Here is a 52,952-nt window from a genome sequence, read left to right on the forward strand (position 1 = left end):
GTGGGGATCGGGGCGGCGGAGGGCTGCCGGGGCCGGCGATCGGGGCCCTCCCCGGCGCCGGGGGCGCGGGCGGGCGCGGCGCTCGGGCGCAGGGGCGCGGCCGCAGCCTCCCGCGCTGCCCTCAGCGGCCTCCGTGAGCGAGGCGTGCTCGAGCCGCCGCCCCCCGAGCTCTGGGGACGTCGCGCCCCCCTCGCGCGGAGGCGGCTGCGGAAAAAAGGCAGAACAACCCGAGCGGTTCGTTGTTTTCAAGTGCGGGGTTTTTATTTCCTCACCCGTAGGTTACCGTGTGTTACTCTTTATTTGTCTTATGATAGCAGCTGATGGCCAGTAGGGTGGAAATACTTTGAAGGGGAGGAGGAAGTGGGATGTAAGAGGAAAAAATAGCTGAGTACTCTTTCTGGATAGAAGAATTGCAGAAGGCATGCTGTGATTTCTTTGAGAAAGTATATTATTTTTCCAGTGCTGAAATATAGACATTCCCTCAGAAAATGTCTTCAYAGTTCTTTTATTTAAGTGTGTGTAGCCTCGTGGATGAGCTAGTTAATGACATCGATGACAGAACCTCTTTTAGCTCGCTGTTGGTGTGATTAGTGGCACTCTGATCTCTACTTGCAGTGAACTTACAGTAGCATCATCACAATTAAACTGTCTTTGATTTTGGAGCAATACTTTACCTCTTTCATGCTATCTTAAGCTGTTCATTTGGTTACTGTTAAGTGTGAAATTACTATTTCTTACYAGCACTTACACACTTTGTTAATGTTCAGCCTACTAGAAATCTTTGACCAAATTAATACAAACAGCACGGTGGTTTTCTTTTGGGGGTTGTTGCTGTTTTCAGTATTGCTAAAGTTATTAAGCTATCAGTACTACTACTTTTGTTGTTTTGATGGTACTTATTTATCTGTAACTTTTCTTAGTGTGATTTCTTGTTGACTTTAACAATATGATGTAACAGGTTTTTGTAAGCAGTGTGTGTTCAGAATAAGCTTAAGGAAAGTATATCTTTAAAAGTGAAAAGTTTTAGTTATGCCGCTTCCATTGAATTATTTCTACAGTTTTAAGCATCCTGCAGAGAACTTGAGGAGCAGTAAATTGCTGTGGACCTAGATTTCCTAACAATTAGAATAATAGGCAGTAACTTAAATTCGAGTTTGTGTTCTGTTACCTACTTGTACTCGTTCATCTGAGCTTCAAGTTCTAGCAAACTTTTGAGTTGTTCATGCTGGCTAATACTGAGGAAATTCCTAACTTTATCTGAATCATTATTTATTTCCACACACACCCCTCCCCCTGCAACATCAGCTTTCAGTGATGTCCTGGTAGTTGCTGCTTCAGTTGCTTCAACACTGCAGTTCTGTAACACAGTGTTATAAACAAACTCCACCTCGTGTAGTGCATAAACATCATTAGTTCCCAGGAATATTCCAGTACCCAGAGTGATGGAATTTAATGGCTTGTCTGCTGCAGGGAACTGACTAGATGAGCTGTTCTGAAATAAAACCSCATGTGAATATCAAGTTTCACAATAAATAGCTTTATTCTGAAACAGTAACCACAGCAAGCTTTTTCCAGAGTAGTTACTTGGAAGTGTATTTTAGCCAATACCACCATGTAGACAAACCACACATCAACTAAGCTCATAGTGGTTACAGAAGAATTTATGAAACRCCACATTTGTGTGTTTGTGAGATCCATAAGATATTCTGCTTTTTCATTAAGACAATAAATATAGTGGTTCCAGAGCTGCAATTGAAGTTTCTCTGTTGGAGTAGATTTCATATATCTTGCACATCTTAACTTCATGTCCTTCTTAGAAACTTGGAGGCAGTTTTGTGTTTTTCAAAGAGAGCTGTGAGCACTGCGTTGAGCACACAAATCCCTGCCTAGATGTTTAGCTGTTCTGTAACCTCAAACTGTTGTTCAGTTAATGGCAAAATTGTTCTGCTTTTTGTTACTGCTTACCTCCATCGATAATGAAACTGAAATTTTTGTGGGGAGTATTCTTTGGGAAAGATGGTGTAGCTGAGCTGCTTACAAAGCAGTTGTGCTTTACTGGAAGTCTGAAGGCAGTCCAGGACTTAATTAACTGCTTCTCTGATGGTCAAACTACTACTATGTTTGAAAGCAGATGGGAAGTAGTTATTTTCCTGCATATTTGATTCTAAAATTGGCTGGAAGCTTTAGAATATTAATTTCTGCACAAGGCAGGAGATACTTAGCCATCACGCTGTCTCTTTTACCAAGTCACATAGATCGTAAAAGGTGTTCAGCTGCTGGAAGAAAATCACACCTTTAAAAAGTGTTATGGGGGAAGAATGATGTTCCTGATCACAGCTGCTTCTCAGGTTCAAATACGAAATGCGCTTTTTTAGTGGCTTGGTTGTGTATAATGCAATTTTGAACAAAATTGATTATCAGAGTTTTAACTCGGACAATGAGTTTTAAGGGTTTTTTTTATATACCTATAAATGGCTAGACAACATACTTAGGGCTGACATGTTTAGTCTGTACAAACTTAAACTTCTCTGCGTAGAAAGGCAATTTATTCTCTAGGCGTCTGAATTTCTGGTGTGGATTCTGTGGATTCTCTGGTTATCAAATATCTGAATGCCTTTCAGATACCAGTCATCTTCAAATACAGAACTATTGCCATTGATTTTTGGTTGTTTTGTGGAAGGGAAATTGGATTGTGAATGGATTGGTTCCAAATCATGTAAGAAATATCAGCATCTAGTACAGCTAGGAATCAGATGTAGATTTGCTATGTCTAGTTCAGTACATTATAACCTTCCTTAAYTTTCTTAATAGGCTATATGAAAATTTATTATTGCTTAGGTGGAGAGAGGCTAGGATTTTTTTTTTTTTTTTTTAGCTTTGATACTAATGAGGAAACACTCAAAAGTGATTTGTAAGTGGAGCAAGAATAGTACTGCCAAGTTAGTCTTTCCAGTTTAGTCTTAAAATTCCATCTGAAACTGAGTTTTGTCTTATTACTTATAGTTTTAGAATTACTAGAAGAACACTGAGATGTAGTGAATTTCAYGGTTGAGGAAAAAAACAATGCGCCATGTGTATGTTTTTAGTATGTGTGATTGAGTTGGAAGAAGAGCATTAGGGAGAGAATTAAGTTTATTTGTGCTTTAGCAAAATGAAAAGACAACTCACAACTTAGTGTAGGCTGAGGTAGGGTTTTGTTTTGTTTTTTTAACTTGCCTCAGCATTTTATGGAGTGCATTCCATACTTCTAGATTTTGTCTGTTCTTTTTAAAAAGCCAGACATAAAGTTGCTCCAAGTCATGGTGCGTGTCTGAAACTGTAGCTATGACTAGAAGAGGCAACAAAAATATTTATGCTAAAACTGGACATTTAATTTGAATGTGTCGTGTCAAAGAGTTGTTATAACTTTTTATTTGCAGTATCCTAATCCAAATTTGAGCAGCAGAGAGAGAAAATAATTTCTCTTGATATTTATTTGGACAACAAACATATTTGAAGTGTTTGGAGCGCACGGTTGGYCTAAATCACCTCCAGAGATTCCTTACAACCTATATTATTCTGTAATTCTATTTCTGAATAGTTAATGGGATGTTAAATGAAACATAATATTCTGATGTATTACTATTTTTTTTTTTAACTTGGAGGAGAAGGAAAAATTGAAACCACAGAAAGCCCACTTTTTTGAATTGTTTTTATAAATTCTATAAGCATATCTGTGGACAATAGAAGTACTCCAGAGTTGGTACAGTCTGTATGATTCTGGATCTGTGTTCTCAGTTTAAGCAGTATTTAACTGTCCTGCAAGCAGTGTAACTTTTTTCTACTGCATATGCTTCTCATCTAGGAAAGTATTGTTCCTAGTTGATTTTGGTTACAAAGTTTGTGAAAGGTATTCTAACAGTTCTGTATATTTCAAACCAAAAATGTGAAGGATAGTGGAATGCATCAGTTGTATTCTCAATTAATAACATTTCTCAAAGCTAGTAAACAGAGGGGAATAAACACACAAGGCATGCATGATTGACCGAGTACACTTACTGGGAATGTTTTTATTCTGTTCTTGGAAAAATTATATTCCAGTACCTGAACCCTAGGAATGTACAAAAGAAATATTTTTAAAAACTGGCTTAAATTCACAAAATTGAAGAGAGAATGATGGAAGATTTGTGGGGCTCTGGCATATTGCTGCCTTGCAACAATAGAAGTAAATTACTAGTTAGTCTAGTTCATTAGTTTAAAACAGGTGGGTCAAACAGAATTGTAGGTTCAAACATCTCTTTTTCATGTCCCTTTACTTTTTACCAGTAGAAAGTTATGTATACCTCAAAGAAATGGTGCAGCTTTGGTCTACTGATGTTTTCTTTAACTTACATCCTCATTTATTTCATGCAAGGAGCTATTTTTCTCTGGCAGTTTTACTTACAGGTTCTGATTAAAGAAATATTTACAAATGCTTAAAAATGTAGCTTTTGAGGGTGAACCACCACTTCAGAATGTTCATCAGATATAGGAGATTTACTGAATCAGCTCAGACTTACTGTAAAGTTCCTTGCAACTTTGAGACAGCTGAGTCACATTATTGGCTGTACGTTGTGATCCTCTTCTAAGGGCAAGAAATTTAGAGAAACATCCCTTTGGTGATTTTCAATGTTCAAAATGAAAAGGAGGGGAAGAGAACTGTAAGGTTGCCTCCTAGATTGTACAGCATGTCTAAAAATTTATCTGTGGTTAAGACTTAACTGATCTTGTTATTTACATACTGATTATTAAAGGGGTTAGCTAGTCAGCTCTCGCATAGCTTACAAGTGCCACATGTACAAAGATGCTTGAATTATTTGATATGCTCTCAGTCTTAGTCTTGGCTGTTCCTGTTGGGTATATCTAGAGGGAGGTATTAACAAAAGCGAAATGCAAAAGTGGAATCTGTTGCAGTTCAGGTAGGCTGGGTTATATATATTAAAAAAAAAAAAAAAATTTAGCATTTCAGGATAAAAGTATGCACTGTCCTTATTCAGCCCATAAAATAATGATATTGATGCTTTAGAAGAAGACTTTTGCCAGTACTTAATGCAGTGCCGAATGCCTCTTCTTCAGTGGGTTCCAAGACTGTTCCTCATCGTAACTCTCGCTTTTAATTTGTCATGCTTCTTCCAGAAGCATAGACTAAGTATAGACCTTCTGATCAGGTTCCAGCTGTTATCTGGGAAAATAGTGTGTTAATCAACTGTTTAGCCCTGAGTTCTTGTGGAGGATATTATCTCTGCTGTGTGAGCGTGTGCATAGGTGCACGTGCACACATCAAAAAATTACTCATTGTTGCAGCCTAATTCGTTCTTTCAGCTATTGGCAGGCAACAAAGAAACAAGCAGTTCTTAACCTCTTCAAAATGTAAGAAATCTTAAGTGGTATTGAGAGAAGAAGAAAATGCTCAAAATTCAGCACTTCATTGGAGACTAATTAGCCGTAAGTAGAAATACCTGTCTCTTCTATGATCAGAATCTAAGAGTTTGAGCAGAATTCCCTGTAACTTGAGACCTTCTGACTGCTCGTTTTCTAGGAAAATGAGACCAATCACTGTATAGGTGCAAGTGAACTAAGCGCTGAAAATATGATGCTGCAGGCACAAAGTAAGAATGAGCAGAGAGTAAAGACTGGTTACCAAGCAAGCAGAGTGGAGATGAATTGTTTCTTTCTCAAACTTCACAACTACATCTTGTGCAATGTGGTATGTTATTATCAAATTTAAGTGCTTATGCCATTTAATTAATTTATCATTACGGCCAGAAAACACTTAACTGCGCTCCTGGCAGCAAACATAGTTTTGACAATTAAAGCTAATAGTACAAGCATAAGGAAACATTTCTTGGTAGACTTTCCTTTCAGATAGAGAAATAAAAAACTTCCACTCCAAATACTGAAAAATATGATTTTTGTGGTCATTAAATGGCTTTGATTACATAACGTATCTCCTTCTTTACAAATTGTGTTTGTGCTCATATTCCCAGCTATGACCACAGTAATCAGCAAATGCTATGGCGGAATTATAAGAGTGGAGGTGATAGTAATGAACCTGTAAACTTCTCTTCTGACAGATTCTGAAAAGGTTTATATGGATGTTGAGCAACCATTTCTACTTATCAGTTATCAGAGTAGTCTCCACTGGTGGGAGTGAAGTGATTAATACAATGTATGTTGTCATCTTGCAATTACATGCTCTGTGAAACCTCCTTCAGTTTTGCCATTAAGTAAGGCAGAAGAGCAGTTGTCCCAAGAAAACCTCTGGCATTTAAGTGGAATAGCTAATTTTTAGCAAGACCCAGACAGCTTGAGTAGTCTTGATTGTGGTATGCAGTTGAAGATGTGTCTAGAGTGTGCCTGTGGGTGACGTTCTTAGCCTAGCAAGTCTATTACAAAGATGAATTTTTATTTCTTTCGTATTAAATTATGTTTATGCTTTGGTGTAAAATAGTAGCATGTGTAATTAAGATGCTCTCATCGTAGAGAGTATCTTTGACCAGTTATATGAACTTCTTAATATGTGGCAGATATTTTTAAAGTGGATCTTAACATTTTAATTGAGAAGGTAATGCGTACGTGCATTGTTTGTGTTCGACTGCTAACTGAGTTGTGATGAGCAAAATTATAAACAACTTGCGTTCCTCTTCAACTTGCTCTGAATTGGAGGATAAAGCACTGATGTAGCTATTATTGCTCAGCAGTCCTCTATTGATCTCTGATATCTCCAACCTTGGAATATTTTTGACCTGTAGAGGAAGATGACAACTATTGCAAAGAGATTAAGAAAGAAAATGGGAGGCAATGAACAATAAGAGTGTATAGTTTATACTTGAAGAAAAGGAGAACAAAAGCTATTACTAACAGCAGAAACTCTGCTTACAAGTATTGTCAAATTACTCTGCAATTCGTCTTTCATCACCCCTTTTCAAAGCCTTTCATTGTACATCAGCAGGCAGGAAAGTATCACAAGGAACTACAAAGTGATATGAGAAGTATAACCATGACTACAACTTCTAATCTTTCTTGTTGTCCTAGTATGCGGGCAAGTTCTTAAAATATATAAATATATGCACATATTAAATAAAGTTGTGATGTATCCGCTCTTCCCTAATTGGTGGTTTTTATAGATTGAAATTAAATCTGTGCTATTTAGACTTTCATAATTTTTTGTTCTATCCTAAAGTTGAAGTTCACCAGGCTGAAAATATCTTTTTGAATATACACATCTACAATAACATTAACAAACTGTTCCCAAAGAATCTTGTATTTGAAGTACTTCCTTGTTTGTGCAGATGTATGAAATTATTTTAATAGCAGTGACTGACAACCAACAGTATCTGTGTGGGTGGGTTGTTTTTTTTTTTTTTTTTTTTTCCCCTCCTTAAGGAAAATCCTGTCCTTCTAAAGTTGCCTATCACTACAGTCCTCTTTACAAGAATTGCAGTGATAGGCTATGTGTGCCTTAGTCACGAAGCATTTAACTCGCTACAGATATGGAAGTGACTTTTCAAGCAGGGAAGCTTAGAAACCTTGAAATTACTGAACAGATGTTGCTAATGCTCGTTGTGTAAATACCTATGAGCTTATGTCACTTTTTTCTGTGGAAAGTTCATGTTGCTTATAAATATTTTCTATTTAGGCAAATATTAGCAGTTTCTTTCAGATATAGTAAGCACAAATTGCTCATATCTTAACCTCATCAGAGAAGCAACTTGGGCAAGAGCTTAAAGTATAGAAAAAGAGATACACCATTAACAAGCTTAATGTCTCAGTAGCCCACACTTGCAATAGTGTTTTAGTGTTTGCAGAACATACAGTTTGCAAAGCAAATGCTTCGAACAGACTTATACAGAAATGATAAACATTTAATTAAACAGGAGGAAGGACTGTTTGTCACAGTTTACCATAACTACTTTTTTTATATTTCAGGCTGAAACATGCAAAGCACAATGACATACGTAGCCACAGTGAGTGATGTTTGTTTGCACTGCTTGAACACACATCTTGTGGCTATGTTAGCGTCTCAGAAGTCAAATTGTTGCTTTGGAGTTTAACCTGCAAGCGCAGAGAGAAATGCTATTCAACAAGAGCTAAGTTGGGTCACTGCATACAACAAGAGTAAAAAAGAACTTGAAGTTCCAGGGAAACTAGTTTCTACCTTAGATGCAGCAGTCAAATTTGCTTACAAAATCAGTAATTAATAATTTCTGCTATCCCTCATAGAAGACCGAATCTTCTGAGGCACTTAGGTGCAACACCCATTAAAAATAAAAAAAATTAAAAGAAAGAAAGAAAGAAAGAAAATCCATGCCCTTTAGCAGGTAAAGTCCTGTAGGAGTATGTRCTGGAGGCAGATGCTTTGTAGCTCTGCAGCATCCTGCTTTGCACCTCACACACTTGGTGCACAAGGATATGAAATACAGTCWCAACCTGCTGCTGTAGTCAGTAAAGGCTTGTTACTACTCTTTATGGGAAAATGTTAGTGCTCATCATCTGACAAGTTTATCATATATTGCTAAATAAATACCGAATTCAAGACCACTGAGTGACTTTGTATCGCAAACAAATCTTCTACAGAGTCATGCTTCATTATTTTTAAATGACTTCTGAAAAGCCACCACTTTTCAGTGTGGTGACTGTAGGTTGTGTAGAAATAGGCGACTACCAGCAAGGGGTCAAACTACTCACAAAGAACTGGATTCGCTTGCTTATCTTACTTTACATCTGCATAGGACCATCTTTGCTGAATTATTCACTTTGGCCATTCATAGTTCAAGAAGGTATAGCCAGCAGAATCTGAATTTTTCATCTAGTATTTGCCTTTGTCTCTATCACAAGCTGCCTTCTCTCAACAGATAATTTTTAAAAAGTGAATTAAGAAATACCTCAATGGAAAACCTTTTTTTTTTTTTTTTTTTTTTTNGCAGCCTGAGCTTTTGGTTCACTTGGCTTCGGATGGTTTAAATAAATCTTTAAATCGCCTATTACAAGAGACTCTGATGTGGACAGGGTGGGAAGTTTTTTAACTTGAAAGCTTAAAACAAAGAAAAACTGTGTCCATGCCTCTTGCTGAGGTACATGGATCCTTACAAATGTTCTGTCAGAAGTAAAATTGCATCCAGTAAGCCCCTGCAAACTAGACCCATATTTCTACATATGCTGCTTGGCTATAGGAGTTAGGGAAGATGGAATTAATGAAAAGCCAATTTATGTTTGGATTACAGAACAGAAAATTTTCTAGTTCAGTGTTTTCTATGCTTGACATTAAAAATTTGCAAAAATACTGCTACTCACTGCCATCCCCAAATTAAATTTTTATATGCCAGTTGCTTTAAGACCCTGGAGTAGTTCTTTCAGTATGGAAAGGTTCTTTATCTCCACTTGAAGTGGCTGTGAGACTTCATTCTAATAAATGTTTTATGAGAAGTACACAACGGGGTGCAACCCAAAATCTGTTGAGCTGGTGTTTTGGGGGGGCTTTCCTATGTAATAAAGGAGTGGCTTACAGGGTGGGTCTTATTCAAATGAAGTTAAATGTAAGTAAGCAGAAATTGGCTTAATCTCAGTCCAGTTGTCTTACRAACGTGTGCGTTTCTTTCTGTGCCCTCCATCCATGTGAGCTGGTGAGATGATCATTGTAGACTGAACCTTACTGATGATTTTATTAGGTATGTTGATCTCAAGCTAAGCTGTCTGAGGACTGCAATACCTCCACTGTTTTACCGCATTTCTTTACCTGCTGTTCTACGCATATGTCACAGTAAAGGAAATTTTTAGTAGAACTAGCAGATCGTCTTATTGCAGGAAAGAAGTGCTCCTAAAAGCCAAGGAGACGTGCCTGGGGGAGATCAGCACCAAGAATTACGTAGGTTTTTGCATTAGGTAAAGGCTCGAACCAGGACAGAAAGCAGAGCACCTGGATTCTCTCTGCTCTGACTTCTTGTCCTTGTCTGTGTGCCAGCACTTCCTGTTTTTGAAGATCCTGTTTACTGTCTGGGTTCCAAATATCCTCAAAAGGTGGGAGGATGGGAAGAAACATAGGAAGAAGAGTAAACAGCATTATTTAAGGTGGAGATACTTTTTCTTTAGTATTTGTTGCCTGTCTAATCTAGTTTCATGAAAGAAACTCTAGAATAATCTTTTGTTTTCATTGTCTTGTACTAATCTCCAAAAGCAATAGAGGATTTTTACATGAAAAAAATGAAATCGAAGCCCTTAATGTCTGTAGCATGGAGAATACGGTTTGTGGCGTGATTTTGGTTCATGTTCTCTGATGTTCATATAGTAAATGTTTGCCACCTATTTAAAACAAGAATATAAAGGTAGGTAGTCAGAGGAAAACCTTRTAACTTACTTCTAATGCTACAAAATAAGTTGTTGCTCAGATCTTGTTGCCTGCCTTTAAGTCTTTTGAATTCAGCAGCTTGAAAGAGTTGGGGTGCAGGTCACCGAGCTTTGGCGTGCACACCTAGGTGTGGTGGAATAGCTCCAGCCAGAACACAGTCAGATGGGAGAATAACTTTCATCTTGCTGCATAGTGAGCCAAACTAATGGTTTAAATAGTACAAGTGAACAGAAATGTGAAATGTTGGGAGAGAATAGTGCCTATCAAATTCTTCATGATGCTTTATGACTACTATTTTCTATGAATACAAAATTTGTCTCGTTAAAGTAAAGCTGGAAGTGGAATTATTGAATGATTTTGGACTAAAAAAAGTAATTGTTTCTCGGCTTCCTTTTGTTTACCAAAAAAAAAAGTGTTTTTAACTGGAAGAAAATGTTCTAGGACAGATATTTTGCTCTTCATATGTCATAGGATCCCTAGAGGAAAARTACAGTTATAGTGGGAGTTGTAGAGGTCACCAGCAATTTGCAAATACTTCTTTCTCATGATCCTGTGATCATGGCTCCCAGATAGTGAAGTTATAAACAATATGCCTGCATCAGTAGGGGACGGTGAGCAAGAGGATTTGAACAAAATCCAGTATCAAAACCTTAGAATTTAGAAAGATGTTTTTTTCTTAAATTTCAGGATGCAGCAGCCGTAAATTTGGGGGCTTTGAAGTCTCTCTCTCTTTCTCTCTCTTTCTCTCTCTTTTTTTTTTAACCCTTCAATCTGTTTTCATTTCAGATGTTTGATATTAAAATTTTTCAGTAACTTTTTTTTTCTTCCCTCTCAGACAATACTTTATAGTGACTTCTCTCTTCAGTATGATCTCCCCCTTGATTTTACTCATGGTATCTGAAATTCAGTACAACCAGAATGCAAGAATATTGTAGTCTAGAACGAAATAAATATCTGCATTTAAGATAAATATTATGAAGTCACAAWTCTGAAGCACAGTCAGACCGTGTTCTCATACATAACTAAACTAAAACTTCATTTTGTTAATTTCTGACAAAATTTCATTATGCAGGAAAAAACAATGTTGTATTTCTGCTGTAGTGCAAATTCTGAAGATGCTTCTACAGAGACTGCAATTGTAATTCTGACTGGAACAGAGCAAAGATGTTCAGCACTGTTAGAAAGAAAAAAAGAAAGAAAAGCTGTAGATAACTACAAATAAAATTGGTAGCATTTGAAAATACTTGCCTGTCTGTTTTAGAAGGAAATAAAATCCTAGGAGGATGGGTTTTGGATAGTGTTAAATCCTTTTTGTTTCCCGTGAGCTCGAGCTGTTCTTTGTGATCAGATGAGCAGTCTGCATATCTGCTCCTTTGTTGTGAAATAATGAAGGTGAAAGTGATATGCAAGAAATGCAAAGACGTAACTGGGATATAATCATCTTATTCTGCTTTCTATTATAAACAAAGCAGTACTGTTGCTGTTTAAATCTGTGCATAGTGTTGCAGTAGAGGACAATTTCAGATGTTTTTCTGCTAGTCTTCTGGGTTTTGGGAAAATCCCAGTTTGGCAAGTGGGAAGAACAAAGGACCGAACTGAAAATATCTAGTCTGAAGCAGTTTTATTGCTTTATCACACAGCAGAAGAATAGAATTTTGGAGCCAAAACAGAATATAAACTTTGCATTCTGAAAAGTGCTGCCCCTGGAAGTAAACTTAACCAGAACACATACAAATAGTTGGAATGTTTAATAAGAAGAAGGCTTTTTTATTTAGAAGAAAATGGTAATAGTCTAGAGGAAATTTGTAACTGGAAAAGAAAGTAAATCTACACACACATTCTAACGAGCAACTCTGATACAGAAGATACCACAGAATATTACAGGTCATTGCTGTGTCCTGTCTTTGAAAGCAATGTAATGAAATTTCTTACAATTGGAAAAGCTGATAGACTTCAATTAGGTATAATAGTCCATTGAATAACTAATTCAGTTTCAAGTATAGACTAATAAAGTTGTATTGAGTATCTCTTGGATTGATTTTGAAACTTTAGCTGATCTTTATAGCAGTGCAGGATTACATGGTTCCATTTTTAGGATGTGGTACTTTCTTGCATGAGCATCCCACATTTAATGTGTTTAATGCCGTGGTTCAGCACAGTTTATTTCTACTTCTGACTTTTCTTTATATTTATCAGATTTTTGCCAGTTGGTACGTAATAGGTGGAAGAGTTTCCCTTCTTGCAAAGGCTGAAGAATAATTGAGGGTTATTAGGAGACTTATCTTAGTTTATCAGTAGCATAAAGTGAACAAAATGATGTTTTCCCCTAGACTGGCCCGTAGACTTGGGCAATGGGTCTACAACCTGCTTTTTAAGACGGAGATATTACTATTAAATGGAGCATCCCTCTTTCCAGAACTTGTCTACAGATAAATTACAAACAGAAAAAAGCCTCATCAGTTGACTGTAGTATTTATATCATGATTGCCAAATGTTGACATCCATGTGGAATTGATAGAATGTTTGTGAGTAATCTCTAGATTGCGAAAGTCGAGTCACTCATCTATTCTGTAAACAGAGTATCTGCAGAAGTGAGTGACCTTCTTAGGAAGGAGTGGTTCTCCACATTTGCTAGCAGAGAAATTCATAAAAGTTCATTTATGTATTCTTGCTTGATATGATAATCTAGATTCCATATATACTGAAGGGTAACAGTCCTTTTTTTACAAGATATGCAAAATTTAGATCGGCAGCACTCATGTTTCTGAGAGTCTTCTAGCCAAAATGTTGTGTACAAAGAACACTAAACAGTGGGAAAAATACTACCAGGGTGTCCCACAGAGCTATGGATGCACAGGGCTCTGATGTGTAAGAATGTGACAGAAATGGCTACAATAGTCTCAGCTGTCTGTAGGAGAACATATATGTGGATTTTAGACTCAAGTTCATTTTGTTTTATTTCTGTTTTGTGAGAAAAATAGAATTTTTCTTTTTTATTTTTGTAAAATAGCAGTACATTGTGTTATAGCCCACATACTAGTAATGCTTCTCAATCAGCAGGTATAAATGTTCTTGTATTTAGTTTGATAACTAAATACAGTATATATCACCAATAAATTTTAGCCCTGGATATGTTAATAGGATAATGTTAACAGGACTCTGAGTGTTGAGAGGGAGGAAGGAAAACCATGCTTACATGCATACAACCCATCTGCTCTGTGTTTGCATTACTTGTGTTTGCTTGTCCAAGTGTGCTGTGGTACTGTATGCTGTTGAGTCTGCTGCATACCAGCGCCGCCTTTTCTTTAAAGCAAGACTTTGTGGGCAAAAGAGTTTCTCCCAAGGGTCAGAAAGTTACGGTTTTGATCTAAAGACGATTTCCAGATCGTAGCTTCTAGACTGGTTGTAGATGCAGGTGATTCATGCAGAGTTTCACAAAGCATGGGTGCTATGCAAAAACATTATCACCAAGGTAGAGATGGACGAGTACTGCGTTTATTGGGGGGGGGGGGGGAAAATTCCTCCTCTCTGTCGAGGGTAAGGACTGGAGACTGATCATAACTATACAGTAGCTCAAAGAAGTACTTTCTGTGATGATGATATTTAAGCAAACTAAGCTTGGGAACCATCTTGCCTCTCTTGTGGTACAGTTCTTGCTGAATTTCTTCCACATCAACCTCCATTCCACACGGGCGAAGGAATTCTTTTGAGAATTGTTTGACTATAGCAAATTTCTACCTTAGGGAAATATGTAAGTTAGCATTAATGTGATAGTGTGTTTATAGGGAAGCAAGTAGGAATTGGTATTCTGAGAGAGGTGTAGTACAACTTCCCTGTTTTTTCTTCCATATGTATTTTAGTTTTTGAATGCGGTTTCAAAGTGTAATCACTCCTATGTTAGGTGCATAGTAAGGTTAGTGATAGAAGATGCGTCATGAAGGCTCTAATCAATTCAACACAACATAGTTTGATCAGYGAGTGGCTTTGAGTTTGGCCTTTGTGCGACATCTGTGGCATCCTGGAATTTTTTGCAGGGAAAAAGGTTTAAAGTATATTTTTGGAAGGTCAGGGATGGCAGGTGTGGTTATAGCATTCATTTGAAGTGTTTGCATGTACCCTGAATTGGATCTAAATAACATCTGTCTAGAATTCTCTTAAAATTATACTACTTTTACTGTCGAAGAACATAATTGATTCTATTTATTTTAGGCAGCCCTCCAGATTTGAAAGTGTGCAGAAACACAAGCTGCCAACTGTACTTCAAAACTGTTTCTGTTTACGTTTTTGCTTTCCAAATCCAAACCCTGGAGGCGTGCTTACATGTACAAGCAAAATGAATATGCACACAGAATGACTATATACACGGTTCCAGCAAATGTCTGTTTTCCAATTTAAAATGAAAGCTGCTTTGCTCTAAAAAGAGCGATTTGTAGGTTGGACCTTTGGCAGTCTCTAAAGAAATGTACTGAGTTAGTTTTTAACACTTGAATTTTTTAAAAAAGYCAAAGAATAAAATTTATTTTGAAAAGACACCTGTCTGAAAGGACTTGGTTTATTTCTCCTCCACCCCATCTCCATTTCTTTGTTAGTAATTGTTGGTGGAAAAAAAATTTTGCTTTGAAAGCACAGTTTCTGAAGTTGAGCTGGCTCAGCAGTGTTACAGTTCTGCTCCTTCCCTTGTATAGACCCTAGTGTTCATCTGACTCCATGGTGAACTTGGTAAGACAGCTGAAACAGGAGAAGCTAACCCAGGAAAAAGAAAAGTGAGTGGTTTTCTTTCAGTTTAATCCATCTGGACCCTTTATTGAGCTGGTTCCGGGAGTACCAGTGCCAGCGTGGTGAAGAATGAGAGCTCCTGCTTTGGGCAGGGAGAAGATGTGATCTTACAATCACCGATTCAGAGAAGCCTGAACAGGATTGTGGAACTGAACTTGAAAGGCTGCTAGAATAAACTCAGTCTGTACTGTGAATATTTAATTTGATTGTGGTCCATTTATATCATTGTCTCTGTGGACAGAAAAGTTCTTACAATTACCAGTTCTTATTTGGTTTGTTTGCTTTTAACTCGGGTATATTCCTTAACAGTAATGTGTTTTTGCCTATGCTTGTAATTAAGAAATGTAAATATAAGCATGTGATTCAGCTTTATGGGGAGGAATTCTGTGTCATGCTTTAGCTGATCAAAAAGATCCTATTTAATGTTCTGTCTATTTCTTTTTATCTGTAAACCAAAACAGTTATCAGTAATTCAGAAGTCTCCAAGTTACTCTGAATGGTGTTATTTTAGCTCATTTGTAAAGTTTTGTAACTGTAAGCTTTTCAAGTTTGGCTCTTTATATACACTAAATGTGCCTAGAACTTACCATTTCAGCATCTGCTCACTGAGACTGTTGCAATGATGAGGAAAGTAAAATAGCTTCTGTAGAGTGTAAGCTCTTTTTTTTAAAAAAAGAAGTCAGTTCTTTATAGTAGCAAAAACACTTCTGAATATGCATGAGATGCGAGTGGAAAAGCGTTTTTCTAATCCAGCAGTGGCACTTTAGAGCACTATTGCTTTCCTGAATTCATTAGGAGGCAATGGATTTGGGAAAATATTGTCATTCTCATGCCATTTAAGAACTGAAGCGTGGCAAAAGCAAGTACTGGAGATACTAGGAAGACAACTTTTCCTTTAAATAARTACAAAGGGAAGTGTGAAGCTGARAGTCATGACTTCTTTCCCCAATCTGCTGAGCAAAGGGCAAGCATAGCATCTTTTCTTCCCTGCAGTCAGAGCTTTTGGAAAGCTCTGAGACAGAAGGGGTTGTGAAGTTAAATTTTCTCTCCCTCTCTCTTTTTTTTTTTTCCCCCATTATTAAAGAAGAGAAACTATGATAGAGGGACATTTGTAAGCGGATTCTTTAAGCAGATGACTAAKAATAGCTTTTTTGAATAGTAACCCGATAGTTATCCTAGTGCTCTGCTTTCAGAATACTTGGTTGATGAAKGAGGTGTGATGGACTGTTCCCTAGATGTCAGTTGATACCCTCTGATATTGTAAATACTGAATTTAATGAAATTTTGGGCTAAGTGTAARTAATGCACTATTAAAGCTTTGCATAATGTATGATGGCCTCTGAGGTAACTTAATGCTCTGGAATAAGAGCTTAGGTCTCTGATAGATCATTCAGTGAAAATCTCTTAGTGCTCTGTGGCAATCAGAGAAGCAAATTTAATAGGATTAATTAGGAAAGCAACAGAAAATGTTGTTATATCACCATGTAAATGCATGCTCCACTTGCACCTTGGGTATTCTGTGAAGCTGTGGTAGTTTCCCCCCTCACCCTGCAAAAAGGATATAGTAAAGCTGGAAAAGGTACAAAAAAGGTGTCAAGGATTATCAAAAACATTGAATGACCTGAGCAGAGGAGGACTAAATAGTCTAGGATTATTGTGAAAAAGAGGCTGTAGGGAGCTCTGTAAAACTAAGAGTGATAAACACAGAAGAGAAGGAAATTTAAAGTTTTATTACAAGAAATCTGGGACATCTGGCCAAGGTAGCAGATCTCAGAACAAAGAAAAGAATATATCTTTTAATATTCAACTAAAAATATAAGAGGGGTTTGAACAGTTTTTTATTTAAAATTCCTTGTAATGTTTACAGTTTAAATTTTAATGTTTAAATTTCTTGGTTTCATTTAGGTTTGTTCATACAAATCACTACTTTCACTACTTGAAAATTTTCCATTATAAAATCATCAGAAGTCCAAAAAAATGCCTCCACGGCCATCATCTGGTGAACTATGGGGCATCCACTTGATGCCACCGAGGATCCTTGTGGAGTGTCTTCTACCAAATGGAATGATAGTGACTCTAGAATGCCTCCGTGAGGCCACATTACTAACTATTAAACATGAACTCTTTAAAGAAGCAAGAAAATACCCTCTCTATCAGCTCCTTCAAGATGAATCATCTTACATTTTTGTAAGTGTTACCCAAGAAGCAGAAAGAGAAGAATTTTTTGATGAAACACGGAGACTTTGTGACCTGCGGCTCTTTCAACCTTTTCTAAAAGTCATTGAACCAGTAGGTAACAGAGAAGAAAAGATTCTTAATAGAGAAATAGGTGAGATAATCTGTTCTTAAACATAGTTAATCTATTTATCTGGTTTCTTCTCTTCAAAATACAAACCAAAGAACTGAATCAAGTTGTATTTGTTGGTTCTTGCATCTGTATTTGTCAGAACTTGCATTCTGTAACCATCAGTGGTTGCATCAAATGTCCAAAGATGCTTTACAGAATTGTGGTAGCTAGGGAAAAGTACAAGAGGATTTAATTACAAGTCTTAAACTATAGTTGCAGTAGCACAGATTTTACAACTGCTGTATCTTGCTTAGAAAGCAAGGTATCAGAAGCGAGGGGGTGTTTCCCACTTTGCTGTAAAAAGAACTTGGRGGGGGGGGAAACTTGAGGTGCGAGGGATAGAAGAGAGACAGGTTGTAAYGCTTTGAATCGTCTCTGGAGATCCTTATCACTCTCCATTATCTATGGAGAAAACCTAGACAGACTAGTGTTACGTGTCTTAATTTCAGATACTACCAATGTACCCCTTCCCTTAGTTGCTAGCAGATGTATGATGCTGTGCAAAGATTTGTCAACTAGAAGTAGTTGTTCTGGGGTGCTTCTAATTGTTAAATCATTTAATTGCTATGAATGTGTCATAGGTAAATTTTTTTCTATTTTGTAACACTTAACCTGTTCAGGAACTTACAGATGATAAGGGTAGATAACTGTGTATCAGGACAATTAAAATTTTCCATTTGGCAGGCTATATTCATGCACAAAAAGATAAATCAGTATCTCTTGGTTGCTTGTCACACTTTAAATAGTGTTGGTATGTCAAAAAAAAAAAAAAAAAAGACAGTTGTAGGTAAATAATATGGCCTGGTTTGAAGAGAACTGGACATCACAGCTTCTCTGGCCCACTTAAGAAACTTTATATACTGACTTCAAAGGGAGTTTTTACTGGTCCTTTCCCTCCAGAAGGGTTTTTAGCATTGAGAATAGTAATATAAGATTCCCAGGATTTTCAGTGAATGTACACCCATTTTCTAACCATTTTGGGGAATGCTGAGTGCGCTTAGCTTCAGAATGATGTTGCTCTTTGAATGAGATAAAGCAATATAAATATACAAGTGGAAGCCAGTGGTCCAATGGTTAATGCACAAATATTTTAGGTTTCATTTGTATGTTTGAATTTTGCTTAAAGTATTTCTGTTATTGATGAAATCTTTAGCTTTAGTTTAATTATCAATTATTATTTCCTCTTGTTTCTTCAATATTGTAGGTTTTGCTATTGGCATGCCTGTGTGTGAATTTGACATGGTTAAGGATCCAGAAGTACAAGATTTCAGAAGAAATATTCTTAATGTTTGTAAAGAAGCAGTGGATCTTCGAGATGCCAATGCACCGCATAGTAGAGCATTATATGTCTGTCCTCCAAATGTAGAATCTTCACCTGAACTACCCAAACACATATACAATAAACTAGATAAAGGTAACAAATATTTGCTGTAGAAATATAATGCTTTTTCAGTGGTTGATATCAAAGAATACAGCTGGAGACTTTAGAAATCACTGGATTTTGTAGTGTATTTAGTATACTGTGTCAACATCTTGCGCCTTGAGTTATTCTCACTTAAGATCATTTAGTAATAGGTTCAAAAAAAYGCAGCAAAATTTGTAATTGCATCTTTTTGGTATTCTAGTAACTTCTTTAAATATTGAAATACAATTTGGTAAATCAAGTTTTATTTTTTATGGGCAGAAACAGCTTTGTTAGCCTTTCTTTTTTCTTTTCATAAAAAATACTTTCTCTGCTGGAAGGGGTAGAAGCGTCGAATTTGCACTTCAGTCAAAAGAAAGCAGAATACACATAGCTCCTTCCAGAAGCTATTAGCACTCTGCMATTGGGACTATTCTAGCTACTTTGGGGCTGCTTCTTTCAGTAGTATTGCAAGCAATTCTCTGTCTTTTTGAAACTGTGTGCCAAAAATGGTATACTGAAATCATTTTCACATTTATTCTAGGGCAAATTATAGTGGTAATATGGGTAATAGTCTCACCAAACAATGATAAGCAGAAATATACCTTAAAAATCAATCATGACTGTGTGCCTGAGCAAGTTATTGCTGAAGCAATTAGGAAGAAAACACGAAGTATGTTGCTGTCATCTGAACAACTGAAACTCTGCGTCTTGGAGTACCAGGGCAAGTATATTTTAAAAGTGTGCGGCTGTGATGAGTACTTGCTAGAAAAATACCCACTGAGCCAGTATAAGGTGAGTAACACAATAACACAATGGATTTCTTTTGAAGCACACTGAAATAATTGAAATTTGTGAGAGAGGAAAGTAACTAATTTTCACTGGCTTGCTGTTTCATTAAACTGATCTAAAAGGTAGAAACTAAGTGTATTTGTCCTTTAAACTAGTTGGCTAATCCCTGTATATATTTGTTACCGTATATATTAAAAAAAAAAAAAAAAAAAAAAAAAAAAAAAAAAAAAAAAAAAAAAAAAAGGTAAGCTAGCCTGGTGTCATTTTTCTCCTTGGAATGAAGTAGTTTAACAGCAGATACAAAACCATAGCAGATGCTTTCAGAAACATCCCAGACTTCTCACAGCAAGAGTTGAAAAAGAGGAGGAGAATGGGGTACCTTGAATAATGGGGAARGCTACTTTAAACTGTGGGAGCTGGGTAGCAAATGCAGACGTACATGACTAGCTTTGCACGGTCATCTTGGGATCAAGCACTAGACTTACTTGATCTAGCATGGTTTCTTCAGAAGCATCCAGTATACCTGTACCATGTTGTAGAAGAGTTTACTAATTACAGTGCAGAGCTGGATCAGTTTTGACACATTGCATTTTGTAGTACTGTTGGCAAACTAAAAGCTCTCAGCACTCAGTCCTGAATGGGCACCAGGTAGGCTGAAGGAGTTAACTTGAGTTCATCAAGATTAGTGTTGAGCTGAAGCTGGTAAGTGCAGCTGAACCAAATGAATGTCACCGTCCCTTGCTTTATGCTCTCTACCTGTCACTAGGAGTATCACAGACCCCTGAGCTAGGTCTGCACAGTAGACTAGTTCAGAAGCATACCATGCAAAAATAGCTAAGCTGATCCCAGAAACAGCTTTAATTAGGAAGCAGTCTGTTTTCTTTGAGCTGCACTGTACCTGAGCAAAGAAGCCCTAACAGAAAAACCTCACTTGTCATTCTGCATTGATTCCCTCCTGTGGCATGGCTAATTCATGCTGCGCATAAACAGATCAATTCTCTTCTGTCTCCAGTTCAGTTTTCCATTGTTGTAGATGTTAYTCATATCTCTCAACATCTGTATAAAGTGCTACTGAATGATCCTATCCAGCAAAATATTCAAACTGTTGGGTGTTATAACTGAGAACGTTGTAAAAGGTGTTCACAAAGGGACAGCTTTAATAAGGGTGCTTTAAATATGTTTTTATATATTTTCCTGAACACTTTTTGGCACTGTTTACCAAGAACATACAATTAAAATATACTGAATTTAGATTCTGCTTTCTTGCAGTACATAAGAAGCTGTATAATGCTTGGTCGCATGCCTAATCTGATGCTGATGGCTAAAGAGAGCCTATATACTCAGCTGCCACTGGATACCTTTACAATGCCATCTTATTCTAGGCGCATTTCTACAGCYACGCCATATATGAATGGAGAAGCTACAGCCAAATCTCTCTGGTCTATAAATAGTGCTCTCAGAATAAGAATCCTCTGTGCAACCTACGTAAATGTGAACATCCGAGACATTGACAAGGTGAGGCAAATGCTGTATGGCATCATAGATCATTTTCAGCGGCTCATAGGTCATCTCTTGAGTTTTCTGTTCCRTATTTATGTATGAAAAGATGCATTATTTAACGTGTTAGAAAATTAGGCTACTTAGTTATTTAAATCTAAGCATTCAATTCTGAAAAATATAGCTATGTTTTAGTATCTGAAAACTTCCATGTACTACTGAAAAATGCATGAGTTTTGGTATTCAGCCAAATACTTGCTATCTCATGGAACAAAACTCAGTTTATGTAGTTCAATTCAACTGAGTATATAATAGAAAAAACAGTCTCTGTTATCTTGCATATTCTGTTTAAGGATTATGTTTAAAAATGTATTACAATAGCTAGGAACACTTCTGTTCAAGGGATGCCTAATTCCCTTGAATTAGTCTTTTAGATTCTTATAATGTTTAATTCCATTGAAGTCACACTGCAAATTATTTTTACTTGATAGAAATGTAGGAGTAGTATGTTTTAGTCAGTAGTACATGTTGATTGGAATGAGAACTTTGTTTGCAGCAACACTTGTAATATAGTACTAATACCAGCACATTGTTTTCAGATCTATGTTCGAACAGGTATCTACCATGGAGGGGAGCCTTTGTGTGACAATGTGAATACTCAGAGAGTACCTTGTTCTAATCCCAGGTAAACTAAGAATGACTAGAGAAAACCTGACTTTCAGGGCATCCTAAACAACAGTACTGCAGAAGTATAGGCTATGTTTAGCATTATTGAAGTAGAGCTCCTTGCGAGGAATTGCTTGCCTTAGGTTTTGTTAAGAATGTTTTTACATGTCACCACATTTAGAAAGAGGGTTGATTACATTCAAACACAAGTATTCTGTCTTGTAATATTATATGTAATATATTGATCTGTTTACTGAACAGATCTGTTTCACATGTGTGTTCATAGTTGCCTCTGAACTCCCAATATAATTATTAGTTAATACTGTGAAATCAGCACAGGTATGAGAGTTTTTTCTTCAACTGTGGCTGAATAACAAGTGTTCCTATTGCAGGTTCATATTCTGCCTTCAGCCTGAAGCAACTTAATGTAGTGTAATCTTCAAATTTGTTCCAATGAGTTTGCACAGCATATCCTAAAGCAAAACTACTGAGTGTGGAGAGATGGGAACTACTCTTAACATGGATGTGACTGCCAGCACTAGGCTGGTTGGATTCAGTAAATTTGACTTATCAATAAAGTTTATCTGTCAATTTCTTTATCCTTAGAGAAGGGCTTAAGGCAGTTGTTTGCTTGTAAAATGCTGCTTTTAGCATTGGTCGTAGCAGTTACAGACACCACAGAAAATTAATGCTGTCCTTGGGAGCTGCTGCCTCTTCCAACTTTGGAAGTTCCTCTTCAGATGCACAGTTCTGCCAATTAAGAGATTAAGTCTACTTTTAAGATTTTTAAAATTAATATGTATGCTTCTGGAGAATCGGTCTGTGTTTTGATTACTATGGTAGATGGAACAACATCAGAGTTATTTCAGCAGTGCAATTCTAGGGTTAACAGACATACTGAGAGCAGAGTGAATCCACTTGTTTTGCTTTAATATGGTTCAAGCTACTTAAATTAATGATAATAGAGAGATTATAAGGTAGTGAAAAATGAGGAAACAATGACTGTGCACAAGGCTCCAGAATGCTTGAGGAGTTACCAAAATGAAAATGCCTATCTTCTTTTATGAACTACCATTTTTCTAGTATGCTGGAATCTCATGGGATATCTAACCTACTCTTCTGCAAACAGAGGATTTGAAGAAGCCCTTACTTTCACAAATAAATGACACCATGTAATATAAGTTATAATTCAGTCACTTAGAGGTTAACATTTACCATGTTTTGGCCTTCAGTGTGATTTTTGCTTCAGTTCATAGACATCGTATCCCTCACTGCTGAAGCAGTTCTTTGCATCTTAATTGTTAATTGTTTCCTGTTCCAGTCACTTCCGTACAGTTTAATGGCAACATGGGGAGTTAAGCATTTATTTGGAAAGTGTCCTGTTGTTGCTACYGGTTTCATTTTTTCTTTCTTTATGCAGCTATAAAAATATCATTTTGTATCGTTATTGTTGAGGAATTTCATAATATTTTAGTCTTGATACTTAACCACTCTCCGATGCTTCAAGTTTGACTGTAAGTTAGTTTCAGTCTTTATGTCACAGACCTGGCAAGATGTATTGTAGGCAACAAAACTTGAAGATGCCAATCCATACATTAAAYGATTCTCCTCAAATTTAGAAAAAAAGCTTTGGAAGATTTTGTTTGTTTGTTCTAGCTCTCCCAACCCCTGTTACAGAACGTTTTTCTCCAATCAAGTTCTATGTATATCAAACACTTAATATATTAACAAAAAGAAGTGTGTGTAAAAATGACGTTGCAGGACACTTAGGAATATTGCTTTTGATTTCTGTATTACATTTCCAGCTAGGAAATATCTTTTTACTTTATAGCATTTCTAACTTAGTGGAAGTCTGAAAGCTATGCTATATTTTTTCCCCATTTGCTTTTTCTTTTCCCTGAAGTGAAAAATATTTCACAAGCTAAAGTTAACATTAGTGAAACATAAGCAAATCCATTGTCCGTAGATTATACTTACGTTTGACAGTTGCAGTCAGAGTTTGCAGGAGTGACAGTGAGTTAAGTGAATATACTTGTTACTAAGTTTTTGTTACTAAGAACTAAAACAAGCATGACTGTTCAAACAGTATTGGTGCTAGAAGACTAATTGGGGAAGTTTTCTTTTCCGAAGATAACAAATGTAGTCAAAGGCATATCAGAGGACCCTTCTTCAGTAAGAAGGCATCCCCTTCAGGTAGACTTCAGGGAGAAATATAACACATGCTTTTTATTCTGCTGATTGCTTCCTGGTATTTTCATTGCTCTCTTTTAACTTGTTTTTATTCTGTTTTTTAAATGTTACAGATGGAATGAATGGCTATCATATGACATGTACATTCCCGATCTTCCACGTGCTGCTCGACTCTGCCTTTCAATCTGTTCTGTTAAAGGCCGGAAGGGTGCTAAAGAGGTAAAATACTTCATAGCTTTATCACWGTAACAAGCAAAAATAAAGTTTGTAAACATAGTTAGTAAACACTGCCCTAGAAATGGGTCTTAGTGACAGGTTCGTTTTAGATCTGATTAAAGTAGTGATTTCTTTTTTCTTTTATACTGTTCTGACTACCACTCTTTTGGTGGTCAGAAATGAAAAAGCATTGAAAAAACCTTACCTATTCAACACTGTATGTCATGTCTGTACTATATCACTGGACAAAATGATCGAAGTTAAATCTTTTAAAGTGTGAATGTTTTTAAACTTAAATTTCTAAACCCAAAAGTTACTTACCTATTGATTTTAAAAAGAGCGGTATTTATACTGGGATTCTGCTTTTAAAGTAAGTAGAACTTTTGCTGTTTCAACATTCGAGGTAAGATCCCAAACAGTTATTTTAAGTATCTAAATATAGAGCTTAACTTCAGCTACTAGCATTTTTAAATTCTGGGTCTAAATTCTGGGTTCTTGTGTAATATGTACTATCTGTGTACATATGTGTATATGTGTGTAATATGTACTATCTAGTTTTTGTCTGTAACCACGTTTTGTAGCAATAAATTTACAAATCTTTGGTTACTTWGGGCGTGGTGAAAATGCTGGCAAATATTAGTAAATGTTTTGATAACATTCTGCARAATGGCATAACATATGTTGGCACAGAGGTTAGGTGGTGTAGTAATAGTGAATAAGAAGAAGAGTTGAAGAGAAAAATATGRTATAACTTCCACGACCTATTTTCTGTTAATCTAAGTATATAATAATTTGCTCTTGCATAGAAGTATTAATTACAGTATTAGTTCTCCTGGCTCACCYAGGAGGGGTTTAATATCAGAGATTGAGTTCCATAAGTTCAGATGCCATGGAACAGTAAATTCCAGTATATTAAGTGGTATGTTTGATATATGAAGTACCACAAAAAAGTGGAACTAAACAAGTGTTACTGAAAGGAACCCAAGAGAACTTCTGATATAACCCTACTTCTCTAATTATTTGCTCTCTTTGCCAACTTAAATTGATTAACTGATGTGGTATTAATCTTGTGGTAGCAAGATTTACTGTGCTGTTTTCCTGAATCCAGTTGCTGCTGCTTCCCTCCTCATCCCAAGACTGCTTGAAAAAGTAGCAAGAGTTCATYCAGAGCATGTCTATCACTTCTATTTTTATGGTTAGACCTGCTCATTTTCTATTAGCTAGAGTTTAAACGTAGGGAAAATAGTAGCTATTTACCAATCAAAAGATTTTGATTTCTCTCTGTCAGATGGAACTTTGAACTACTATGAATATATTTACATTTGTAAAAATCTTCAATCTSTTTCTTATTTGAAAATGTACTACTGTGCTGTAGTTAATGGATGAAACTGAGAAATTATGATTAATCTCTTTAAGGAACACTGTCCATTGGCTTGGGGAAATATAAACATGTTTGATTACACAGACACTCTTGTATCTGGGAAAATGGCATTGAATCTTTGGGCAGTACCTCATGGGCTGGAGGATTTGTTGAATCCTATTGGTGTTACTGGATCAAATCCAAATAAAGTAAGTATTTGYATGCAAGTTTCTTCCTTAGGAGTAYCTATTCAAAATATGCTATATTCTGAATTGTATCATTCCACAGGAAAAAGTAATCTAAATTTCCTTTACATAGGAAACTCCATGTTTAGAGCTGGAATTTGATTGGTTTAGCAATCCTGTAAAGTTTCCAGATATGACGGTGATTGAAGAACATGCCAACTGGACTATATCACGTGAACTAGGGTTTAACTACAGCTATGCGGGGCTGGTAAGGCAAACTCACTTTCCAAGGCTAACTACTATAACTTGAAAGTATTTGCATTTTTAAAGTATGTTAGTAAAGAAAACTTTTTCATGTATCCTGATTTATTGTAATAGAATAAATCAAATTTTCGTCTGCTGTTTAGCAAAGTGAGTAATATGTTCTCCTTTATAGTACCAATGAAAATGTATTAATGTTTCACTGATCAACCAAAGTATATTAAAGAACTGTCTTACCATGCAAACTGTTAGGGACTTTTTGGCATAATTAAGTTAATTCAAAAGTACATGCTTGAATTTTGCAAAATGTGATTCTCCTTCAATGATGGTGTTTTTCGTAGTTGCAATTTGATGTTTATAGGTAGACTTTCTTGTATAACCTACATGTATTTGTAACTTGCTGATTTACTTTCTACTGACTAGTTAGGTCCATAAGTACGGTAAAGACAATTTTTTTCTCTCTCTCTCTTTTTTTTTTCCTCAATACTCTAAGGGAAGTCCACCACAGAGTCAGGTATCTGCTTATGGTATATATTGTGGTAGAGGAGTGCTGCAAGGCTCGTAACGAGTTAAGGACAGCTGGTTTCTTGGCAAACTACTGTAACTCAGAACTCATTTGAAAACTTAAAGCTAAATCTTTGTATATTCAAACTGGACAGCAGATAGTTGAAGGCATTGAAAAGCAGTCTTTGGAATGTTAGCCTCAAAGAAGAACTGAACATTCCTAAATTATTGAATTGACCAGTTATAACTTGTGCTCTTAAGTAGCTCTAATTGCAAGTTTGCAAGAGATTTTCTTGTGTTTGTGTGTAATACCAGTGTTTGTGTGTAATACCAGTTTTTGACCAGATAGGCCTTTGTTCTTGAGGTACTGAGCAACTTGTAGCAAACCCAGAGCTTCTGCTGGTCTTATATCAGAGTATCTGACAATTTAGTTGTGTAAATACAGGCTAGACTTCAAAGGTAGTATAAGAGAGAGACTATAGTTTGCTGGTAGTGTAGGTGTGGAGGGAAGAAAAAAATAGTGGAAGAAGAGTACAACAGTATTATCTGCAGTTTGGATTGGAGAACAAAAGCAAAGTAAAAAAAATATTACTGGATTGAGTTTGAGGAAGCAGAGGAGAGGTACATCTCAGAACATACAGTAAAAAATGATGCAGTGCATAACTTGTACTGCTTTTTTGAAGAACTGTAGTCTCAAAGGCAGATGAAGTTTTCAAATAGGAGTGGAGCAGATACACAGAAGGGTTAGGGGGACTGTCTGAGTATTGGTAAACTTCTAACTATCTTGGGTTGAGAACTGAAGTTAAGGAGGTTTTTTTTGTTTTTGGATTTGGGTTTTTTGGGTAAAATAGCCTCCTCATTATCTAGACTTATACACACCTGACTTGTTGTGTTGTTCTATCTGTAACCAAAATAGAAAATGGTGAGAATAAGCTMTGACTTCAGTGGCAAAGTAATGATCAACTTACACTTTGAATTAAAAAGAAAGGAAAAGTCTCAAATTATTGCCATTCCTTTTTTTGTGGTATYCTTCACAATATTGTAGAAGGAGGTCATGGTGGTTAAATATGGAGAAAGCGTATTTTCATTAATTACTAAGTTGGCAGGGAAACAGAGAAACTGGATATCACTGCTTTGTTCTCTCTCTTTTTCATACTGCTTTTCTTTCAACCCTCCTTGTTGTCTGCCAAACATCCTCTTACAACTTATCCCTTTTAAATCATTTTCTTAAATGATTAGTAAGTTCAAGTATCACTGGCGATATCTTAATATTGTATTTGTTCCCTTTATTATCTTCTTTTAATGTGTGGTATCTTCAAGTCTGGAGTCAAACTTTTTATATTCAAGTRCTCTGTGAATTTATGGCTGTCTGTAACATTAACTACATTAGGGAGAAGGAAGACAATGTGTTACACATCCAAACTCAGATACTAGATTACTGTGTAGCAACTGCCATATCTGAAAGAGGAAAAAATAAATGCTTGTCAAAATGGTCGAAATAATCGATGCAGTCACTGAAGTATGATTTCTACATAAATATTTTCATTATGGTACAAACAGCATAGCTATATTTTTCCATTTCACCTTGAAATACATTACACTGCATTAAAAATCAATTAATACATACTTCTAAGAGATTGTTTATAGMTCTGTAAATATTTCAAATATAAAAGAAGATTTTTAAATATTAGATCTAATTTACTGTCTCACAATTCATAGAATTTCAGGTTTTTCATATTGAACACAACAGGATAAAGGCACTTTCCTAGGGGGCTTCCCATAAACAATGATCTTTATGATCCACTATGCAGGTGGTTTTGGTTTTTTGTTTGTTTGTTTGTTTTTTGTTTGTTTGTTTGCTTGCTTTTTGACTTTCACTTACATTTTCCTATCTGGAAATTTCAGGTTGTTCATTTCTCAAAAATAATTTTTTTTTGAACTGTAGACTTACCGGAAAAACTCCTTCTATTAAAGACATACAGATATATACCAGCTGAAAATTTCCATCAACAAAACTGCTAGGCGAAGCTCAGTCCTTTTTTTTGGCTTAGTATCTTGTTTATTGTACTAAGTAGAAATTGTAGAACAAGTGTTAGGTGTTAGGTATTTCTTTCAGTATGAATTCTGAGTTTCTGAAGTGCTACAATTTAAGCATTTTGAACTTGGAAAAGAGATTGACCACTCATTTTCTTATGTATCATAACGATGTCAAAATGTGTGTTCATTTTGAAAACATTGTCCAGTCCAAGTAGAATCTTCTCCATAGATAGCTTCATCTTAAGCACCAAACTTGTTTATTACAGTTGTAGTAAAAGGAATACTAGACTCCTTAAGATTCGTGGGTTTTTTGCAACCTCTATTGGTTCTGTAGTTGCAACACTAGAAACTGCATCATATGTTACTTGTAAAACAAACAGATTACATGAACTAAGAGATGGAAGTTAGAGGAGAAATTGAACTTGGTGCAACAGGCCATGAGTAATCAAGTAGACTGAGTCTTAATCCCTACCATAGGTTTAAGCTGGTTCTAATAAACAAAGTCTGAGATAAATTTAATTGCAGGGTGTATCAGTTCCTTTGCATGTGCTTCTTGGGGAATATCTTAAACTAATTCTGGGTAATGTTTTCCAGTCTTTCTCTTTCATTAAGTTTTCTTGTTGTGTTCTCACTTTCATTCACCTAGATTTTTCCCCTCATACTCTGCTTACCACTTCAGCAAATGTCTGCAATCTCAAAACTGAAGACAGAAGTGACCTGTTTCACTTTGTTCTAGGCTTGGTGTTGTTATTCCTTAGATGTCAACTGCAACTGTTTCTCTACACAGCTGATTCAGTTGAAATATCTCTTCTTGTCCCAGTTTTGACTAAAGTGGTAGTAGAAATCAAATCCCTGTAAAAGTCTTTCATATTTCTCTCTCTTTAATATTGCAGGTCCTCACTTGTATGGGGGAAATGGCACCATAATGTTGCATGACATAGGCTATAAATGTTGCTATGCTGTTAAAATATGTCGCTTCATGTAGGTTGTATGACAACAGAATGCAATGTGTGGAGGCTAATGTACCTCTTTCTCTCTTCAGAGTAACAGAATAGCTAGAGATAATGAATTAAGAGAAAGCGACAAGGAGCAGCTGCGAGCTATATGTACACGAGATCCTCTGTCTGAAATCACTGAGCAAGAGAAGGACTTTCTTTGGAGCCACAGGTATTTAAAAGAAATAAAATAAAAAAGCCTTTTTGTCACAGTCAAACTTCACTCCAARTACTTCATGCTTGTCTTGTTCTGCTCCCTGCTGTTTGTTCTGTGTTAGCATGCAGTATTGTATGAGTTAGTTCAGAAACCCTTGGAGACAAGTTGTTGAAGTAATTTACATTTCCCCGTTGCTGTAGTCTTGCTTTACTGCATGCATCCATGTACTATACTACCTTACGATTTTAATGGGACTCTGCAGACAAAGGAAGAAAAAGGTGCAAGACTGAAGGGATGTAGTAGATAGTTATCAAAGCAAAACTACATTTTGTACATCTAAACTTACTTTCTTTTTTACAGACACTATTGTGTAAATACACCGGAAATTCTACCCAAATTGCTTTTATCTGTTAAATGGAATTCTAGAGATGAAGTAGCCCAGGTAACACACAGCACTGAAGAAGTTTTAAGTTTGAAGAAGCTTTAAAATACATTATTTTAAAGAAAACTTTTGGAACTTATCCTTAAGTTACGTGTGTATGATATCTTGAATGAAAATTTAGATGATTCAAGTTGCATGTAATTGGCTGATCAGTCTGTTTTTGTATGAAATCTTTTGTGTCTGGTCCAGAAAAGATTTGTAGTTCTTGTTCTTAAGCTCAGTCTGAGTCTCCCATTTTTCTCTTGGTCATATGTATTACTTGAATCCTTATTGTATGACTGATTAGTCAATGACAATTAAATGTGAGATTTTATTCTTTTTATAGTGGATAAAATAACAAAGTCAATTTGCAGCTAATGCCAAGTTGTTTTAGAGGGGAATGACAAATAAGCTGCTTCTACGCCAGAGCAGTTTCTGTGTCTGATGATACCTTTTAACAGGACTGTATTATAGCTTATTCCTAATCAATGTGAACATATGACATATGCTTGGATTTCTTTTCCGCAGATGTACTGTTTGGTAAAAGATTGGCCTCCAATCAAGCCAGAGCAAGCAATGGAGCTTTTGGACTGTAATTATCCAGATCCGATGGTGCGAGCCTTTGCAGTTCGGTGTCTAGAGAAGTACTTGACAGATGACAAACTTTCACAGTACTTAATCCAGCTAGTACAGGTAATCTTAACATACTTCAGTAAATTTGATGTCTTAAACGTATCTGATAATGGCAGAGGTTTAGAAAATAAAGTAAAAGCCAAGACGTAATGAAAAAGAGTTCGCAAAAAAATATCTGCAAAAAGTACTTGCACTACAGATAATGTAGCAAGAGGGGCTCTAAACATTGAAACCAAGTTCAGTGTTGTAGCGCTGTGGTTTTTGTTGTAGATATCAAAAGACGCTCAAATTCTGCAGAGGTGCAGAACAGTTGTACTAACTGGAACAGCAACTATTCCAGCTGCCTTAACGTATGGCAGAGCATGAGCATAAGCGTCCTTTTAAAGTTTTGAGCAAGCTGAGGCTAAAATACTTGCTAAGAGTAAAGGAAGCATCAGGTGGTAAGTGTCTGAAACAAGGGCAACCTATGCACTCTGTTAGCAGATATTGTTCAAATCCTAACACATGTAAATATTAAAATACCAAGGCCAGTCATTCTGGATTAGAAAACTCTGTTTAAAATACAAGTTGTATTTAACTGTCTTAATCTATATAGTGTTCATGGGAACAGTAACATCCATGGCTGATGTTGTTGTTGTTTCTCTTTATCCTTGACTAGGTTCTGAAATATGAACAGTATTTAGATAATCAGCTTGTGAGATTTTTACTCAAGAAAGCACTGACCAATCAAAGGATAGGACACTTCTTCTTTTGGCATTTAAAGTAAGCATAATATCTTTCAAGTGGTGGTGGGATTCCTATAAGCTGTAAATGATGAAGTGCTGTAAAAATTGAAATTTTTGAAATATTAAATATCCCTTTTTCTGAAAGTATTACCCCTTAAGCAATAGACAACAAACTTTCTTTTAAGAGTTTGAATACATAGTTTGGTAGTGCAAGGCACCCCTTGCAATTGCAAAAAATAAGAGATAATTAAGCATGTGTATTGGATTTTTCTGTAATGGTGATTATGCTAAAAGCAAGGAGTACAACTAAGATATCTAGAAGCTTCCAGTGTTGTTGGGTATTTATATCTTTGACAAATTTCTGCTGTTTAGATTTTGGCTTTTTATGCTAGGTCTCCTGCCAGTCTGTCTTAGAAAATTATTGTTGAAACAATTATTTCTGAATTTAAGCCAGAAAAGTTATTGGAAAATACATGTTTAAAAAAATGCCCATCTGCAGACTTCTCTGTAGAAGCCTCTGTAACTTTTAATGCTTTGCAAACAGCTGAGGTCTACAGAAAGTCAAGTGATAAGAGTTTGAAAAATTACAGTTTATACATGCATATTAGAGACTTAATAGAGCTTGATAGCTATAATATGTCAAGGTTCCTTCCTTACCAAGTATAATTTGGCCTTTTGTAGTTCCTGGTGTTGACAAGTCTGAGCATAAATCAGCCTACACCTTACTGGATTGTATCTAGTCTCCTCTAAAAATGCTGTTCTAAGCTAACATGTCATCAGGCACAGAAAAGGAAGCAAGGAATCTTTGTTGTGTTTTCTGTTCTCTACTTTTGTTAGTACTTGTCAAATGTAATAGAAGAAGCTACCTGATTAACGTGCATGCGGGGATGAATTTTGGGACTGTAGGAAGATTGAGGGTAGGTAAGAACAAGAAAGCTAAAGGGACCAGAGACTGGGATTAGCTAAATGAGACTGGGAGAAAATGAGAGTTGAGCCTTGCGTGAAGCCTTGAGCTTGAACTGAAAGCTCGGGATAAGTATGGAGTCTTTGAGAAGCACTGGTTTTGAATAAAGGCAAGTAGTACAGAAGGACAGGATGAAGCAGGAAGTAATGGACTGGGCAGTAGAAGGAAAAAGCCTGCAAACTGTGCTGAATGAGTTGGAAGGGGTCCTGAAGCCTAGTCAGTCTAGTTAAAATAAGATGAGTTGCAGGAGGTCAACATGAGTTACTTATGTGAGAAGAAGGACCCATAAGCAACCTTCAGAAAGAGGTTACAGGTATAGCTTCATTCTGGCACCTGTAAGTGGTCTTGTCTTTAAGCTATAACTGTTCTTCCTCTCTGTGTAGGTCTGAAATGCACAATAAAACTGTAAGTCAGAGGTTTGGTTTACTTCTGGAGTCCTATTGTCGAGCRTGTGGAATGTACCTAAAGCATCTGAGCAGGCAGGTGGAGGCTATGGAGAAGTTGATTAACCTCACAGATATTCTCAAGCAGGAGAAAAAAGATGAGACCCAGAAGGTATTATAAGCTGTCCACGTACCAAAACTGTTGCTCTTGAGTAGTAGGAATTACCAGAACTTTTTTCTTTGGTTAACCAGAACAGTACAAATACTGTTCACTTCAGTAGACAGTATGTTATCTTAGATAGTATGRTATCTTAGAAAGCTGTAATATTTTCTGTGTGCACTTGCCATTGTCTACTTAAGGCAATAGAACTAAAGTTAATGGTGTCAATTTGAGTAATGTGTGGCTAAGTGGAGATACTTATGTTGGCACTGCACAAAACCATGCTTGAATCAAAGTTGAAATCTAATAGTTACCTTCGTTTACCTGTAACCAGGGTTCTCAAAATCTAAATGTGATTATTTATCAGGTGCAGATGAAGTTTCTTGTTGAACAGATGAGGCGACCAGATTTTATGGATGCTTTACAAGGCTTTATCTCTCCTCTTAATCCTGCTCATCAACTGGGAAATCTTCGGTATGGTCACCTTTTTTGAAATTTGTTCAGATACTTAAGTAAATACTGTCAGTACTTCCAAAAGTTAACTGAAAAAGATTTGTAGCAGATTAATTTGTAAAGAGTGAAACAGTTTTAGTGTAATGCTTTAACAGACTAGGGAGCAATACTGTTTTTCTGTAAGGTGYCATGAACTGCAGTCCCTTTTCCGTTTGTAAAAAAACACACAGCGCCAAAGGAAAATCTACAATACAACCTGGTCTTACACTGGATTTAGTAAATGAGTAGCATTGCACTTACATTTTAAATTTCAGGCTAAAAATATGTGGTTGATTGTGGGTTACTCATGCATTTGTGATTTGGTACTAGTTTAGAGTGGGAAGGAAAAGGGAGAACCTAGTCATATTACAGAAATATAGTGTGAGAATAAAATTATGCCTATTTCATACAAATCTTATCTCTTTTGATAGGCTTGAGGAGTGCAGGATAATGTCATCTGCAAAAAGACCCCTGTGGTTGAACTGGGAAAACCCAGATATTATGTCTGAATTGTTATTTCAGAATAATGAGATAATCTTTAAAAATGGAGATGGTAAGGAGAAAGTGTATTCCAACTGCGGCATGTTTCTTTCAATACTTATTTTTCTAGCTTGCAGTCTTGTATTTTTTCTGAGCATATGAAACACATTTATTGAAGAAATCTTAAAAAATCATCTGAGCAAAGTGATTTTATTTTCCAGAAGCATGAACACACAAATATTTGTCTCAAAGGCCTGTAGAAATTGTGTATATTCCAAGATGCTTTTTGTGGGTTTTATTGGGTTTTTTGTTGTTTTTAACYTTTAAAAACCTGTTTTCAATATGCTATTTTTCATATGAAAACTATGTGAATTTTTACTGGCCTAWTTTTTTTATAAGATCAGTTTATAGAGATGGGACAGGATATCATTTAATACTTTTTYCATATATGAAAATATCTTCAAAATAGTGGAACTGTATAATAATATAGCTGGTTGACATGGTAATTCCATTGTCATGTTTTTTGTATATATTTTTAAATAACATTGAAATCACTACTAAATTTATTAAAATTTAAATTTACTAAATTTACTAAACTTATATTCATTCTCAGCTATTTAGAAGCTACTTTTCTTTCTTATTTGAGAGAACAAAACCTACACTAAATTAGACGAGCCTTGTTTTCTTTAGAAATACTTTGTGGGGAGGAAAAAAGATATGATAAAGTGTTATTGTTTTCATGTTGTGGAACTTGCAATCTCTTTATGTATTTTACTATTCCAGACTTACGTCAGGACATGCTGACACTTCAGATAATTAGAATCATGGAAAACATCTGGCAAAATCAGGGTCTTGATCTTCGGTAAGCATTCTAAAGTAATATTGTTACTAACGTTTTTTGCATTGTTTTGTTACTAGAGATTACTTCTGTTCACCCAAGGATAATAAATGTAATGCAACAAATAGAGATGTTTGTACATGTTAAAGCAATTTGTAGAACCTTCAGATAGCAAAACTCCGTTATCTGTAAAGTAAAGGTCCTATTTGAAGAACACTTTAGAGTCATTCAGGTTGCTTACTGTTTCGGGGGGGGGGATGTCCTGTATTACCAGGAAAGGCTGTAGGAGCTAACACTTAGTAGCCACTGTACTGGCTGCTGACCATATCTCTAGGATTTGCTCTGGACAAATCACCACAYTCACAATCCTGCTGTTGAGCAATGACTAGAATAATTCTGCTCCTTCTTGTCCTGTGGCCCATCTTAAACACACAGCCCTTTCATGCTCTTCTGTCTCTAAAAACCCTGTAAACCTAAGCAAGCTTCACTCGTTATACTTTAGTTCTTTTACTACCKCCCTCTTGTAAACTAGCTGCAAAGCCAGTACCCTCAGTTAAAGTTCTAAGATTGGTGAGAGATCTTCAGGTTTGTAGAGGGATGCCCTCCTTGCAGTTGGAATCTTCATTTCAGTAAGGTAGGTACTATCCAGTCTTATATGCATGAAATTCCTCCTTCTTGAAATAGTCTCTGGATATAGCAGCTGCTGCAGAGTACCATTCAGTATAAACTAGTTCACTTTTGGAAAACTGAGGCTGGCTAGGTAATGCTTCCAAATGTTTGCTGTACAGTCTTTTTTTGGAGGAGGAGGAGATGTAACAAAGCTGCCTCTGCACTGTGAAACCAAGTATGTTCTACGACGCACCAAACAGTGCTCGTTCCCTGATCGTCTAGACCAAAGACCCTATTGGTCTGTATCATCTCTTCTGCATCTGGGTGATTGCTTTGTCTCTAATATTGCAATGGGTGACAGAATTCTGGCTTTGTCCAAGAACATGGTTTGCAGAGTCACAGTGCATAGAGCCCCTCTGTCTTGAAGAACAGCCAGTTGGTCAAATCTGCAAAATTACATCCTCGCTTATCTCTGGCCACCATTGTTTTTTAGGGGGGCAGCACAGATACTCAGAAAAGAAGCTGAATGGATATGGTGTGACAGACTTTAAGTACCATTTCCCAACTGTGTTTCTGCTAAACTGAAATGAGTGTGCAGATGAGGCAGCTGGGAGTATGTGGATCTTGAGCAACCTACAGATTAACAGTGGAAAAAGAAAATGAAGATTTAGAAGTTGTGCCTCTTCCTCACTAGCAATCTTTCCTTGCTAAGGCCACTAAACAGTCTGTCTCAGTGGGCTCTTGTTAGGGTACAGAAAGTCTTACTTGCTAACAGTCCAACGTTGATGCTACATGCTTAAGTATGCAGACTGGTCTCACTATTTTTCTTTGACTTCCAAATCAGACGTTTATCCCAAAATGTAATTGTAGATAGATATGTATGTACTTTTAGCACTTGAAAACTAATTGTTGTTACACCAAAGTGGAGAAGACCATGTCTATGGCCATACCAGCAATTGGCCCCACCACTAGTTAACTCACTGTGCTGGTGTTCCATAGATTCTTAAGTCTAATACAAAACCTCAATTGTTTTCTTTTTTGTCTTGGTATCACAACATGTATATTCTGGCATACCTAAAGGGATGTTTTCCTCTGTAGGAATGACACTTTCAGATGAAAAGGGAAACTTATTTTCCACAATGATAATACATCTACAAAACATTAAAACAGATTTTTTGTATCCTAAAATCAGTAATGGATAGCACTGATAAGGACTATTAAACATGCCTGTTCCATACTATTAACATGTTGGCTATCTTAAAACCTGCTCTGTAAAAATTAACTTCTTTCAGGATGTTGCCTTATGGTTGTTTGTCAATTGGTGACTGCGTGGGACTTATTGAGGTAGTGAGGAGCTCTCATACAATCATGCAGATTCAGTGTAAAGGAGGCTTAAAAGGCGCGTTGCAGTTCAACAGCCATACGCTACATCAGTGGCTCAAGGACAAGAACAAAGGAGAAATGTGAGTTTTTTTTTTTGTTTGTTTTTGTTTTTTTTCCTGTTCGTTTACTGTTTTTGATGGAAACATCAAGAGAACTAAAGTTCAACAAGTGGGAAATTATGACCATCTGTACTTCTACCTGCTGTTTTGTTGGTCTAGTACATCTCCTTGTAGCTCTTCAAATGAGTTTGAGATTGTTTYGTGACTTCTTAGTAAAGCTATAGTTGGAGGTAGAGGAATTATTAAAATACGGCTTAAGTCTGTATTTTAGCAGTAGCTCATCAAAATGAGAACTCCTGCCTGTCTTCAAAAGAAAGACAGTTTATTTAATGGCTGGTTGGCTCTTCTGTGGTTTAACTGTAAATACTTCTGTTTTTATAGTATGCTGAATTTCTTCCTTACTTTGTGTGATTCAGTGATAAAGCTCAAACTTTTTAATTCATTGAGTGAAGATAGTTGAAGTTGGTCCCTCCCAAAAAGATGCTCTTTCTGCACTTTAGTAGTATTAGAATATCTGTAGGAAAATATCTCCTTGTTTTCAACAGGTATGATGCAGCTATTGACCTGTTTACACGTTCTTGTGCCGGCTACTGTGTTGCTACTTTTATACTGGGCATTGGTGATCGCCACAATAGTAACATCATGGTGAAAGATGATGGACAAGTAAGATACTTTTTTGCAGGAGCATAGGCTAATGTCATCTCTTGCTCTATATGAGTTTATTTAAAAGATTCATCCAAATTAAAACTAAATGAACAAATTTTACTGTGATCCTGTTTAAACAAGGAATTATTAATTTTAATATATCTTTCTGTTTTTCCAAGCTGTTTCACATTGATTTTGGGCACTTCCTCGACCATAAGAAGAAAAAATTTGGTTATAAAAGAGAACGTGTGCCATTTGTCTTAACCCAAGACTTTTTAATAGTGATTAGTAAAGGAGCCCAGGAATGTACCAAAACAAGGGAGTTTGAAAGGTGAGCCTGTTTCATTAAGCATCTAACTTAGTGTTTTGTACCTAAAATGCACTTTGGTACTGATGACCTTTAATAATTAGGCCCTTTAACTGAAAAGTATTATTTGAAGTGGGTTGTAATGGTTAGGTTGTAATTCTTTAGTTGAAGATCAGCCATTCGCTTGTAAATCAGCAGGTGATTTTTATATAATGCTGTAGCACTTGCATAGCCTCTGTTTCATAGGACTGGTCTCACTTAGTTTTGCAAGGTCAGCACATTTGTGAATAAAGATATGTTTTTAAAAGGCTGAACTTTTTGGTATTAGTACTTAAAACAAAATCCTTTTGGGATTGTGTAACTGCACAAATTGAGGATTTTTAAGTGTCAAGCATCCTCACCAATGTCTTGCTGCATGCCAGGGAACCTTGTTGGTTACTTGACAATGCTTCTCTTTCCTGTGGCCCCTGTGATGCCAGCTCTCCAGCTGGCCTGTGCAGTTGGTGACATTCTGCAGAATGTGCTGAAAAAGGAGAATTGGAAATATTTTCTGTTGCTTTAGTCTTTTCTATTACCTGTCTTTCTAGAGATCACTTTGAGACATTCCAGTTTTAATCTTAAATTTATTATGTTGTACGGAAGAAAGGAAAGACAGTTTTTAAAATATTTCAATGGTGTTGTCTGTTTGAATGCTGCAACAAAGCTTTATTTGCATTTTTCCTTCACCTGACTTGAGTTAGTGATTTCAGCGTAAGCTTGCATTCTCACCCAGTATTGTGATACAGCAAATGCCCTGTCTTCAACATATTCTCCAGCATATCTAAGGAGCAACAGTGAAAATGCAGGCCACTGGGAGAGCTGGTAATATGGAGCCAGGAGAGGAGGAAGCGTGTCTCTGTGTGTCTGTCACTGATGGTTATTGGGGAAGAGTTATGCTTGCAGCAGGGTGTCAGGAAACTTTCTTTGAAATCTGAAGGTCCTCCAAATATCAGTAATAATAACTAAAATGGCTTTGTGAATTCCTGTGAATGTATATGTTGAACATTTGCATGAACTGCAAATGAGTATTTAGGATAGAAAGCCTGTCTTCAATTTGACTATATATTTTGTGTTAGCCTAATACTACCAAGTCTTACAGAAATTAAGATATACTAAGTTGGAAGATAAGGATATCTTTTCAGCAATGTTGTAGTAGTCTTTTTAGACTAAAAATGCCAAACTTTTTAAGTCTGATTACCCTAAAACTTTTTTTAGAGGGGTGAAAAAGAAATACACCTCTAATAGGACAAACTGAGTCAATTCTTCTTTCTTTTATAGGTTTCAGGAGATGTGTTATAAGGCTTATCTAGCAATTCGCCAACATGCCAATCTTTTCATAAATCTGTTCTCCATGATGCTTGGCTCAGGAATGCCAGAACTGCAGTCTTTTGATGATATTGCATATATTCGAAAGACTCTTGCATTGGACAAAACTGAGCAGGAAGCTCTTGAGTACTTCATGAAGCAAATGAATGATGCTCACCATGGTGGCTGGACAACAAAAATGGACTGGATCTTCCACACAATAAAGCAACATGCCTTGAACTGAAATGAAAGCAAAGAAAACAAGAACTAATAGCCCACTTTGGGGGTACCGCACTGTTAAAACCTGTTAGCAGCAAAGACTGGTTGCATAGGAATTGCACAAACCACGAATGGCATTAGGATTGACAGCAAGAAAAGAGTTGAACTGTTCAGACAATTGTCGGAAAATAATGTAAAACAGGGTTTCAGATAGCACTAAAATTGTACACTTCAAAAATTAAGCTTTAGTATGATGTGTGACTTCATGTTATGCCTTAAGCCCAGAAAGGTAAACTTGGAAGAAGGTTTCCTTTTTTCATTTGATAGGATAAATCAGAAAGAAAAAGAAAATAGTGCTAGAATGAGAGAGTCCATCGTATATTACCTTACATCTGGTACAACAGGTAAAAACTATGCTGGATTGAGAAGAGTGAAAAGAGAAATCAAGTGATAGTGAATATGTTTTAGATGCTGCATAGTTAGGAGAGAAGGAGTTTTAAGCTCAAAGATCTAAAAATAATGGTGGGGGACAGTGCCTTTTAAATGTGCTTGGAGGCATTAACATATATTGGGTTTAGATGACCCTTTGATTTCTGGGTCTGTCATCTGCACAGTTTCTGAAAGCAGTAGGAAATAGGCCCATTCAATATGGTGTTTCTTCTGCTCAGTGTTTCTAGGGGTGCAATTCATACCTTCACAGAGAAACTCTTGTCCCTATCATCCCCAAAAAATGACTAACCTGGAAATTGAACGGTCAGAATTGGGTTTAGTGCAACAAAGAGTTGTAGTGTTCATATTAGGTTTGCTTTAATCTAACTTGAACTGAATAGATTTTTTTCATACATGTTTTCCAGAGCCTAAAGAAAGGTGAGTTATTAAAATTATTGAAAGATTATTTTTTTATAAAGGCTATTTATATAATAGGAACTATTATTAATATATATTCTTTATTTACATGATTTGTCCCATATTCACTCTTTTAATTTTGCAGCCCAGTTCTATCTGTCCAAGACTCCCGTTTCCATTAATGTCACTGAAGGTGACCAGATATACTCCTAGGACCAAATTCAACCCTAGTGAAAGAGGACACAAGTACCGTTGAAGTAGTGGGAGACACGCCCACTAATGCCAGAGGCAAACTTGGCCTTAGTCTCTTCAAAAAAATTTGGGCAATACTCTTCAACTTACTGAAGTTATATGCTGGCTATTCAAGGAACATACGTTTAAACCCTCAATCTTTGGGTCCACCATTTCTCCTCTTTCTTCTTCCTTTGGAAGTGGTTGTTTAATCCAGTAATTAATACATTGGAAATAGCTGTTTAGATTTTCAGTATGATCAATAAGCAGTTCAACATACAGCAAACGCGTTGGCTAGCTCACAGCATGTGGAGTTACCTAACAATTTATAGCTTTGTCTGTTTTGTGTGTTTGTGTGTGTGCGTGTGTGTGTGTATAATATATATTTGTAAATCTAGTTGTTGTCCTCTTAACACAATATGTGTGCAATCAATTAAATTGGCACCGCTTTTTGAAACTATCTAGAGTACTGAGGATTTCAGATTGCCCTTACGCACAACTTCAGGTAGGACTGTTTTCCTAATTATTAAACAGAATTTTTTTTAACTTAATGAAACCCATGATTCTGAGGGTGATGTTTACCCCAACATTTTAAACTTGCTAGATCTGCAGCACTTGGGAGTGAATTCCAAAGGTCCGGAGCTTTCGGGGGTTCAGCTCGTCCATTTGCAAACGTACACAGGTGCCACTCAGTAAGTGCAATACCACATGTAATATAAAATGCTGACAGCTGGTGTTAGATTAGCATATAAGTATATAAATAAACTGTACGCTGTGCAGGSTGTACTGATGAGGTAGGTAATGACTGTTTGGCTTCATTTAGCAAAATGTAATATATTAAAGAAAATGTGCAATCAGTTACATTATGAAAGACTTTGGGGATAGTAAAGCTAAGACTTTGGTCTTTCAATACACTTTCAGAGTCAAGATCCTGCAGTTAATTACTGTACACACATACTTGACAGTGTTGGAGAGGGGGAAACCTGCTTTTGTGAAAATTACAAAAGTTCCAAGAATAGTATGGGGAATGTGAAGTTTTATTTCCTTAGTTCTACTAAACATTTTCGAGTAGTCCAGCAGACTTCCCATTACTCCTTATTGACTGTTACATAGGCCTTTTTGTTCATACGATTTTTTTTCACTCCTGCTAACCTTAGTCATAGTTCCTAGAAGACAATTACCCTTGTATGTACTACTTTGCAGTCAACACACACTAACGTTTGAGTCTTTTAACAATATGGCTTAGTTTCAGTTAGTTTAAATTCTGTTTAGTTCAAAATCTGAAACCCTGKTGGCTGTAACTCTTTAACAGTAGARTTGTTACACAAATGCCACATCAAGTGCTATATTATCCTTATTTATCTGGTGTTGAAACAGCATTTTAGTTTCTTTATGTAAGAGAYGGTCAGCCTTTTTCAATCTGGACAGAAGGATCCAGTCAAATTTACTGGATCTTATGAGCCCAACTTTTTTTGTACTCAGCCCTTTCCTAGCCATTTATTCTGTAAGCGTGGGTGTAAGTGTCTTTCAGTTCAAGCATATAGTGCTTTGCACCTTTTTTTGCACAAACTGAAAGGTATGGGGAATCAGGCTCTATTTCTAAAAGTTACTGCAACTATAATACTGTGCACAAGCTGTAGAAGAAAGGAAACTTCATAATGATGTAGACATTATGATTTGGGGTAATTATAGTGTTTTTTAAAAAAAGCAGTATGAGAATATCATGGGCTTAAAGCAGCTGTTCTCACTGTAACAAAGATGGGCATTTGAAAAATATGTTTCAGCAGAAAAAAAATCTTTTTTTTCAGAAAGGGAAACAAGGCATTTAAGCCTAAATACATTCTTCTGTTACAGCAGTTTTGTGCTGATGTAACTTTGCTGAAGATAGTGGAGTTAGTAACTCAGATTGGTGTAAATGAAAGGATATGTCATCTCTTGGTTTCAGAAATGAGATCTGCTTGCAGACTGTGAAAGCACCTGTAAATGAGCTCTAGAGTTTTATAGAGATTGCTTGGAATTTAAATTTTTGATAATTTTTTTAAACTATTGACACTTAAAGGAGATTTGAAAATACTCCCTTTGTTCTGAGAGTCAGCTGCACAAAACACTAAGTTTATTTTGAGTTTGAATTGAAACTGAATACCTTCCTCCTGCAAAACCTTACAGCAGGCCAGCAAGAGTAAGGAGCCCAGGACTGGGCCATGTGTTTTATTACAAATGGTGGTTTAGTGAAATACAACTTTTTAAAAAGTAACTTTTTCAACTGTGAAGCTGTGTTTGATTTAATGACAAAACAGGCTGCTGATTAGTTTTTCATTAAAATATATTCTTTGCTTTCCTAAAGGTGGCAGAAAAGGCGCTTGTGTTGACTTACATATGCACGCTTTTCTGTTCTGAAGGAGTGCATTAGTGGTTTCTTCATAGGTTAAACACACTTTCATTACATTTTTTTTTAATTAGAGCATTTAAATAAAAACAAATCAGTAGTAGTTTGGCATCTTGTGGAGGAGATATAAGCCTGCATATTAAGGGCAATGTAGAAATTACGAAGCATGTAGAAAACTTTGTATGTGATGACCCTGCTGTTGGTGTTTTGGAGTTGTTGGTTTGGGGGGGGGGGGGTTGGGTGTTTTTTTTTTTTTCCCCAACTTTCCTTTTTATATAAAATGATAAAAGCCCTATAGTGGTCAGTAGCCCATGTTTGTTAACAATTTGAAGGTATTTTCTTTGCTTTGTCATTTTATAACAAGCATGTTCCAGTATTTATGCTGAATAATTGTGAATTCCTCCTGTTTTGTATGTCTGTACAGGTTGCAGACCTGGGCTGGACCCATTCAAAAAACAATCAAAAAAGCCACTTAAAATTATTATTTTGTTGATGTCTTTGACATCTTAACAATACTTCAATTTAATGAAAATGGTGTGTTATTACAGAGGAAATTGTAACTTGCTGCTTCTAAGATTTTTTTTTTTCTTAACTTCCATGTTTCTTTCTTTTGTTTTAGTTTTACTTGAATGGAAGAACCACCACACTACTTTTTTGTTGTTGTTTTTTTTTTAATATTATATAGTTATGGACATTGTGTTGCAGATTGTTGAATCCCAATTTAATTTTGCAATACACCTTTCATACAAATAATGAATTTGTATCTTTTTTCATGATGAAAGTTGTCTCAGTTTAGGTAAGGCTCTATCTGTCCAAAATGATGTGTAGCTCACTACATGTGCAGTTCATCATTTGGGTTTTGTATATTTATGTTAATTAAGGAAGTCAACTGGAACCTGGATCTAAAAGGGGAGGGGGGTTGCCTGTGTGCCATAACCAAATCAATAGGTGCTCAGAAATTCTGATTTCACTTACGCTGATACAACACTGACTTCATAAGAATTTCTCTGAATTCACAGTAGCAGATGGAATCAGAATTAGACTGCGTATATATTAAAAGTCCCAAATAGATTCAATATAAAAGCTGTTCTCTTGACAAGAAGAATGGTTACTAGCTACCCCATTAAGCATTTGACAATTTTGAAACCTTTCTTTATTACCTAGCCTTTTCAGCTTCCTAATTCAGGAATACTGTGATCTTGTCTATAGTTACTTTTGTTTTTAAGACTCCCAGGGCTTCTGTTGCTTGCTAGATTAAAGAAAGTTCTGTCCTCTTAAACACTTGCATAGTATAAAGGCTTACAAAACGCACCCTCGGGAAAAGCAGTTGTTCTTAATACAGTATTTGCAGTACAGTATTATTCTTGACTTCTGAGCTTTATGGGACTCGGTTTTAAAAACGTGAGGTCTTCCTGTGCTAGCACTCCTAACTCAAATCCAGAATTGGATCCCTCTGTATTTTTCCTCACCCCACCCCCAAAGGAATATGCCTGTAGGATAAGAATGACATAAAATATTTGTCAGAYGAGATTATCCGAAGCAATGTCCTGCCCATACTTTGAAGTTAGCTTCATTGTTGGTTTGTATAAACATGTCTTAAGTTTGTGTCCTTATTGTCACTTCCGTATATGATGCAATATTCAGTCAGCGTAAAGAAGGCCAAAAATATACCATTCTATCTTGACCCTCTCTGAAATTCTGGTGCTGATTCCTCAGTAGGTATAAGCTGATTTAGGAACTATTTTGTTCAGTGTAACTGTGTAAATTTAGTTAGGAACCTGTTCTAGTATTTGAATTAATTATGATTAAGCCTGGCCTAATTGTATTACTCAAGTTATAGAGAGCCTAGTGAAGTAGAAACTAAGATTTCCTAAGAATCTTACATCTGCTATTGTCCTGTTAATCCATGAGGGCTAAAACATGGATATTCATAGCTGTGATCTCATTCTGCTTTGCTTTTTCTTTTATTTTTTTTTTCCTTTTATGTATATTTAATTTAATAGTGTTATATATCCTGAATTATCAGCTGTCCCAGGTTGTAGAAAGTTGTCCTGCTGTTTCATTTGTGGAGGGGGGAAGAAAAAGGGAGGAATAGATGAGTTCTCTTTTTTGCCTTACAGCCATTATGGTCCAAATTTGTCGTGTTTTGTTGCAGAGATAAATGTATAATTTATCAACTGGGTGTATCATCCTTTTCCCTTTCCCCCGCCTACTCCTTCAGGTTTAAATGTGAGTATTCAATATACACTACCAAAATTCACTTGCAGTCTAAGGACTTCAGTGATAATGGTAGAGAAAAGGGTTCTAAAAATAATGTAGGGCTACAGTCTGTTTCCCCAGATCCTCATGCATGAAGTTTTGAACATATTTCTGTCATTGCAACTGGTACCACAACTGCAAGAATTTTCACAGAATCGTTGAGGTAGGAAAGCACTTCTGGAACAGCCGATCGGCTGTTCAAACCTCCGTGCTCAAAGCAGCATCGACTACAGCAGGTGTGTCAGGGCCAAGTCTAGTTAAGTTTTGAGGATCCTCTAGAAAGGGGATTTCACAGCTGCTCTGGGAAACCTGTTCCAATGCTTGACCACATTCAATTTAAAAAAAAAAAAAAAAAACTTTAATATTTGAACGAAATTTCCTCTATTTCATTTCCCCTTGTCCTTTCACTGGACACCACTGAGAGGGGTCTTGTTCTGTTGTCTTTGCTCCCCATCATCAGGTGGGGGTAATAAGTTCCCTCTGAGCCTTCTCTTCTCCAGGCTGGTCAGTCATAGCGCTCTCAGCCTCTCCTCATATGTYATATGCTTCTGTCCCTTAATCATCTTCATGGCCCTTCACTGGATTTGCTCCAGTATGTCCACGTCTCTCTTGTACTGAGGAGCCCAGAACTGGACCCATCACTCCAGATGGGCCTCACCAGCGCTGAGGAGCAGGAAAGGATCACCTGCCCCTGCCTCCTGGTGATGCTCTTGCTAATGCAGCCTGGGATGCAGTTGGCATTTTGGATAAATAGAGCCCAGGAGGGTATAGCCTCTTGATGCCTGTATGTTATTTTGTTGAAGCTAGTGGCAGTTATGTGTCTGCATCAAGAAGGGAGAAAACACCCACAAATATTTGAAACGTCTTTTTGAAAATGAGACAATTATTTTGAGATAACCACTAATGGGGGGGGGAGTGAAATGTTGCCATGTTTAGTTTGTGTCACTCTATGATAAAGTTCCTGTGGTATAATAGTTAGAAAGAAAGGCATTTTAGTAATAACGGGCCAAAAAAGTATTTAAGATACAGCAAGATGCATGTGTTGTCATATTGAGTATAGTCTTGCAGTATCCTTAAAAATAAATAAATAAATAAACTGTGTATCTTTCCCTCTGCTATGCTACTCAAATAACAAAGTTTGGCCTATATCCTATGACACTTTTTGTAGTCCATGTTCATCAGAAACTGTAAAAAGTCTGCTTTTTATTTAACTTTGAAGTCTGTATCACATGCTGTTTATTAAAAAGCTACTTTTGTTTGTTTTTATCACACTTTTGAGTGTTAATGTATATACTAACAAGTAAATTAAAATAATATGGTTGGTAAACTTGTGAATTCTGAAGTGAGAATTTAAGGAGTCTTCAGTCTCAGAGGTGTGATTTGGTGTTACAGCTCTGCTTTCCAAAACATTAAAGAAAGAAAATAGAATTTACCTGCATCAGTTAATTGAGGTGGGGAAAAAAAATCAGCTAGAAATGGGATTTGCATTATTTATGGGTATAATTAAATAGGAAGCCTTAGATGCATGTGGCATTCATTCCTGAACATSCTAATCCTCAAAATAAGTAACTTTAATGTGGTCTGTAAAAGCTGTGATAAGGCAGACATTCTTGAAGAATTTCAGCTGAATGATTCAGCAGAAGCTTTAAAATCAGTCTGTTTTGTTCTTGAAAAATCTTTCATGCTTTCATCAAGGTATATTTAAAAAAAAAGGTTGATTTTTTTTGTTTGCTATTTTTGAAAAAATAGGAAACGTTTTGGAAATTATATATTGGCAAATATAAGACCATGTGGTTTCAGTGGAAATGCCCTAAGTCTTTCAGGGGATTTGTTGGACTCCTTTGGACTTTAACTGCTAACAAATTGTTATCGTGAGGGATCATTACTGGATGCTTCATTTTGGTAATTATTTTGTTTTGCTTTTTATATTTTGGGGAGCTACTTTGCAGTTACTGCTGCAAGCTAGAAAGACCTCTAACTGTGGTGTGTGACTAGGATTGTAACTACAGTAAATTCTTGCATGAGCTCATTCAGCAGTTTTGAACTGCTCCTCAAGAGAAGAAAGGAGGAAAAAAAAAATCTCCTGTTCAGAGGGAAGCTTGGATGTCCTGCAGAGAACGGTTACGCTAACATACTTCATGAAATGTCAGCTATTCTAGGCACAAGCTATGGAAATTTTGGCAAACAAGGACTAATATAGTGAACTTTTCTGARGCTTGGCAGAAGCTTGCAAGTGGTCGAGTTCAGTGTGCTTATGGTAGTTTGTGTTACTGAAGAGACATTCTGCATCTCTCTACACTTGTTGAAACTTCCTAATCGGGGAGGGCATCTGAGCTAGGTGGCACAGTGCTGCTATCATCTAGCTGCAAGCGTGGGTAGCGTGAATAGTTGTGGCCGATACCAGGTGTGGCCTACTAGCCAACCAGCGATGAAGCAATGCTTCAGGATGCTCACGGATACTATAATGATAGAATTGACCCTCTAAGAAATACAATCTGACTGCACTAATTTGTTACCYGGGTGCCTAAGAAGTGTTGAACTTCTGCAGACAATTAGAAAAAGAAGAAGAAATGTCTCCTCTACTGTCAGAAGTCAAATGTGACATTACATAGCATGTAAGAGATTATTTTAAGAGCAAGACAGGAGCTCATGTAAAAGATGTTTTGTCACATGTAAGCTACAACTGGGTCATAAGCCTCAGAGTGTGAAAAAAAACAGGATGATCTATATTAATTTGCTGTGTTCTTCCTACACTTTATTTAAAAGGTGTGAAAGTGCATGAGCTAAGCTGTACATCTATGCAGTGAATTGAATTAACAAGGTTCAAGCAGTTAAGACCTGTGACTTCAAGAAAATGTAAGAAATCTTGAGATAGTCCAGTTACAGAAAACATAATGTCCATAGTCATCACCTAATTTTGTTACACGGTTGTGATCAAATTAAGATTTTTTTTTTTTTCAGGAATGGTGGTATAAGCATGCTTACAGAGAGGGGTACTGTTAAGTCCTCTTCATTTAAAATAGCTTCTTCAAAGCTCCTGATTCAGTCTTCAAAGCAACCTCTGCTTGGCATTTATGACAGCGTGATTCCCATTCCTTTCTGCCATGAGATCATCCATTTCCCAGTACAGCAATTTTCAATCAAAAGCATTCTTTCCCCAAAATCTCTCCATTACTTTTTCTCAGATTCCAGTTCCTGAACTACTMCTCTCATCCTTCCTGTCCATCCTGCCAGTTTATTTCTGTTCCAGTTCTTTCAGGATCTACCCATCCTCTCACTCTTTCTCTATATCCTCATGTATCTGATGCTTGTTTCATATTGTTCAGCCTTTTAATCCCTATTTTGTCATTACATGATATATCAATCTACTTTCTCTTTTTTCCTACCCAATAACATAAAAATTCAGGTTTGTATTCAGAAGACATTTGCTGATACAAAAGCAGGTATGGACAAGAACAGTACGCCTCCAAAAGTTGTTTTTTTTTTTTTTTTTTTTTTCCCTTTGGGAGGGGAGAGAAAGGGAATAGGGAGGGAACATGATACAAGAAGTGCCTGAGAGGTGCTGTGTTCAGCTGGAGCACTCTGAAACGTCCTGGTTCTGAATTCAGCCTGAGGACAGCCTTTGCATAGAGAAACATGGGAGACTGAGCGCTGTACATGTGATGAGGACATGCAAAACAAGCATATTGGATATAGACACTTACTAAATGTCCAATGATACAACTTTTGCATGTGTGAGAAACAGATACTAAGTATTACTGTGTATTCTTGTACAAGGTTGTGTCTGAAGGGACATACTCTGTATCGGCAAGGATTAAAATCACATAGAACTGGATCTGGAGATCATCTAGTCCAACTCCCCTCCTCAAGCAGGGTYACCTAGGGCACATTGCACAGGATCACATCCAGGTGAATTTTTAATACTTTCAGAAAAGGAGACTTCTCAGCCTCTCTGCACAACCTGTTCCATATGCAGGTGGAACTTTCTGTGTGTCATTTTTTGCGCATTGCCTCGTCTTGTTGCTGGGTACTACTGAAAAGAGTCTGGCCCTATCCTCTTGATAGCCTCCCTTAAGATACTTGTAGACATTGATAAGATCCCCTCTCAGTCTTCTTCAGGCTAAACAGGCCCTGTTCTTGCAGCCGTTCCTCAAAGGGCAGATGCTCCAGCCCTCTGATCATCTTCGTAGCCCTACGCTGGACTCTCTCTAGTAGCTCCATGTCTCTCTTGTCCTAGGGAGCCCAAAATTGGACACAGTACTTGAGATGTGGCCTCACCAGCATTGAGTAGAGGGGCAGGACCACCTCCCTCGACCTGCTGGCAAGATTTTTTCCTAATGCATCCCAGGAAGCCATTGGCCACAAGGGCATGTTGTCTCATTAGCACTTGCAAGTAGCCATGACCTCAACAGAATGCCWCTTGCACTAGGCTTTTCAAGGAGAATGTATAGCAGAATCAAATCCTCAGGCATAGGGTTAGAGATGCTGTAGTAGCAAAACTTAAGTGGTATGAAAGAACAGTTGAAAGCAATGGTTAGGCAAGCTGATACTGAGCTTTGCTGTCAAGCCAGAAAACAGGTTCCAGAGGTGATAACAATGCTACAGAACCTATTTCTGTCATGAGTGTGCTCTTGTTTTCCTTTCCTTCTCTTGCTGTATTTTCTTTATCTTCCAATGTCCTGTGAAGACAATGTGAAAAACAGGTGGCACAAACAATGTGTAGGATGCAACTCGTGTGTTTAGAAGGACTTAAAGTATGTGCTTAATGCTCACAAGGGTTTAGATAGAATTTGTTCACTTGGTAAATGAACCCAATCGCAAGTTAATGCCTATAATCTAACAGTTTGACTCTTTCTACTGTAGTTCTGTTGTATATAAGCACCAGCAATATGGACTGCTGATTGTAGAAATAATGTGCCAGTCAAGTGCCTGTGAAACTAGAACAGGTGATGAAACAGATGTTGGGTCTAGCCAAAAAATAATTGTCAGAAAATTAACGAGGGAAAACATGTTGAAGCTAAAGCACTGACTCACTAGAGAGTTTGGTCTGCAATGTCTATGTGATTCTTCTTGTGCTATTATCCCTACGCTCTTTCCACCTGTATGACACATTTCTGTTTACAGATCCTCCTTAATGCGTAAACAGAATGTGAGATTCTCTTTGAACAAAGCAGCAGCAGCTGCTATTACAAAATGCTAATTAATTCAATTACTTCAATGATCTAACATGCTACAAGAAGACATGCTCTGGATGCTCTGTTTGTTCATTTTTTTCATTGCTATCTATTTGTAAGTGCTAGACCGAAATTTCATATTAGAAGATTACTACTGAATGTTCCCTCTTTTCTTCACCTGAGCTTTCGTCCTCTGTTGTCTTCAGATACTAYGTTAGGAGGATTGTGTCTGACAGATGAATCCACCGTCATACTTGGCTGAAATGTGCAAGTCTTCAGTGGTACGTGTATACACAAATACTGTTTTCATAGAATGAGCTAGAGATACTGCTGCCGATGCCTTACTGCTTCTCTTGGGTTGTGTTGGAGAAAGGCAGCTTCAGACTCCACAGGAGAGCAGGAGGRTGCTACAAGCTTTCAGTCACGTGGGCCACCTATGCATCTAACTAGTTCTTGTTCTGCCCTGGATAATTATCCTCATTCACAGGATTGTTTCCCCTATACAGACGTAAGTAAATTGTGGGGGCAGAAAAGGGCTAGAGTTTCTTCCCTAGGAGATTTGCCAATATCAGAGGCCTTTGCTAAAGCCTCTGCCTTCCACAAAAATCATCAAGCCTGAGAGATGGAATGAACCAATGGATTAACTAYAGTGGGATATTTCTGGGCATTGTATTTTTTAAATAATGGTGTTGACTTATTACAGAAGAATAATTCTCTGGGCCTTGCTCACTGCATGAAAAAACTGTTTGCAAAGATGATCAGGTCTATCAAGTTAAACTTCTGTTTATCACAGTGTAAAGTGAGTTTTACCTTTTCTAGTAATTATGAAGTGGTTTCAGGTAGTCACTCCCTTGTTTAGAATGGACAGGATGGCTCAGGAAAGAGAGATCAGTTCTTGTTTGGGTGCAAATTTTAGACTGTGCTGCTATTATCAGGGCAAGATTTTGTGATAACTATAGGTCTCAATCCCTAAAGCATCAAGAAAATTACAGAAAAGTTGTAAAATAATGCTGATGAAACAGAAAAAATGATTTTCTGCAGGGATGTTTCCTTCAGAACAGGAATCTCAAAGAGTCCTCCTGATCTTATGCTCAGAAATCAGTCTGCAGTCCAAACTGCATCAGAGGTAGTTCATCTGAAATTTGAAATGATTTTATAAAACAGCGAGAAAACTGATGCTAGACAATACACAATAACCTCAGATAATCTCCTATATGTCCTTTTAGACACTAGTAAATCCACTCTCATCAAAGGTCATTATCATGAGCTACACTTCCTGCTTTCATTCGAAGAAAAAGTATACCCTGTTCTTGTTTCAGGAAGGATACATCCTTCCTAACTGAACATAGCTTGTGCTGCCAATTCAAATTACAAGATGAACACAACATTTATAAACCATAGGCTTTTTTTATGTTTCTTGTTGCAACGGGTTCTGAGGGATTAAAACCTGACCCAAATCTGTCTGAACATCCTAAGCATACGGTAGTTTTGAAAATGAGATCAATTTAGACTTTTTTCTTTAAAGTATTGAAGATACTGTTTGATGCCTGCGACTTAGAACTAGATCTACGGCTTCAAAGGGGATCCTCAGATGTTTCTTTCTTTTACTTGAAGTCTCACCCTATTAACTGACATGTGTTGGGCTGTACTGTTTTGTGTAGAGAAGTAAATAGTCAAAAGATAAAGATACAGAATATATACTATCTTTAATGTGAAAGTGACTTTGCCTGGTTTTGTCTCACTGAGCAGGATACTGAATTCAAATGAAAATTTCTCGGTACAGGTACATTTCTTAAATTTCTAAGGGCTTGGTCAATGTGTCTTTGATGCGATAGCTTTATGTTCATACTACTTACTATCAAAACTTCTGCGTGATCATATGAAACTCTTTCTACGTGGTACTAACCAAATCAGATCACCGTAAAGAGGCATCTTCCAGCTTTCAGGACTAAGGCTGAGGGTAGGATTTTAAAAACAGCACAAGTTTCAACTTTCAACTAATGAATTAAACTGAGGATAGAAACAAGGTATAACTTTACTGTTGCTCCAAAGATTAATATATTAGGGATGTTGCATATTCTCTATTTAATTGAAAACTTGATTTCAAAATTAGGTAACTGCAGGCTAAGCCGGAGCGTAATAGCTCAGTAAATGGATCACATGGTAAAAGTCCATCATCTGCTTGAAGTCATCACACYGAATGACTGTAATAGTCTCCCTTGTAAATAATAAGCAAAGAACCATAAATAATGGCTTTTTATTTCTCAAATCAAAAAGGTGCTGCCCTAAATATCCTGCTTTGTGAGGAAATGTATTGCGTACATTTTTTTTTTTTTTGCCTTTCCCCCCACTACGCCCCAAAAAAAAGAGAAGTGAGTAAAAAGGGGTGCGGGGAAGATGGTGTTTTCTTTTGATTTTAATCTTGAAAAGTCTTGAAGAGGGGCGCGCTGCCTATTTTAATTTCTCTAACTTCTCTGTTCCTCTTGGCTCTGCAGCAGCCYTAAGGGACGGCGAGGGAGGGCACCACCGGCGGCGGGTGCCTCTGCCCGCCGCGCCCGCGCAGCCGAGCGAGGGGGTGCGGGTGGTTCGGCCTCGGTTGCCCCCGCCGCTTTGGGGTCAAAACGCGGCAGAAAGGGCCGAGCCGGG

General features: G+C 36.8%; 1 protein-coding gene across 2 annotated transcripts; it reads left to right on the plus strand.

Moving 5' to 3' along the window:
* The first annotated feature begins 5,356 nt into the window (after positions 1 to 5,356).
* On the plus strand, positions 5,357 to 46,401 carry PIK3CA (phosphatidylinositol-4,5-bisphosphate 3-kinase catalytic subunit alpha). Of its 2 annotated transcripts, XM_085301203.1 has the most exons (22): positions 5,357 to 5,463; positions 5,558 to 5,725; positions 17,045 to 17,468; positions 18,691 to 18,900; positions 19,433 to 19,683; positions 20,950 to 21,195; positions 21,777 to 21,862; positions 24,147 to 24,252; positions 25,666 to 25,818; positions 25,928 to 26,062; positions 29,639 to 29,763; positions 30,109 to 30,190; positions 30,698 to 30,862; positions 31,461 to 31,564; positions 32,875 to 33,046; positions 33,402 to 33,508; positions 33,958 to 34,079; positions 34,790 to 34,868; positions 36,746 to 36,916; positions 37,441 to 37,558; positions 37,720 to 37,871; positions 39,165 to 46,401. In XM_085301203.1, the coding sequence occupies exons 3-22, from the start codon at positions 17,117 to 17,119 to the stop codon at positions 39,433 to 39,435; spliced, it is 3,207 nt and encodes a 1,068-aa protein (XP_085157329.1). In that variant the 5' UTR covers positions 5,357 to 5,463; positions 5,558 to 5,725; positions 17,045 to 17,116; the 3' UTR covers positions 39,436 to 46,401. The 2 variants fall into 2 exon arrangements, with proteins under 2 accessions (XP_085157329.1, XP_085157330.1); XM_085301204.1 differs by lacking the exons at positions 5,357 to 5,463; positions 5,558 to 5,725 and adding an exon at positions 15,075 to 15,126.
* Positions 46,402 to 52,952: the final 6,551 nt, after the last annotated feature.

Source organism: Rhea americana, unplaced genomic scaffold (assembly GCF_003343005.1).
Source record: "Rhea americana isolate MKP2758 unplaced genomic scaffold, rheAme1 scaffold_174, whole genome shotgun sequence".
NCBI classification, from domain to species: domain Eukaryota; kingdom Metazoa; phylum Chordata; class Aves; order Rheiformes; family Rheidae; genus Rhea; species Rhea americana.